The 72,089-nt window shown below is 38.2% G+C and overlaps 1 long non-coding RNA gene across 1 annotated transcript; it reads right to left on the bottom strand.

Annotated features, from left to right (window-relative positions):
* Positions 1 to 22,670: 22,670 nt before the first annotated feature.
* On the bottom strand, positions 22,671 to 57,333 carry LOC121402943. Its single transcript, XR_005966887.1, has 4 exons — positions 56,910 to 57,333; positions 56,645 to 56,828; positions 54,129 to 54,267; positions 22,671 to 23,208 (listed from the first exon to the last, which is right to left on the bottom strand). It is a non-coding gene; the product is annotated as an uncharacterized LOC121402943 (long non-coding RNA).
* Between the last annotated feature and the right edge of the window lie 14,756 nt (positions 57,334 to 72,089).

The raw sequence follows: 72,089 nt of genomic DNA, 5'->3' as shown, positions 1-72,089 counted from the left end.
TCCTGACCCTTTTGACCCTGCCTGAACTTAAATTTTTCTACTCTTCTGCCTGCCTACTGAACCTTTGCCTGAATTTGACTCCGCTTTCGCCTGCCCCCTTTTGGATTCAGTTGAACTTGAACTTTTACTCCTTTGTCCGGACTTCTCCAGCTGGGAGCCGACAGGCCCCCTGACAGCAGGTCCATCACATAGCGGAGGAGTGGATTCTCGGCCTGCGTTGCGTATCACCTGTGACCCCCTTGACCTCTCTTTCAGGCCACAGACTCCCTAGAGCCCCTTATTCCATTGGGTCCTCTGCGCAGTCTATAGTAGGATACCTACAGAATATTGTACATTGTGTTTAGGAGTTACCCCACCATGAGCCGAGCAGAAATAAAGCCCTACAGAGAATGAAAAGGGCTGCAGGCAGAAGCAAAGAGGTTAGAGATCTCCTCCAGAATATACCAAAGTGCCCCTCCATCACTGTACATTGAGATTGTAGTGAGTAAATTGCGTAATAACACAACAATGTTTGCAGATGTATTTTTGAGCAGTTATGCAATGGTTGCAATTCAGAATACCTTTGGGTGAATGCGCATCAGTCTATTGTAATACCTGCTCAGAAGCACAAGACTCCTGTAGTCTCCAGTAAGGGAATACATGCAGGACTTCCCACCAGCAGCACACGAGAGGCTGCATAAGACATACAAAGACAGAGACCAGCACTGATAGAATTATGTGACCCCAGTACATTGACATTGATGATATTGATGAAGATTGAGCACAACTCCACTGTTCCTACTACCACCCTCATCCCAAAAGGACTATGTCCCCTTTTTCCAAGTCCAACAATAAGACTGAAGGTTGCAGAGCTCAGCTTTTATTGTGCAACATCTAAATTGAAATCTAAAAATAAAAACAATATAGGCCACATTCCACCCTTGAAAATGTATTTGGAGGTCTTATAGACACAAGTTATTTGCCCAAGGTTAGACAAGAGAAAATGTCATGGCAAATACCAAGTTACTGTAGAACTAGGCAGCAAATGTTATGTTCAACAAGGTATGAGGCCTTGTTACAAAACATGCTCTAAGCTCTTTAGCTCTTATCTCAAAGCAGTGTAATGATTTATTCTAGGATGCTGTATGAAAATAGCAGAATATGAAATGCCCAAAACTAACGTAGCCTTATCAAAAATGAAACCGCACGCACCTGTATGGATTTAGTTTTCATTCACTAAACCCCGGCCAGAAGCATTACGTTTCCCTGGAATTACATCTTGAAACTGACTTTGATTTAAATGGAAATTTGGATGGTAATGAATACAGGTTTGATGTCATGAGGCTTTCTATTTTACTATTCCATTTTACTGGAATAGAGGCAATATGTCATTATGTTGATGGTATTATCATTTGATTTAGTTACAAATTAAGTCAAAATAAAAAAAATTTGAGTGAGAAACATTTTTATAATGATACATGAATGGTTTCCATGTCTTCTACTTACCTGCACACCAGTCTGTTCAGTTCAATTCAGTTCCATGAGATTTGTGCTGAAAGATTTACAAATGCATTGTTTGTAGGAATAATAATATTGGCTACTCTTACATTTCTGAAGTCAGTGGACTTATTTACTAAACAAATGCATAGGAAGTAATGCAGAACTATTGCCTTTGTGGGTCGGGGTCTCTTTGATGTTTGGTAGGGTGTCAATCATAATGTGAGAAGATTCCCCGTGACATATATTATAATTTTAGCACATTTAACTGTCAGAGATGTAGGGAGTAAGCGTGTTTGTGAAGATTCTCATTCTTCCAGGTCACGGTATATCTGTAGCAATAAGTCAAAGCAACTGGAGTTGCTGTGTTTTTCTTGAAAAAGTTTTACCAGTCATCCCAATGGTTTTCTCAATTTTGAATTGAGAAAGCAGTCAGATGACTGGCGAAACATCTTCAAGAAGAACATAACAAGTCCATTTGATTTGACTTATTACTATAGATATAGGGAGTTAACCATTTTGACCTTGATATAGTTTACCTATTTCCTGGGGGAGGGGCATGTACCCATAGGCCCAGTGGTAGTAGTTCATGTTACTTAGTTTATATAAGAAGAGGGAGCATGTGATTCTGTCCCTTTGAACTCTACCTGGTTCTAGGCATGGATGTTGCTGGAGATCCTCAGTTAGAAAGCCCTAAGTAACCCAAGCCCTTGGTGAAGTCAGAGATAAGGAAGATAGTGGTTATCTGTTACAAACACTCTAGGGGCAAATTCCCTAAATGGCGATTTTTCGACAGTGACCGATCCGCCAAACTCTGTGCCACTTCGCCAGGCTCAAATTCGTTACCACTACGCTAATACACTAAAATGCACAGCTGCATCTCAGCAGCCGAATACTAGCGAATTTTCTCTAGCGTTACTTCGGCTGGATTAGCATTTCCTAGCGAATTTTCTCTAGCGTTCATTTCTGCCTAGCGAAACTTTGCTAGCACTCTTGCGCTTGTTAATTTGCATAGGGCAGGTACCTGAAAGCAAATGCTTGAAGAGGCTACTTTTTCAAATACATGTCCAATGAGCCATATTAAAGACAGAAGAGATCCTCTAATGCCCTAGACATGAGCCCACCCTTAAACAAATGTGGCCTGCCCCTCAAATTAGTTTAAAGGGCATGTAAAGTTTAAAATAGAATAAGGCTAGAAATGCAGTATTTTGTATACTAAATATAAACATGAACTTACTGCACCATAAACCTAATCAAACAAATAATTTATGCTTTCAAAGTTGGCTACAGGGAGTCACCATCTTGTAACTTTGCTAAACATCTTTGCAAGACTAAGACTGTGCACATGCTCAGTGTGGTCTGGGCTGCTTAGGGATCATCATAAACAAAGCTGCTTGAGTTCTGCATGGCTGGGAAGTAAGGCGGAGGCTCCCCCTGCTGTTCATAAGTATGATTGTTTCCCTGCAGAGCAGTTAGGGACCATCTGACAATTCCTATCCACAGCAGTAAACGAAGGGAGAATTTCACTGCATACAGTCAGGTTTCTTATAAAAACGGTACACATTTTTTTAATTAAAGTATATTAAATCTCTGCATTTGTACCAGGGGTGGATTTGAGATGTAGTATTTATTAAGCCATCAGACTGAAAAAGAAATTATAATATATGCATTAGTAAATAATTACAATGCTATTTCTTGTATCAACCAGATATATATATAAAAAGAATAAAAAAGCCACTGTGCTAGTTAAAAAAAAAAGCTATAAAAAATAGCAAAACAGGATGAGGCCCTTGCATTAAGTACATACATAAGGGGCACCAGATCAGTCATTTGTATAAATGTATTTGTGCCATTGTCCATTGATCTTTATCACTTTCATTTGGCAATCCACCTCATTATCATCTGAATCAATACTGATGCAGAGCAAAAGCTGTTATTTTGCAAAGAAAAAAAATGTTTTTGACTTTTATTAAATGTCTTTGAATAGTGCACAGAAAAGTTAATTAGAACACACACAGCCTACACAAAATTGGAAGGAACGTTGATTCAGACTGCAAGAGGACAGAGAACATAATGTGCTTTTCAAATCGGAATGATGTGAGCAGTGCGAGAAACAATATGGGCAGAGACATTGTGTGGCACTGTCAGAATGATACTTAATGTGCTGAGTTCTGTACATTGTGGACAAAGGAATGTTATTTTTGGAAATGTTATTCTTTTGTTTTGTGACATTACGGCCATTATTAAGCCCTTCTCGAGGGCTTCATTTTAAAAACATAGGTGCTGTTTAACAAAAGCGCAGTAACCCAAATCAATCAATTAGTCTTCAGTCTAGAAGATGAAAACAAAGCTCTCATTGGTTGCTACGAACAACTGCACTGGTGCAATTTAGAAACCAATAATAGTAAAATAGCCCCACTGTTACCAGTCTGAATTATTGTTGACCATGTGATGCTCTTTGGAGGTCACTATGACCAGTGTTATAGACTTTTTGAGAATACATGGTTAGCGTGAGTATTAAAAATTGGGTTGGAAGGAGAGGCCTGCAGAAAAAGAAGAGTCCAATCTTTTGATGTTACTTAAAGGGATCGTGTAATCAAATTTGAAATCTGACATGGGGCTAGACATTTTGTCAATTTCCCAGCTGCCCCTGGTCATGTGACTTGTGCCTGCACTTTAGGAGAGAAATGCTTTCTGGCAGGGTGCTGTTTTTCCTTCTCAATGTAACTGAATGTGTCTCAGTGAGACATGGTTTTTTACTATTGAGTGTTGTTCTTAGATCTACCAGGCAGCTGTTATCTTGTGTTAGGGAGCTGCTATCTGGTTACCTTCCCATTGTTCTTTTGTTTGGCTGCTGGGGGGAAAAGGGAGGGGGTGATATCACTCTAACTTGCAGTACAGCAGTAAAGAGTGATTGAAGTTTATCAGAGCACAAGTCACATGACTTGCGACAGCTGGGAAATTGACAATATGTCTAGCCCCATGTCAGATTTCAAAATTGGATATAAAAAAATCTGTTTGCTCTTTTGAGAAATGGATTTCAGTGCAGAATTCTGCTGGAGCAGCATTATTAACTGATTCATTTTGAAAAAAATTTCTATGACAGTATCCCTTTAAGGTGATGGCTAGTGATGGGCGAATAAATTCACCAGTCGCAAATTTGCGGCGAATTTCCTCATTTCCCGTCTGCAAATAAATTCTCAAAACTGTTGCAAAAATTCACCAGTGACTAAAAAACTTGGACGTGCATTGGAAAAGTCACTCGTGTCAAAACTGTAGCGCATCAACATTATTCGGACACCCATTGACTTTAACACAGGTGTCGAAATTGAAGCAGCCGTCAAAATTTGCGTAGCAAATTTGCCTATCATTAGTGATGGCAGCTAATCTAGACAAGAAATCAAGCATCCAGAAATATACAAAAGTGCTAAGGGCTGAAGCTTTGAAGGAGAAGAGTATTTTGTGATTAGAGACTTAACTTGAATCAAATGAATTTCAGAAAGGATGATATAGGAACATAATAGTTTGTGTTTTGTAGGTAATGTTTTAGTCCAGTTTATGTACTGCTCAGTATGTTTCCTGGATCTGTTTATACCATAGTACAGTATATCTGTTATCTTATTACTTGCATATGGATCCCTTGCCCGCCTTTGTGGATGCTTGTGTAAACCCACCCTGGTGTATGTTGAAGAACTGAATGGTAAGGGGCAGATTTATCAAGGGTCGAATTTCGAAGTAGAAAAAAACTTCGAAAATCGACCATCGAATAGAATCCTCCAACATTCGAAGTCGTTGGATTTTATACATCGTACGATCGTATTCCGATCGTAGTACGATCGTACGATCACACTCCGATCGTATTTCGAATCGAACGATTTTATTGTACAATCATACTTCATATTGAAGTCAAAGTTTTTTTAAAGAGACAGTACTTCGATTATCGAATGGTCGAACGATTTTTACTTTGAATCAAAGTCGAAGTAAATTTGAAGTCGCAGTATCCTATTCAATGGTCAAGTATCCAAAAAATTACTTCGATTTTTCTTACTTAGAAAATTCCCTAAAATTCACTTCGACCCTTGATAAATCTGAGGTTTGTTGACCCATTTCACTCGCATTCGATTAGAATACGAATAAAAATTTTTGCCATTTGATCGAATTTTAGACTTTGGAATATTTTCATTCTAGTTGAAGTACAGTGGAATTTATTGGATTAAAAAAAAATTCACATCAAATCTGTTTCAATATGTTTATTGACATAAATAAAAAAAAAGAAACTTGCGTAACAGACAATGCAAAAGAATTTACATCACCTCTGAGTAAGTACAATCAAATACTGGGATCATAATACAACGAGACGATGGTGTAAATAAAAACAAAAAGATTATCAGAAGTCAAATGACTGTCCATCAGTGATCGTTGAAACAGAGCAAACTTGCATTACATATATTTATGAACGTGGTACAGAGAAATCAAAGACATTTGTTAACAAAAGAATTAAGAAAAGTAAAAAAAAAAAAAAAAAAAAAAGGGGGGGGAAGAAAGGAAAACAAAAGGGTAGACCAGTAGGTAATCACACATATCAAACAATCAAGTGTATCAAATGTGGGTTACAGCATAGATATGGGGAGTATAAGCAGAATCAAACAGCAGCATAGCAGTTCCAAGCAATTGCCATATAAAGGAGCCATGTCAATTCAGTCAGAATATGGTATAAAATACTATGGTGGGTCCCATGTTAAAAGGGTTGTCTGCCAAGATCTTATAAGGAAAGAGTAGAAACCGGAAGGGTTCCGTGGAATCTGTAATCTATCCAAGGTTGCCAGACGTCAACAAAGGCCTGATATTTATCTAGGTGGATACTAGTTAACTTTTCATTAATGAGAATCCAATCCAATTTCACTCTGACATTATTGTACTGTAGGGACGAAGATTTCCACGCCTTAGCAATAACCTGTCTGGCGGCCAAGAAAATATGATTAAGTAAGCGGACCTGTAAAAAAAAATTCACATCAATTCAATCAATTTGACCTTTGATAAATCTGCCCCCAGGTGTAGGTTTCTCAAGATCTCCAAAGGTTTGTGTAGACTTGTGGGACAATCTCTATAATGAGATATTTTGTGAGACAGTGATAAGTGCTAGCTCTGGTGCTTTGACTTTCACAGTTTTGACTGAGTAAGAGTAAATGTCAGACTGTAAGGTTAATGTTGAGAGCTATAGGGCCATATATTGACACATGAAATTCTTACCTTGGTCCAGCAATCCATATCATCCAATATAATGTTTTCTTTCATTGCTCTATCTATACTTGGCTGAAGAAAATGCAGAGGATCACAAACAGACAGTAAGGGGCAGATTTATCAAGGGTCGAAAAAAACCCTCGAATTCGACCCTCGAAGTAAAATCAAAGGATTTTAACGCAAAAGGTTCAACCGAATAAAAATCGTTTGATCGAATGATAAAATCCTTCGAATGGAACGATTCGAATGATTTTAAGCGATCGATTGGATGATTTTTATTCAATCATAAAAAGTGCCCAAAAAAATCTACAATGTCCCCATAGGCTAACATTCAACTCAGTAGCTTTTATTTGGCGAAGTATTGAGTCGAAGGATTTTTTAAAGAGACAGTACTTCGATTATGGAATGGTCGAACGATTTTTACGAATTCGTTTTGATCGGATTTGACCAATTCGATGGTCGAAGTACCCAAAAAATACTTTGAAATTCGAATATTTTTGTATTCAAACTATTCACTCAAGCTTATTAAATCTGCCCCTTAGGAAAAGGAGGAGTCGGTAATGCGAAAAGTGATGTAAGTGTTATTGGTGGTTAATATAAAGGTGAGAGAAGAAATTACAAATGTTGCCCAATTTTAGATATTTACTGAGTTAGTTTTATGACCTACATTTATAGCATAGCTACATTATAGACATTCTTAAATCAAAAACTCAGCAAATAAAAAATATATAACACTGTAATAAACTATAATAATTAATAATATTTCATGTTATCTTTTTTTTTTGTTTCCTAAAAGCCAGCAGATGTTATGTCATTTTCTAGAAATATGATCGTATTTGCTCTCCTGATTGGGATGTATTTCTGAAGCGTGCAGAATTATCTCCTTGAGCTACAGTTTAAATCCATATTATTATGTGAAGTGATTAGAGGACTTAACAAGGTGTTAATGGAAAAATGTTCTAAATGGAAAAATTAAATTGTCGACAAACTCGGGCTGTTGCTAAATTCCGGATGATGAATGTGAGAACCACAACCCCCTTCATAATTAATATGCTTACATACTTTTAAATGCGAGCTGATTATTGCGAGAATTAATGATGTAGATTGCTTAGCCAGTAAAACATCCAAAAAGGAAAAAAAAAAAGATGGTTCCCACATTAAAAACACAAGAAAAAGGGCTTAGGTAACATTTTAACACTTTGCAAGTAAAAGCTTTGAAGGTAGAAATGCAGAAACAAATCACTTGACCAAAAGTGGAATCCCTATACGATAAGCTTATATTTTTTAAAATTAACTTTGATACTACAAATGGTACAAATGTTTTTTTTTGTGGGTATATAGGCTGTATTCAATCATTGGAATCGAAGGAAGACCAAATTAGATTTGAAGTATATTTAAAAGAAAACTTCGATTTTTTAAAGTCCACCAATTGACTCCATATAGATTCTAGGAGGTCCCCCATAGGCTAAAACAGCAATTCGGCAGGTTTTAGATGGGGAATGGTCGAAGTTTTAAAGAGACAGTACATGATAAATTTCGATTTTTTTTAATGAGAATTGAATTTGGTACATAAAAATAGCTTGAAATTTGAATTTTTTACTTCAAATTTTCACTTCAACCCTTGAAAAATCTGCCTCTAACTGTCATAAAAAAGTTTTCTGCGTCTGCATGTGAAAACACTTCTATTTTGTTAATTCCAGAAGGGGCAGACTTTATTGATACCTCTGGCGCACACACACACTGTTACTTTCCAGTAGAAGGTGTTTCATTTCAAGGGGTTGTTCACCTGTAAATCAGCTTTTAGTATGACGTGGAGAGTGACATTCTAAGACAATTTGCAATTGGTTTTCATTTTCTATTATCTGTGGTTTTTGAGTTATTTAGCTTTTTATTCTGTAGCTCTTTTTCAGCAAACAAGTTGCTATGGTCCAAATTACCCTAGCAACTATGCATTGATTCTAATAAGAGACTGGAATATGAATAGGAGTTGCCTGAATATAAACCCAAATACTTCTCCTTGGTGGCGCTCACACTTCTCTTTCTCACTAGCATTTATAACTTACACCCCTGATGCATACTATCACAGAATAACATTTGCTAACTTTGTTCACAGGGTCCCTGTTACCCCCTCTTCACTAAGGAATGGTTAGCATATAATAGAAAATCCAGAAGCACACCATTGAGTTGCTTAGTGTAGTCTGTGTTTTATTAAGCCCATATATATTAGCAAAAAGGGCAACGTTTCAGGGCCCCTCTGGGCCCTTTATCAAGCCTAAAGTGTTCACAATACAAAATCTCAATTAAAGTGAGGGTGGGGAGGGTGGGAGTGTGCAGGAGGGATGGGGATGTGTGATTTGGGTGATTGGAGAGGAGGGGACAGAGGGATGAGGATTTACATGGAAAAAAACAGTAGTGATGGGCGGATAAATTTGCCTGGCACGAATTTGCGGCAAATTTCCACGTTTTCACAATTTTTTCGTTAAAATGTCCAGTTTTCAAGATTTTGTAGTGAAAACCTTCAAATTTCACGATTTTTGAGTGAAATCCTTCACATTTCACGATTTTTGAGTGAAATCCTTCAAAGTTCATGATTTTTGAGTGAAATCCTTCAAAGTTCAAAATTTTTAAGTGAAAGTCCAATTTTCATGTTTTTTTTGTGAAAACCTTCAAATTTCACGATTTTTTTGTGAAATCCTTCAAATTTCACGCTTTTTGAGTGGAATCCTTCTAATTTCATCGTTTTTGCGTGAAAACGTCAGGTTTTCACGATTTTTTCATGAAACCGTTCGAAATTCACGAACTTTCATATTTCATGATTTTTTGAAAATTTTCCGCAGTTTCGCGAATTTTGCGGGAAATTCACAAATTTTTCAGAATTGGTGGATTAATGTTTGGAGAAGTGATCTCTCATGTGCTGTGTGGTTTCCCCAATGTAAATGAGGCCGCATGGGCATATCAATAAGTAAATTACATATGAGGACTCACATGTGAAGTTTTATTTCATATTTCTTACCTGTATGTGGGTGGTGGAAAATTTCCTTTAATCAGAGAGTTACATTGGGGACAATGTAGGCAATGTAGGTTGGTAAGGAATGGTTAGCATCTAATCTCTTATTCTTGTTTATTGAGTCCTACCACCACCTTTTGCTATAGTAGTGTTCAGAAAGAGAACGAGAACATGTTATTATAGTGATGGGTGAAAAACGGGAAAGACTGCGAAAAATTAGTGAAACGCGAATTTTGATGCCGGCGTCAATTCGCGGGTGTCAAAATCGTTGCTGGCGACAATTCCGACTCCGGCAACAATTTGACGCAAATTGAAAGTCAATGGGCGTACGTTTAATTGGCGCTGGCGTCGGAATTGTCGCCAGTGTCAGAATTGTTGCCAATTTTGCAGCAATTTATTATTATTTATTTGCCAAACGCGAAAATTCGCTGCAAATTTGCGCCTGACGAATAAATTTGCCCATCATTAAGCAGGAACTGATAAACTACCCTTAGACCAATGGGAAATGGCTCCCTCCAACAAAGTATAGTTTGCTGCCTGGGGACTTCCTAAACAGTAGAGAAAAGTTGTCCCTATGGTCCACCATAATGAATAACGGTATATCATTTTCAAATACATTTCTGCAAAATTCTTCTACATATTAAAATTATTATTCCTTCGTTTTTTCAATAGCAAAGATTGTTTAGAATTTCCCCACATTTTCTCTCACTTCCTTTCCCAATATATACTGAGGACTTCAAGATAGATCCCCGCACCAGTAGCTCTGACAAAGCCTATCACAGTAGCTAATGAAGTCATACATCAAATCTACAATGCCTACATTTTTCATTAACAATACATTTCATTTCAGCCTAGTGCCGCTAAGCACACAGATCAAATGACTTTGGTGCTTTAAAAGGTCTCCAAATAGGGCTTTAACATTCGTGCTTAAACGACTTAAATGGATCATTTGCCTTTTGAAGTACTAAGGAAATTGTTGAAAGTCATTACTTAGTATTAAGCCCGCATAGCTTTTGTTTCAGTGTGGTCTAGATGTGTATTATTATTATTATTATTCCAAGATCTTAACCTCTTTAAGACAAATACTTCAGTTTAACCAAGTTCAAGTCTCGGATACGGTAATAAAATAAACTAACTGTTGGGGTGGGATGTCGTAGGTAAGTAAAACTGCTGCACTGATAAAGGAAAAGTGCACTTTTACTGAAAGTATAATTGAGGTTCTCTGTTACTGAATGATTTTATAGAATCAATGGAGGTCATACAGATTTTCAATGACCTTACCGAAATGAAGTCTAATTCTAGACCAGCAGGTATCTGTATTCATAAGCTGGCCATAAAAGAACAAATTATATCTTACAAAACAAAGCTTCATACAGTTATTGGTGTGTATATCGGTGGCCTGCTATGCTAACCAATATCCATGTATTAGGGATTTTGGTCAGTTCCAGAATCAAACAGGTTAGAAAATGTTATATGCTGATGCAACCTATTGCTAGTTTGTGGTATTCCAGCAGTCGGGAAGTGAAGAGGAGCACTTCTGCTGTTCTACCCGGAACAATAGGAAGCATGGCCCCTTATACTCTCTCCATCTATTTTGAAATGGACCGATCAGGCAGAGAGGGTACTTGTCCAAATCATAAATAAAATTGACAAAATCATGAATAACATCATACCACTTAGTGGAATTTAATTTTAACAGCCCCCATACCTTGCCACATGTTTGGGCAATTCCAAACTTATATTAACTTGACACATCCAACCCCTTGTTAACTCCACATGCTTTTAGATCTGCAACATTGACTTTAACCTTAACATAGTTTAGAAACAACCAAAATACTTATCAGTGCTATTATTATTCCCCATACTGCAACATACTCCAAATATTTGCTCCTTTCAATGTATTAGTATGAATTGTGTTAGACTGACCAAGTTATTTCACCAGTCCAATCATCACCAATTCTTTGCAGCTACATTATGATTCAGTCATTTTTAGTGAGGGGCGAATTTCGCTTCAATTTTGATGCTGGCGTTAAAGTCAATGGGCGTCTGAATAATGTTGATGCACGACGGTTTTGGTGCGATCGACTTTTCCGGCTTGTGTCCAAAATCGCTGCAGTTTCGCAAATTTATTCGCCGGCGGTGAAACTCGGAAATTCTCTGCAAATTTGTGCTGGGGAATTTATTCGCCCATCACTAGTAATTTTCCATCTTTTTCGATTGTAAGCCATTGATAACAGTGCACTCTAATCGTATTGTTACATACAGTAACATATAAATGAATGATAAATTAAACTTATTGAGGGCAACACATTACTGATATGTTCTATAGCTCCTCTATAGTTCACCAGTTTAAGATCTACTCATAGACCATAATCTTCCGTGAATTCGTGGCAAATTTGCACGTTTTGCTGCTGGCGAATAAATTCACGAATTTGCCATGAAAATTTGGCGGCATCAATGTTTTTTTGATGATGACCATGGAATTGACTTTTTTGCCAGCGCCCAAATCGATTTTTCAAAAAATTTTCCGCCCGTTTCGAGAATTTTGTGGGAAAAAAATTCACCCATCGTTACATAGCATAGAAATAAGGTCAATAACAGGGGCGGAACTACCAGGGGAGCAGGGGGTGCGAGCGGGCCAGGGCCCGCAACCCCTCAGGGCCCCCCGGCAGTCCGCGCGCCGCATATTCCCGGCCAGTTCCGGGTGTACGGAAGGGGGGTGGGGGCCCGGCTGCGCGTCCTGCGCCAGGGCCCGCCCCCCTCTAGTTCCATTTCTGGTCAATAACAGCTTTATATTTAAAAATATATTGAGTACCGGCATTTTACAAGGGTGCTGGTAACATATATCAATCTTCAAACAGAAATACAGGTAATGTTAAACTTTTAATAGACCAATATGGCTTATCCCAAATAAGTTACATTCAATTCTGTTTGTTTTTCTTGCGTGAAGCCAACTAGAAAAGTTGGCAATTTAATTACATTCTTCTTGAAAGGGAAGCAAGTGGCTACAAAGAAAGTGTTGCCTAAAATTGATCCAAAACACATTTTCTTCGGGAAACCACTTACTTTCTTTCCATAGGGTGCATTCAAGTCCTCCAGCTACTTCCAAGCCAATTTTTCATACAAGAATTCCCATAGGGAGGAAGCACACCAGACACTGGGCTTTGCCTTTTAGAACATTTATTCCAGCAGAGTTGGCACAAGCTTTTGGGGTCAACCCCTTCATCAGGTGCATTGCAGTGCATCGAAATTTATCACGTACTGTCTCTTTAAAAATTTGACTTCGACCATTCACCATTTAAAACCTGCCGAATTGCTGTTTTAGTCTATGGGGGACCTCCTAGAACCTATTTGGAGTCAATTGGTGGATTTTTTTTTTATGAAAAACTTCTAATAGAATTCAATCTAATACGTTGTTACTTTGATTCGTATAATTTGATTTTGAACGATAAAGGCCTATTCATCCGACAAAAAAAAAAGTAGATTTTTTTAATAAATTTTGGTCTTTTTATTCAAATTTCTAAGTTATGGGAGTTCAAAAAAAACTCCCATTACTTTCGAAATTCGACCCTTGATAAATCTGCCCCTTTGTGTAATATAGCAAGAGTGATATTCTAAAACAATTTGCAGTTGGTTTTCATTTGTTATTATTGATGGTGTTTGAGTTATTTAGCTTTTTATTCATCAACTCTCCAAATTGCAATTTCAGCAATCTGGTTGCTTGGGTCCAACTACCCTAGCATTGAATTAAACAAAAGACTGGAATATGAATAAGAGAGGCCTGTATAGAAAGATGAGTAATAAAAAGTATAGTAATAACAATAGATTTGTATTATTACAGAGCGTTTGTTTTTTAGATGGGGTCAGCGACCCCCATTTGAAACCTGGCAAGAGTCAGAAGAAGGCAAATAATTAAAAACAAAAAAAAAATACAACATAAAGTTAAACCATCCCTTTAAAGGGCTATATAAATAAAAATGTAATGTAATGGCACAAAGTTTGCTCTGGGTAACCAAGAACATCTAATGCAGTGATCCCCAACCAGTAGCTTGTGAATAACATGTTGCTCCCCAACCCCTTGGATGTTGCTCTCAGTGGCCTCAAAGCAGGTGCTTATTTTTGAATTTTAGGCTTGGAGGCAAGTGTTGGTTGCATAAAAACCAGATGTACTCCCAAACAGAGCCTCCAGTAGGTTTGAGGGTCCACATAGGGACTATCAATAGCCAATCACAACCATTATTTGGCACCACCCAGGAACTTGTTTCATGTTTGTGTTGCTCCCCAACTTTTTTACATCTGAATGTTGCTCATGAGTGAAATAGGTTGGGGACCCCTGATCTAATGTGATGTGTGCTTTGGACCACCAAGTGCTACCTGTTAATTGGCTGCTGCTGGATCAAAAACAGTCCCATGGCAACATCATTATGTCATCATTAAAAATGTGTAAATTAATTCATAGCTAGAATTCCTATATTTATGCGTCTAATTTCCCTGTGGGATACAAGCCTTAAAGGGCCTTTAGACGAAGTGGGCAGGGGTCTTCTAAGAAGCATTGCACTTTTTATTAATTTACCCTTAAGAATACTGTTTTAGTAAAGTAGAACCATTTTGTGAAAAGATTTTGAAAAATTCCATGTTTCCAGATACCTGGCTGGTTGGGTCATTGAACAGTCAGAGAGACGTTTCAATTCCAAATCGGAGAACCAATATGATGATGAGGACCAACTAAGATCATGAAAATCAGACAATGACTAAATTCTACTTTGCCCATTCAAACCATTGAGAGAGAGAGAGAGAGAGAGAGAGAAAGAAAACACCAGCGCCAAGGGTTTTCTTGCATCAAATAAGCAGTATATTATGTTGCATTTAGCATGTTTACAACACAATATACTGCTTATTTGATGCACAAAGACCCCTGGTGTTATCTTTATCTACAAATACACTGTTTCTCCATGCACAGGGTCAGCTGGAAGGTTGGAAGGTTGTGCTGTCCATATGTTCATATATATATATATATATATATATATATATATATATATATATATATATATATATATATATATCATGGGTGTCCGCAGAAAATTTTCCAGGGTGGGGCAAGGAGGCATCTGTGGGCGGGCCTGTGAGATAGGTGGGTGTGTCACTGCCATCAGGGGGTGGAGCTATGCCACAGCGATCAGCCGATCGCCGGGTCAATCAAGGGAGATAAATACCCCCAGAACTCACAAACAGATGGCACAGGGGCAAGTACATGCATAAATACCCCCAGAACTCACAAATAGATGGCACAGGGGCACGTACATGTATAAATACCCCCAGAACTCACAAACAGATGGCACAGGGGCACGTACATGTATAAATACCCCCAGAACTCACAAACAGATGGTACAGTGGCAAGTACATGTATAAATACCCCCAGAACTCACAAACAGATGGCACAGGGGCAAGTACATGTATAAATACCCCCAGAACTCACAAACAGATGGCACAGGGGCAAGTACATACATAAATACCAGCAGAACACACAAACAGATGGCACAGGGGCAAGTAATTGTATAAATACCCCCAGAACTCACAAGTACAAGGCTGCAGACTGCAATAGATAGGGCTTTCCTTCCTTCGTTTTCTCCCGCGCTACAATCTGTGCTACTGGCCAATCAGATGCTCCCTGGCTGCTCTCTCTCTCTGTCACAGCTGAAGTAATATGATCCGGCAGCACCGTGACAAGGGAGGGGGGAGCGAGCACCTAGGGAAGGAGCTAAAAGAAAACTCTGCTGCACAGAAGAAAAATCTTCGAGGGATCGCGACAGAAACCACAGTAAGCTGGGGCCAATGCACGAACAGGTGGAAACTTATGTGCACAGTCCCAGGGGGGGGCACTGCCCCCTCTTGCCCCCCTCTGCGGACGCCCATGATATATATATATATTCTACAGATCAGCAAATTCCCTATGGGGCAGACTGTAATTTATATCCTTATAATGCACAAAAGCCATGAATAACTTGTAAATTATATCCTTATAAACGGTGAGTTCTGATGTCATTTCTGTCACATGACTCACTGAAATTTTTGTATCATAATAAATAAAGTACCCCCAGTTGCAAAATATGAGGATATTAGAAGTTACCTCGGAGTTCCATGGCCTTCGGCTTCGTGTTTTTATATGGTCATGAAACTCCTCAGTAACTTATAATATCCTTATATTTTACAAGAGATGGTACGTTATTCACTATATAAACGGTGTGTAACGTCAGAATTTGGCGTTTATATCTTAAAGAGACAGCAGTTGTTACTGCTGTGCTCTCCCTAAATCTTCTCCTCCAGGCTCTCCACCTCGCATCTGACTTCTCCGCTTCCTTACTTCAAACGGTGCACACGATCGCTCACGCTTCTTCTATCCTGCTGTCTTTCCTTCCCTTGTAGCTCCTGTCAGGTCTTGCACCCTCTGCTGATGCTCCCTCAGACTCGCTATCCCTCTTCTGCTCTCCCCCTCCATCTCCGGTCACAGTCCTTCAGAGTCTCTCTTCCATCCCCCCACTTCATCTCTGGTCTTGCTCTTGTCTCACTCCCTCTTCCATCCCACACCTCCGGTCACGCTCCCTCTGTCCCTCCCATCCACTGTCACTCTTTGGTTTTGTTTCACCTGCTGCTCCCAACCTCCATCTATCAATCTAGTCACTTACAATGAGTCTCGCTCACTCTGTCTGCCGGCCCAGGTCCCTCTCCAGTCTTGTGGCCTCTGCCTCTCCTACTCGCACATTCACCATCAATCACCTGACTGTATTGTTCATATTGTGACTTTTAATATCTATATAAATTATGGTAGGGGGTGCATTATCCACTATATATGTAGCAATGGTAAAATTTACAAGAATATTATTGAAAAGCTCTCTAATACAGCAGTATATAGACACTTTGCCGCAGTTTATTTGAGGACCTACATACTTTGACATGTTGCTTAACTTTCTCCAATGCAGCATCATAAAGTGTTTAATGGAAATTTTCCATGAATTTATGAAATGCATCACTCAAACCACAAAAGCGGCCCAAGAAAAGACATACAAGAAAAGCCATAAAAGACCAACTCCCTATCTTATTTGCCCAATTACTTTTCTGTTGTGTGTGTGAGTTGGTTCTTAGAATACGCTTATCCCAGCATGTTTAAATGCAGTTACAATTTATAGACTCTGCTGCTTTCGCTGGAAGCAAACTAGAGAGACATTATTTCTAAGCTGCCCATCTGAGAGATTCAGGTCATGGGTTCTTTGTGGAGTCCTTTGATATACTGGAACATTACAATATCTCCCCTCTGCCTTCTTTCCTTCAGGCTATACAAACAGTTCTCTGAACCTATTAACTTATCTCGAGTCTATTTTCTTAAGACCACGTACCATTTTCCCTTCTTTTAATAGTTTCCTAGTTTGTTGATTTCCTTCTGGTCGCCCGAACTGAATACAGTCTTGAATCATAATCTCTATCCCTCTTTTTTTCATTGTATGCCTACTATTTTCTACAAACCAATCAGCTTATTTACTTATTATATTATTTATACATAGGGCACCTGATATCATATGACCCAGTTCCCCCTTCTTTTATTGTTAGAATGGTGCCTGCTTTTACATATTTAGCATTGGACCACTTTGACACTCACGTATAAGGTTAATAGATTAGGGAACAGATTTATCAAGGGTTGAATTTCGAGTTTCACCTCCAATAAACTCGAAATTCAGAAAAAAAAATGACCATTTGAAATTTATTTAAAAAAAAACAAATTTTTTAACAGGGAAATAGGATCAAGCTACAATCTTAAATCTAATTCCATTGAATTCAATCTGAGTTTTTCACAAAACCAAATCTTTTTTTTTTTTTAAAAAAAAACCATTTCTGATTTCTGAATTTGAGCAGCCCAGGCGAAACTACGCCCGGAGAAGTGTGGCGAAGTGCGGCGAAGCCGTCGCTAGAGCATTTTCGGCCAATAGTGAATTTGCCCCATAGTATGAGTAACATAGTAAGTATACAACTAAATTTAGGGGATACTAAGAACCAAAGAGACCAACTTGTACCTTCAATGCAGATAAGAAGTTGGGGAGACTTGTTTGATGTCATCAAAATTCTTGGTTTTTAAAAGAAATGAGAGGCTGGCTTTGTGCATGAGCTAAGAGCAGCTGGCCACAATTCTAGACACCTATGACCCAATCTAACTCTGTCATAGACAGTACAATGGGATTAGGGTTGCTGTGGCTGAGGCTTAAAACTCACATGTAGGAAAATCAACAGAGAAGAATGAACCAATGGGGAGTGAATTGTTAATACAGATGGGTAATTGGGTCAATGCATAGAAGCAGTTCTATTTTTTAATATTTTCTGGCCTGGGGCACAAACTATTCTCAATGGCATTAGGACACAGCCCACCCATGTCCTCATCAGCTTTGTTAACAGTAACTGGTTCTCCATTTATCCTTAACATACTCTTGCAAAATAATCTTGTAACAACTGTTAATTAAACCTTTTAAAAGAATTGTTCAGTATAAAAACAAAAGCTGGGTAAATAGATAGCCTGTGCAAAATAAAAAATGTTTTCATTATAGTTAGTTTGGCAAAAATGTAATGTATAAAGGCTGGCGTGACTGGATGTCTAACATAATAGCCAGAACACTACTTCCTGCTTTTCAGCTCTCTTGGCTTCCACTGATTGGTTACCAGGCATTAACCAATCAGTGACTTGAGGGGGGGGCACATGGGCCATAACTGTTGCTTTTGAATCTGAGCTGAATGATAAGGATCAATTGTAAACTTAGTGAACAGTAATGTACCATGTGCCCCCCTTCAAGTCACTGACTAAGTCAGAGTTATAGAGCTGAAAAGCAGGAAGTAGTGTTCTGGCTATTATGTTAGACATCCGCTCTCTCCAGCCTTTATACATTACATTTTAGGCTAACTAACTATATTAGAAACATTTTTTATTTTGCACAGCCTATCTATTTACCCAGTTTTTATTTTTACACTGAACTGTTCCTTTAAGCCACCCATGATTTAATAGTACAACTGTATTAGGTACATATGTAATAAACAACATTTCCGACGCTTCCACCTTTTCTTAAAAGGGATGAACCTAAAACTTTGGCATTAATCTTCCCCGTTTGTGCCTACACTTGTGCTTTTGGACTTGTGTTATAGTAATAAAGGAGACATAAAAATGCCAGACCTCCCCTTGCAGGAATTATGATGCCGTAGTTGCTCGCAACTTCTCTTATTTTCCATGGAAGTGGGAGAGTTTGGAAAAGAATATCAAAGCTTATTTTATATCTATACACAGCAGAACCAATACAGTAACTTAACACTCCGCAGCAGTAATTCACTTAGGTAAACCTGATTTTTTTGGAGAGCATTGTGAATGGATTTTCATTGCTGTATGGATAGGTATATGCTAATACTATCTACTTTGCTGCTGATGGGATTTCACAAATCTCCATTTCCCTTTTGCAATATTTCAGAGAATAAGCCGTAAATCTGCAGTGCATGGGTATATATTTATCTGTTTCGGTACAAGAGAAGAAATATTACTGCATCTAATTTCCACTGGTTTCCTACAAACACCTCGCCTGAATACATCAGTGCTTTTACGTTGGCTTCTAAAGGGTGAGATTAATTTTTAATACAACCAATCAACTCTTAGGAAAATACAAAATACATTTTCAGGCGTCGGGTCAACATGTCATTCAGGAGGAAATTCCAGGTCATGGACTCTATTTATGCATTTAGATTTCCTGACGCCACAGAAAATAAATAGTGTTTTGAAAACCTGTTAAAAACAAAATGGTTTAGGTCACTAAAAGGATAAGAATATTGTAAAGTTCTTTAAAGGAGCTGTTCTCATTTGAGTTCATTTTTAGGGTGATTCTGAGACAATTTAACTTTTCATTTTTTTTACTTATTTATTAAGTGCTTTATTCAGCAGCTCTCCAGTTGGCACTTTCAGAAATCTAGTTGCTAAATCTCATTTGAATAAGAGACTGGAATATGAATAAGAGAGAGTCTGAATAGAAAGAAGAGTAATAAAATGTAGTAATAACAATACATTTCTAGCCTTACAGAGCATTTGTTTTTGGATGGGGTCAGTGACCCTCATTTGAAAGCTGGAAAGAGTCAGAAGAAGACGGTAAATAATTCCAAAACTGTAAAAAATAAATAACATACTAAAGGTTAACGCCACACCTTAAAGTTTTGAATTTGTAATACTTAGTGAATCAAGATAACTGCAAGCAAGAACGGAATTTGTATACAGCTATTTATTATCCAGAATCTAACATTTTTCCAGATAAGGGTTTTTTCAGACATTTGGGTCAACATACCTTAAAGTGATACTGACACTAAAAATTTTATTTCAAAATATTAATGAAAAGTTACCTACAGGTCATGTTGATGCTGCTTTTGTAAGTGTTACTCTAAATTCCTAAAACTGACTGTTTTGTCAACCTGACTGTCCCTTCTCAACCTGTCAGTTAGAGTTTCTAATGCGAACAGACTGCTGGTAATGTAAAAGCATCAGGCAGATACTTTTATGGCAAAATTATAAATAGCATTCAAAGATAATGTTATGATAGACATTAAAAAAGTTTATTTTCGGGTGTCAGTATGTCTTTAAGGCTAGTGTAAAACAGTCCTATATTAATTTAACCCAATAGGATTGATCTGAACCAATGTAATGCTATCTTCAAGATGGACACTAATTGGAACCTAGGACCACGCTGGTAATTACCTTTACCTTGGCAAGTCACAACTCTTTACAACCATTGGTAGCCTTTGGTCACTTCTTTCCCATGGAAAACCTGACCTTCTGGCATCTGACATTTCACCCACCCCAGTGCCTGCCTGCCACGCCAAGTACATTCCCTCAATTACCAGTGCAAAAAAAAATTTGCCAGAAGTGCATTTTGCGCAAGGACCCAGCACTACTTCTGATCTCCTGGTGGGCCAGTCCAACCATGCCTGCAAATCCAGGTACAGCATGACTTACATAGGATTTTCTCTTTCTCAGATGGGTCCTAACTGTTGGATCAACAAAGGGTTAACCACGCTCAGCATCAGACTGGGGGGGGTCTGGGCCCACCAGGGCTGCCACATCAGGGGCCTGTGCACCCACCCCTCAGGCAATCCACCTCGACTGGCCCCTTGACCCAGCCGCAACCCCACTCCACTCTGAGGTTGAGGATTGCACAGTTTTAGACAGCTGTGGGGAGTGGGCCGACCCAGTCCGACCCTGACTATGCTGACTTTGCACACACAGAACAGATCTCTTAATAACTTGGGCACCAAGTTAATATTTGCTGGATCTCACGCCGTCTCTTTGATGTGATATCATAGATGACATAGTAACATAGTAAGTTTCATGGGAGAATTCCAAATCTTCACAGCTCTCACTGTAAAAAAAACCCTTCCAAATATTTAGGTGGAACCTCCTCTCTTCTAATCAGAATTTGTGGCCTTGCATCAGTTGGATCACTTCACAGATCACTTTACAGATAATTCAGTTATTTCCCTGGATGGTATTGGACACATACAGAGTATTAGTTACAACCTGCTACACCAATATGGATTTTTGCAGCTTAGTTACCGTCAAGTACAATGTTCTTTTATATTATGACAGAGAAATAGAAAATCATTAAAGTGGTATTTCACCTTTAAGTTAACTTTTAGTATGTTATAGAATGACTAAAGCAACTTTTCAATCAGTCTTCATTATTTATTTTAAATAGTTTTATCATTTTTGCCTTTTCCTTTTGACTCTTCCCAGCAATTAAATGGGGGCCACTGGTCTAAAAAAACAAATGCTCAATAAGGCTACATATGTATTGTCTTTGATACTTTTTATTACTCATCCTTCTATTCAGTCCCTCTCCTATTCATATTCCAGTCTCTTATTCAAACTGGAGAGCAGCTGAATAAAAAGCTAAATAACTCAAAAACCACAAATAATAAAAAATTAAAAGCAAATGCAAATTGTCTCAGGATATCAGTTTCTACATTATACTAAACATTAGCTCAAAGGAGAACAACCCTATAAAGAGAATTAGAATAATTTGCTTAAAATTAAAAAGGAGGCTTGTCTTACCATAATTCTAAGCTTTCAATGTATCGTGTTTCTGGACAAGGGTTAAAATTTAATTGTTTTTGTTTTTTTTTACTGGAAGAGAGCAAAAACATTTTAAGAATGCACAGAACGGGCAATTTTCTTATAAAATAAGATACCCAACATTATTTGTTTTCCACTTCTTTATAAAAGTGAATTCAATTATTAAATCCAAAACGCAAGGAAATAATTACATCCTTCTTTAGTTGTCAGTTATACTTAAAACAATTTTCTTTGCAATAACGTCAGCAAATAGCGAAAATAATTACCAAAAAAAGGCCAATCACTTCTGTATACCGAGATGTGTAGCGCACTTAAAAAGATTTCGCAGTGCATACTAAATCAAAGCGGAAAGCTACATAGAAATAATTATTTGCGTAATTAGTTAAACAGTCTCCCTTAGAGGCATTTGCTTTATTCTCCTATTCCGAGGAAGAAGTAAGACATTACTTACTAATTAGATATTGGTGGATGGCGCATTTATATTAAATTCACACATTTTAGGGCTCATTTACAAGAGCAAGTGTAGTGTGCCATTTTGGGGTGCATGACAGTATGTTTTTGTCCACACGCAAATCAGGCATTCACTCATTCAAGTTTTTTCTTAAATTGTGAGTTCATTCGTGGTATTAAAAACCTCACAAAGCTCTAAAATTCGACCTTTGATAAATAACCCTTTTAATGTACCTTCATATTTTGAAGAGTAACTTTTTAGTGTCAGTATCACTTTAACCTACAATAGCCAGTTAGCATTTCATTACTTTCAACTCAAATATCCCACATATTTCATTGTTTTATGGCGTTCATTCTCCATATGTTTCCAGTTCCCATGGTATGGGGGAAATATGTTGCTGTAATTACACTACCAAAAAATGTTAGCCCATTATGCTCGCAATGATGTAGTTACAATGATAATTCATTATGCAATGTTGCCATGAAAATACATAGACACAGCAAATAAAAAATTTGTTGTTAATAGATACGACTCAAAGGGGGGATTATTTAATAAAAGGCACTAAGTTTGTCCAGGAGCAGTAACCCATACCAACCAATCAGCATGTAGCTCACCTGTTTAAAAGCAAACATCTTATTGTTGATTAGTATGGGTTACTCCTGGGCAATATTGGTACCTTTTATTACATATGGGGGAAAGTCTGGTTTCATTTTAGATTTTTTTAGATTGTGTCCATATCGCTGACATTACATTGAATTAAATTGCTATGTTTATAGTTATTTATCCATTTACATAACTAACCATGATTGGGATTCGTTGAGTAAGCTTGTTGTTTAGACGATTTTAGACCTTTTAGGCCGGCAGGATCCGTCCAGTCGCATCCTCATTGGTTCTGAAGCACTGGGGACACAAAGAAGAAAATGATTGAGCCAAATGTTATTAATTGGCAGGATAGTATTTTTCTCCAAAAAAACGTGGCAAAGGGTACCTACACATGTTGCCAGATTTCTACCTCCTACACAAACCATATAAATAGTTCCATTTGCTTTTTATATTTACATCCAGGGTAGGAAGAACATTGTCTAGCAGTTGAATGACCCTTTTTTTAAAAAAAAAAAAAAAATGATATTAGCATTACCCAGAGAAGGTGTTCCATTGGAACTAATCTCCAATTTTAATAACTTGATAAATCCACTTTAGAAATATAATGAGCCTGGAATCCAAATAGCAGCTGAAATGAATGCCGAATTGGCGATTATAGATGTCCCCTTGAAGGGTAAATGCCATAACTGTAGCGAAATTGTAATCAACGCTAAAGCCAATCTGATAAGTAAGATTATTTTCGTGCCTTTTTTAATAGAATGTTAAAAAAGCAGCAAACTTCACCTTCTATTTGTGCTCAGTTTTTTTTATAATCTGACTGATGCTGAAAAAAAGTAATAAATGAGAAAGTAATGAAGCTCACAAACAGGGAAATTACTCCTCAAACAGCCAACAACAGAGACATTAATAGAGAAGGGGGAGAAAGACGACCAAAAATTGATGTTGTGTAACTTCCCTTTGTGTACAGCAATACACTGTGATTTCATTCAATCATGCATGAAAGATAGGGAGGGCTGAATAGAATGCTTGGTTCTATGATATCTTTTAAATATGCTGAGGTGCTCTTTTTTCTTGCCAGACCAGGACAAAAGCCCAGCATTTGGCAGACGGTTTTAATTTATCCTGCTTCAAACGGATTTCCAGCTTTTCAGGCGGAACAAACAAAATTCTTTGAATTGGGAGTTCAAATGACAGTCGTGTTTGTAGTCAATAAATGTTTGATATTTTGGGGGAAGCATCACGCCAATCAGCTTATAGTAAGTGGACATTTCATTGTAGATCTTCTTATTTGTATAAAACTCTCATGAAGTTTGGTTTCATATGAATATGGATTTGTAGGCATCCATAGGGTTAAAACCCCTACTCATTTGGGAAATCCCCTATTAGTATATTTTACTTTGTTTTCTAAATAAGGATCTTGGTACCTGTAACCTGGATCCTTTTTAGTACAAAATAAAACCCTGATGGAACTTTATTATGCAAACCCTAACAAACTTCACTCCTCATGCATTTTGGGCTCGTGGCCCAGGTGGGTGGTGACCTGTTATAGGATAATATACTGACTGGAAGCCTAGGTCTCTTCCTCATTGGCTTCTGAAGAACATGGAATTTAGTCCTACTAAATGAAAGTCCTAAGAAAGATGAGCCCTTTGTGAAGTACAGAAACAGGGACCATGTGGATGAAGCATGTAGGTAGTGGTGGATTAGCTTCTGTTATAGTACATTCTATAAGCAGACTATTTGATCTACAAAGAACAGTTCTGAGCTTCAAAATAGAAGTATACATTAGAAGTAACTCTTCCTGTTAAAGTAGGGATCATATTGGAAAAGGAATCAGGTTAGAGGATTTCCCCAGAGGTAATCCAGGTCCACTTAAGGGTATCACAGAGGTATAGGGGGTGCTGCCATTGTCTTCTAAGAATTGCTGTGACCACTTAACTGTAACTGAGTCATTGGTACTACTCAAGTCCTTTATTTTGTGTGCAAAAAATAAATGTGTTATTGGCTCGAGAACTCCTGGCATCAAATAATATCCAAAGAAATATTGTTGGTGCAGCTGAGATGTATAGTTTGGCAACAAATCTCCCACCCTCCACACATGTATGCAATAGCACAGCTATGATTGAGGGTCTAATATAACTGGTTTTCTACAGTTAGTCCTGGGTGAAAAAATTATTTTGAACTAGACATTAAGCCCGTTAAATTAACGGGCGCTAGAACATATGTAGTCAAACATTCGCCAGAGACGGTCCGTGGGGCACATGCGCGGTAGCGCAATCCCACGGACACAAGGACTGGACGCAGAGACACTTTATTTTATAGGATTCTTTCTAATATCCTATTACCAATGGGATCACTATGGATGAATATAAAAGGGGGCATTACACTCTTATACTCTATATATTATTATTTGCTAGATTATTCCAGAGGGCATAAATAAAGGATGTTTCATTTTAAGACGAAGAATGGCAATTTCTGCTTATAGAATAGTTTCAAGAAACGGTAGGGCATTTCTTTAAGTAATTGAGAACATATAAGGCTCCTAGTATTAATGCTTTCAGTACAGTGTTTATAAAGGGAGTGAGTAGTATTGTAGTGAGGAATTCACTGTTTTGCCTTATGAATCTGGCTGGAAATTGGATAACAATTTTTTGCAGAATGGCTAGGGCCAGACGATGTATCACTGCAGGTTCTCCACAGGTGTAGAATCTGCTGTCCAGCTCCCCTTGCATTTTTGCCCTTGCCAAAATCCACTGCGTCTGCCTGCACCCAAGCAGAAACAATGCGTCTGGAGTGCCCCATTGGAAGGTACTGGAGACTCGATACACCCAAAGGAAACACTGGCTCATTCACTATGATTAAAAAAAGTAGTCAAAAAAACTCCTGTTGCATCTAAATTCTCAGTTGGCCCAACCTACTGAGTACTATCCAGTATCATGTCATGGGCTGAATCCCACCAGGTCCTTCTATCAGCTGTCTTCATTCCCGGGAGTTAAAACTGGGAAGCAAAACTGCAACACACTAGACCCATGTGAGTGGCATCTAAAACCAGCAGTCTTTCAGTAAATAGTGAATAAATGGGGCCTCCCCTGCATGGATATCATGGCATTGCAGTTTAATGCTCAGCTTCCAAGATTCATAAAAGTCCACACAAGAGGCACTTGCCTAGAGGGCAACAGTTGGGGAGCACCAGGCACCTATCTCATATATCTGCCTACCCTTACTCCAAGGCCTTGTTCCCTCCATCACCCACACTTCACTGGTACCTGTGCCATGACCGCACATGAGCGAGTGCCAAATCACATGCTAGGCCGATGGGTGGGTTGCCTAGGGTGCCCGGCTAGCTAGGGCACCTGTCTGGGCCCCGTGGGGGTTGTGCATCCTCTATAGTTACGCTACTGCCTATAGAAAAATAATATAAAGCATATATATTGAAGTAACAGACCCATTACTAGGTATCACTGGATCAAACTATATTGCTGAATCATAGGAACTGCCCTGGTGGGATTTTACAAATGTGATTGCAGTTTGATAAAGAATAATTATAACATCAGAAATGATGGACAATGCCAGCAAGCAAATAGCCTGTACAGATACAGTGATGATTATCTCTATGAAGCCTGCTTCCTGCTGTTGACCATAAAAGAAAAAAGAAAAATACAGTATGGGTTTTTTTTTTTTACGATTAATTATAAGTTGTTTTTGTAAGGTTTATAGGAGTAATTAATCACTGGGATATTTTTACACCAACTACAAACCCAAAAACATGTGTGTATCTTTACTTCTGTCTCGGCATTTGGAAGTTGGAATGCATTAGAAAGAAAACAGCTTCTGAATTGGATCTGATTCAGCGCCACACAATTATCACAGGCTGCTGGGTACGTGGAAAAACAGCATCCAGGTGCCCATATTGCTCCCTAGTTTAGAAGCTCCCATTATAAATGTTGTTTTCAGCTCCACTGGTCTTTGAGATAACGGCAACACCTTATAGACTTGTGCTCAAGTGACATAATAAAACAGGAGGCTGTGAGATGCTCATTCCTATGGCTTTCCGTTAAAAGGGTGATTTGTCCCTGCCTGCTTATTCTAGAAAAACAAGGGCTTCTATTCTCAACATCTCTTCTTTTTTACTGAAGGATAAGTCTGCTTCTTGTTGTTCAGACCGCATGGTAGCGGAGCAGCTGTGCAGCTGGCAGGGAATGAATTGTTTCAGAAAAAAAAAAAACAAGAAAACGAGCAAAAAGATTTTAACTCATCTGTATATTGTCTAGTGCGTATTATTATTTAAATAAACCTTCTTTTTTTTTTATTCCTCAATTTAATTAGCAGTCATGTTTAATCGGGCTTCGGAGACGCTTAGAACAGTGATGTAAAATGCATGCATATTAGCAAACTCATTAATGTTGAGTTAATTACCAGATACAGTAGGAAACAAACGGGAGCCGGTGCTATCTGTCGAAATTAATAAAATGCCGTGTACAGGCAGAGGAACATTTTAAGAGTTTGAGGTTTGCATGTTGTCTTGGAGATATGACAATGGCAGGTCGTAGATCCTTTATTCTGTATATCACTGCATTTGAGTCGAGATGCGTTTACTGAAACAATAAGAAAACTAAGCAGAAGAAGAATATACTGCATACTGATGCCTACTCTAAGATATTACCATCACAAGTGAGCAACGGGCAATTGCTTGTTTTTACCCACAATGCAGTGGCATACCTTCCAACTGTCCTGTTTTTAGAGGGACAGTGCCTCGTTTGTACTGGAAAGTCCCCTTTTTCTCTGCACTGAACAGCCACAAAAAGAAACAAAGTTTCTAACTTAATTGGCTTTTGGCAGAGAGCCCAGAACAGCCACAACAGAAGATAAGATACATTTGAAACAATTCAAACGTATCTAGATAAGCAATCTAGACAAGCAAATAAGTCATTGTAACAATATAAGATAACAGGTCCCTTGGGAGAAGTTAGACAGCTTAAAGGGCAATTTACCTTCATTAGCAAAACTGTAATAACTGGAAAAAAAAACACAGAACTATATTCAAACATTTATAACCTGCCAGATTTTGTAAAATGAACATGGTAATTAGTGGGTGTGGTCGCAAAAATGGGCGTGGTCGCTCTACGCGCGGCAAATTTTTTGTCCCTCATTTTATTTCCAAAATGTTGGGAGGTATGCAGTGGATTTCTCCATGATTCCAGAATAATAGCAATCGCCAAGGGGGAAAGTGCCGAACAAGATTAGCATAACTGTACTTGGACATGAAACACAACTGAGCTGAAATTTTTCTAGTTCCAGTTGGTGTCATTTCCACCATTCAGGCGTGAGAGTGCACCCCATTTTTTTTACACAACTACATTGTGCCAATTGACGCATGCAGCAGTGGGAACCAGCGCCGGGCCATGCGACCAGTCACCATAGGCAACTTTGCAGCCTCCACCCACCGCACATGCGTGCATGCTGATGACACTGCTGGCAAACAGGCAAACTGAGGGGGACAAGGCCTAGATCAGGGGTAGGTGACAGAAGAAGCATGTGCCTAGCACCCTTCCACCTCTGCCTTCCCCTAATTCTGCCCCTCGTGGGAACCCTGGAGCTACTGCCTGGTTTGGAGGTGGCAGTAGCATCAAGGTTCTCTTGTGTCAGTGGGCACAATATTCCATTCCATTTGGAATAGGAGGCAAGGAGAAAGGAGTGGTGCTGAGTGAAGCAATACAAAAATGCAAGTAATGTATTTTGGGACAAGAATCTTTTATGAATGAGGTGGAATTAGCGGCCCCACATCTGCACTTGTAGTCGTAAATTACCTCTTTTATCCATGGTGTCTCATGGAGAGAATTCGAGTGAACCATATACCTATATTAGGTTTCTGAGGGATGGCTGTTTCATACTGGCACACCATGATTGTTTATACCATGCTGATTGCCTGGTAAGAAGCCTTCACGTAGTGGGATTTAACAAACAGTTGATGCCCCCCCACTAGGAAAATAAATACCTTTAACTCTTTCTTGGCCCAAAACTGTATTTTTAGAAACTGGAGTAGAACATGGTTATACTGAAACCCTCTTTCTCAGCTGGGCCCTTGTGTTATTGTGTAGAGCAGGGCTGTCCAACTGGCGGATCGCAGGCCGCTTGCAGCCCCCCCCCTTGTGTGGCCCCCACCTACCTGCTGTGTCTGTTTACCATGTGAAAGCTTTAAAAGGTATCACTACAGAGATTAACTGGCCCCTGCATTGTTTAAACCTCAAATTCAGACTAATCCCCTATATTGTTCACACCTGTGATCCCCCTGCATTGTTCACACTTGTGACACCTCTATTGTTTATATGCTAAAGTCCTGTACTGTTCACACCTGAGACCCAGACCACAACTGCCCTCATTGTTCACCTGTTCACACTTTATACAAAATGCTAATGGGGCACCAGCACTGTGTCACTGTATGTAGCACATATTAGAGTGGTCTCTTGCTCTGTGCCATCCCACCAGCGATTTTCATTCTAGCCAGTGGGAAGGCAGGGGAAGGCAGTTCGGGGAGATTAGTCGCCCCAAAGAAGAAGAGATTTGTAGCCGGGCTACTAATCTCCCCGATTCTGACTGTGTGACTCTGCCCTCAAACAGAAAGATGACAACCCTAAACCCAATAGATAGGCAGTGAAGCAAGCCACTAGTGGGTCCAAGTAGTTCCTGGAGGCCAATTGTCTGTCAAGAATTTTATGTTGTTTGCTTTCAAGATAGAGTTGCATTTTTTTGTTGGGCCCTTTCATGGATTCTGGCAAATGCCAGAGGGGCTGCTGTAAGTTGCCATAAACAATCACTATTTATTGGACTGGTAGGGAGCTGGCTGGGCCTCTGTGTACTTGAAATGCAGGGCCTTTTTAGAATCCCAGTCCAAACCTGGGGGTGGGGACCAAAAGGGGTTGAGTCGATGACATAAATGAGGTGGGACTATGACATGTAGGGCTGTGATATTAATGAGGAGACAAGGTAACAGAGGTAATGGGCAAGATGGATGGGAAACAGAGAGGCAGAATTAGGGCACATTGGAGGCGGGGTAGAGGCACTGAGGGAAAGGCAAATAGGCATAGGCACACCTACCTGAATATTTTATTTGGTATGTTGGTATGTGCTAACATGCAGATTACAAATAAAAGTGGTTTCACTTTCACCTGCAAGAAAATATAATTTGCTTTGAAAACAGTCAAGTAAAAAAAAAACTCTCAAACTGATTAAATGGAATTGTGTATAGTAAATGGCCAGACATAACCACTGACAGCAGTTGGTGCCTTTTCCTTTTTTGTTTCCGCAGTGTAAGACAATAATGCAGATACTCCCATATACATGTCCTAAAAAGCTCAAAAAAGAAACCCAGAAGCGGTGAGCCAAAAGCGAGTGTCCTGCCCAGATGGATGCACAACATTTTGCTTTCTGTGGATTCTGTTACTGGAACGGGAACAAGATGAACAGATTGAAAAGAGAAATACATTTCCATTGCAGGAGAGAATGCACACTGATTGAATTATGCTTTCTGGGGTGTGACGGATGAACAATGTTCTCCTCCAACTTCTACAAATGTATAATGGGAGCAAGATCCCTCCCTCGCCTGCCAGGTACCTTGGCAACATGACCCCATCATTCTGACCACCATTGGCATCATTAGAGAGAGCACCATCTGTACTATTCTTCACTTAATTCACTCTGCAATTCATAAAGAAGCAATTTGCTTACATAGTAAAATCCAGGCTTGTAGTAAATGAGCCTCATATCTCTGCCAAGTCAGCTCCATGGGTAGCTTAGCTCTTGGAATTATTTACAGCATATTTTGAAAGAAACTTTTAAAGGCACATGATCAGTTTGAAATTTTGCAAAACAAAAAAGTTGTAGTGCACCTGTAAGTGCACTTTAGCTGTGGATTTGCGGATGTGTGTAACCAGGCTAAAACTGCTTGTACTGTGCCCAGGACCCACATGTACCTGGTGTAGTTCAGTGCAGCAAAGGACAGACTGAGAGGGGGTTTGTTGCAGCAAAATTTAAAGGTTTATTAACAGGAACAAAATGGTAAAATATTCTCAGTCACTTCAGGTACAGCAAAATCAATGGGCGAAATTAAAATCCCTCTCAGGGGTAAATTTACAGCATACAGATTAACACAATCCTTTGTACACCCCTCCTGAGATTTAAGTACGGCTCACAGGGATTCTCAGCCTGGGATCTTCTGTCTTGATTCCCTACCTGGTCCTCAACTCACTGATTTCCCTGAGCTAGTGGTTCACATACCACGGGGCACTAACCCCACTATCTTTCCTCGTTGGAGCGACAACTGCTCACTAACTTCCTTGAGCTGCTCTCTCTCTCCTAGAGCCACTGTAACAAATACTACTACCACTATCTGGCCTCCTATAACTCAGGGCCTGTATCAACCTCACAGAGAGGGGAGGTTCCAGGAAAGACCTTGAACACCTGGGTCTAAATCCCTTTATACTTCTGAATCCTACCCCCTACTAGCTGAAGGAACAAGTTCCTATGGCTCCTGGTTGTAGACCGCAGTGCCAGTGGGTGCAAGATGGAAAAACAAGGTTTGTTTAAGATTTGAATGAGATTTGGATGAGAATTGCTTCCCAACTTGCATGTCTCAATGAGGTGCAAGTTAGGGGGTGGCAGGGGTTATCAATCTGAACATATTAAGAATAAGAGATAACCCCAAGATGTTAAATAGTAGGCACTCACCATTAGAAATGTTGGTTTTAGTTGCCAAGCCCCAAACTTACAGACAAGTATAGTGAATTAAACTAATAATGAAAATATGAGCAGGCACTCAACAACTCCCATCATAGCAAGCAAAGTATCTGTATTTATTTTACATGTGTTGCGTGGTGCAAAAACACTTAATCAGAGGCTGGTGGGAGGGTTAAACCTATGTGACTCCCATATCCCCACCGCCATTAATACAAAACTGTCAAACACAGGCAGCGCTGTATTTATGGAGTAGGGGAATAGGTCTCTGCTCTCCATTTGCAATAATTTTTCAAGGTGCAAGGCAGGGTAAACTTTGACCATTTTTTTTGCACATGAGGATATTAGCTGTCATGTGATTGATCTCCTCTAGTATGGGCAACTTATCTCCTCGGAAAGATACAAGAAAACATGTGCCCTGCACTTATTCACCCCCCCTAGAGCCTAAGCTGACACATGAGGAGATACGATCAAGCTCCTGTAGTGAAATGTCTTAATGTAAATCGCCAGTGAGAAAGCATAAGCGTAGCTTCAGCTTTCAGAAGTTGCCTCATGAGGAATCTTTGGGTGACTTTGGAAAGCTGAAGCGACTTGTATGTTTCTTTGTTTCTCTTGCATGGGCAAGATAAGTTGCCCATGCTAGAGGAGATTAATCACATGACAGCTAAAAGCCTCATGTATCTAAAGGGTACAAAAGTACACATCTTTGTGCTCATCTAACAAGTACTTGCTGCCCATAGATGGTCACAATGCAGCATCAGATGGCACAGCCCAGCCCTATACTTACCACCTGCCATGGGAAAGGTCTGTTATAGCGTCTGTCCACTCCCATTCTCTCAATATCATGCAAGTTAGAGGAGAGGGGAAATTCCTAAGTGTCACCCCTCCTGCCCCTAATAAATAAAGTGCTGATGAATGCAAAGATGATTGGCAAAGGGACTGCATTGCTTAGCAGTCCTCTATATCTAATGCCAATGCTTCAGCAACAGCAGCTTCCATTTTTATATCATTTCATAATTGGCTATGTCCCCACACTTAAGAAACTTATGTTAATTGGATATGAGCCTTCAACTACATTTTGTCCGTGTTCCGCCCAGCCGGCAGCCTGCACCTAAATTGCAAATGAATGAGAATTCTGCATGATCCCTGTGCATCCAGCTATTTGTGTTTTTATCTATGGTTTATCCCTTTTGAGGTTTGAGTATTCCGATTCTGCACATCTTCAAGCTTAATGTTCATTCTGCAAGGCAAGGCATAGCGGTTGGTGATGATATGCTAAAGCTACAGATGAATAGTGGGGTCATTATTGGGTAAAGAAGTAAATACACAAGTAGATGATACGGTCGAATGCAAAGGACCGGGAGGAAAGACACAATTATTTTTTAACAAGTTACAAATAAGTAAACTGCTTAATTGAAGGGTGCTTAATCCTTTTTAAAGAAGATAATTACACTGATGGGATAGTTATTGACTTGCTTCAAGGGATGGTCTCATTAATAGCTGTTAACTGTAATGGTTTTTATTTCCTCTTTCCTTTTGGAGAGTCATTGTTTTGTCAATGCTTAAAGGGCAACTAAGAGTTTTGTAAGTCTGTTTCTTCTCATTCAGAATAATGGTGTCACACAGGGAGATATTCTTATCTTGCATTGCTTTGGTAGTGAAAACATTAGGTTAATAAATGTTTTTTTTTCTCCATTGGCCTTTCGGAGAAACTCCTGAAAATGAAAGTCATTCAGCTGCGTTTTGAAAATCTGGTGCTCATGTGTATCTTTAAGCTTTGGTTTTTTAGAGGTATTCATATAGTAGTGCTCAAAGCTTTATTGTACTAATTATGACACAAATGTTTTAGGGTGATGTCAAGCCAAACTTCAGATCTACAGTTTCATCTAATTAACAAATATAATTTAGTATTAATGAGCCAAATTAATTTTTGTAACATTGTGCAAACTTAGAGAAGCAGGTCCACACAGTCTTGCAGCTGGACATAGGAGCAACTTTATTCACAGTTACCAATAGAGGTTCTCCAAAAGTAATAATTGAACAAGTCCCAGTTGATAGTTGAATTTCCAGGTTACTGGGCTCCACTGATGCCTCCTACACTCGTGTTCTGGCTCTTCAGGCCAAGGCCTGTGTACAGACATCAGGCAAAAGAGTCTTGTGTCATTGTCCTAGACCTAGCTCCCTCTTTCTCTGGATCCCTATCTGGTGAGATATGCTGGGACACTGCCTCCTCACTGTTAGACTAACTGGCCTATCAAAAACTCTCACCACCTACAGGGAGCTCCACAAATCTAACATATTGCTATCTAACCTCCCAATGTTACCTCACTGACAAAGCAAGCCTTAGACTTCCTGGTGTCATTATTTTCTCACAACAGCTCAGTGTTGGACTGGGGGAGGTGGGGTACACCAGAAAACCTGAGCAAAGGGCAGACCACTCCAGTTGCTTCTGCTCAATGCTAAGAGCCAACCACTCCGGTCACACTCTTCCCCCTCCCCTGACAATGCCCTGCTGCTCTGGCAATCCACCTTGCCCCCTTACCACTGCCAAAACCGCACTGCACCCAATGCATTCAGGGCCTTTAGTATTCCACCAAACCAAAATAAAACCATTTATACAAATAAACGATTCTGGGCTCAGGTTTCTGTAGGACTTGTCTGGCTGAAGACAATGTTTACACTCTTACTGTAGTTCTGGTTCATTTGTCAAATTTCCTAGCAGTAAGGAATAAAACAACTCTATTAATTTGTTAACATTATAAATTGAGCAAGTTTGGGGGGAAAAATAGCAGTGGATTGAAAGAAAATGTGATAAAACCAACCCTCCTCTTTGGATACAGTTTCCATTTAATGGGTTTTTAAAGAAGACTCTGGCAGGCCAGGTTTGTATGAGCAACGCTCAGCAGAGTGGAAAAATGAAGAAATGCCTCAGAGGATAAATTAAGGTACAGCTGTCTGTTAACTGGACAGGTGATAAAGGTGCAATTTAATCAAGTATTCAGCATAATAGTAACACTCTATCTGCTCCAATTTAGGAAATGGAAGCTGCTAACTACTGCTGTGGAGGTATGGAGCAGGTGAATGTTATTTCTCTTTTTATCTTGATTGGTACAAGTATCTGGCAAATGCCTTTCAAACTACCCATTGTGGTAATTAAACCCCTATTAAAAGGAAACTATTCACATTTTGTTGATGAGCAGTTGAAAAGTTAAACTCCTACCAGGATAAAATAAGTACCTGTGAATATGTGTAGGCAGCAAGTATGGAAATGTTTCTGGAACAGATACTTGAGAAGTTTCAGAACTCAGAAATGTACTGCTTCTGTTATTTGCCCCAACAATAAGGCTATGGCCAGACGATCCTTACCAAACCAGGTTCCTCACCTGTTCCCCTTGTTTTCCAAACTGCGGGTGGATTTCGATGTGAAATGCAAAATGTTGCTTTTCGGCGCCAAAATCCATTTAATAGTATTAATTTGGCTCTATTTTTAAGTTTGTAGAAAAACCAAGCAAGTGTCTCAGAAACTACACTGCAAAATCAATTACCTTTTATCTGAAATGCTTGTTTGCATTAACTACACCGATGCTTGGAGAGGTCTATAACTGATTTAGCAATAAAAAACATAGAAACCTATAGGCAAGACAAGAGCATTATCAGTTGCACTGAATGAGATTTTATTTATTTTATTTCAACAATTTTGGACATTTATGATGGACAAAATAATTTACAGTATCCCCTGCCAAATAATTCCTTGCAATGGGCATCTAATTTTGTAATAACTTCTCCAGGATTTTCATGTGATTTTAAAAAAAAAAGTTGAGCAACAATAGTAACTGGGCAATAAATTGCAATGTTTTGCTTAGTAAAATAATTGAATAAAAAACACAATAAAATAAAAAAGGTCTAGAAATGTTACTGATACAAACTCCTCAATGAGCACTTGACCTTACTGCTCCCTATTGTTTTTTCTAGGCTAAGCAGCAAGCAAAACATAGTAATTTATTTGTATTGTGACCATTACTATTCAAAAAACATTGCTAGCAAAAGGGTACAACATGGGGTAGTCGACATGGAACTCATACATGGTATATATCTTAACTTCTTCAGCCCATTTGTATTAGGAAAATAAAGGACAAAGATGCAGCTATCAGTGAATCCAAAGGCTAATGTAAAACACAATGGGTTCCTTCCCACCATAAGTTCAATCAGACCTTCAAGGCAGAATGGTACACAATTACCTCCCCAACAGGCTTTGTCAAGAATTATTCTCCTAATTATGACCAATAGGCATTTTCTGAGGCAATTTGGAAGCTAATCCTCTGTGCTTCTGACATCTCAACTTAAATACGTTGCCCAGCGGCTGCTAACGCTGCCTGCGATCAACTCATGGAAATGATCATTGTCTTTTTTTCAGGATGTAATGGAGCTAGCAAGACACCGCTTATTTTTCCTTTCCAAAGACAGATAAAACTGTAATTGGATTGATCTTCTTAACTTGTTCATTACACTAATAACGTTCATTGCACAACATATTCATTGCTGATGCAAGATAATCGTCCTGCTTCTGCAAGATTACATAAAGGAATATGTTTATTAGAAAAAAAAAGAATTGAAAAAAGATGTTAAACCCCCACTAAAAATAAAATTAAATCTGTTTTAAATAAAATGCACTGAACACATGCAAAGAGGACAACAGCAACTGATAACATCATTCAAGCTGTAATGGCTCTTACCAATGTCTATGGTACCAAGTAACACACAATAATGCTTGGAATACACAAATACATCTGTAATGAATATACTTATATTTATTATTTTATAGTCATCTCATAACAATAGCTCAGCAGTTCCCAAACTTTGGGGCTTGGGGCAGTTGCAAGAGGGATTCAAATTGAAGACTATTTAGGGAAAGAATTAGTTGAGTATTCATTTGCTCTTGTAGATACATCAGAAGGTCAAGTAAATTCCAGATACATCTTGAAGGTCAATTAGTGTGAGATTTCGGGTGAACACATTTGTTGTCCTAGATATTCTTGGCACTCTGTATCATAGATTTCTTATTAGCTTTGGGGGGACTTTACCCATGGTTTGGGCATGCAAGAGGAGGAGGCAAATTTTCTGTTGTTGAGTTAAAACAATAGCAATACCTCAATACTCTTGCTAGGGAGTAGTCTGCACTTCTGCACTTGGCTGCTGCTGTGCAGATTGACTTTCTTTGCTCTACATTGGCAAAAATAACAACTTGTGAGCTCCAGATATATTAAAATGCCTTGCACTACATTACTTTATTACTATATTATTATTATATATATATATATCAATTAATAGAACAGACACAAAAATCCAAAAATAGAACATAAATTAAAATCAAAGTAAAATTAACAAACAATTGTTAAGACACCAGAGGAACTTGTCATCCAAGTCAAAGTATTTTCAAAAAATATCACCTTCTAGAAAAATAAAACCTACCGTATTTACTTTTCAGAACAATTACGTAATGCTTCATGACATCTTGCCTACTGATGTAGCTCATCAAGATGCACCTAATACATTCTCTATATTTACATCTAACAAATACATACATTAGAATGAAAATGTTTACAGCCCTTGTACTTGTTGAGTTCTAAAGGAAGTTGAATCAACTCCTACATGTTCACTGTGGGCTATAGAACCTGCAAATCCACCAAATGACATTACTGGACGTCTAGTCTAGAAAGTCAACTGCTTCAAGAGTGTGGGTTGGCAGATAAACACTTTTAACGACCAGAAAACGTTCTCTTGTTCTAATCTGTGCTAGTGGTTTCATTTAAAGATGTGGCTCCCAACAATTTTAGAATTTTTACAGTCTAGCCAAAAGGAGATGGTGCACCACTAGCATAAACCTCTATGCACCAAACAACAACTTTTTACTTATAATTCAAAATGATTGGTCAACTGCAGTAAAACTGGTCATACATGGGGTGATATTGGCTGTAAACGTGGCACTCTTGGCCTAGCTTATTAGCCTGTATATGGTCTAAATTACAATGTGGCAACTGCTAGCCATGAATCTGGCCTATTCTGACATGTCTGCCTGTATGATTCACTGGCCTAAAGATCATATTAGTGTCATGATGACTTTCCATTATGCAGGGTCTCTTTTTACAAATTTGCAAAACCTGCAGATCTTCCCGTGTATGGACAGATCAAATGAGAGACAAATATAGATGCTCTTGTTTAGCTAAGAAGGTAAAAAATATCTATACACACCCAAGAAAGTAATAAAATTGTGCCAATCTGTTCATTCCACCCAAACATCAGTGACTGGGTCATGCAGGTCAATGCGGTGCAGCTGCTGGAACATCTTATACAGTTCTTGGTTAACCGGAATCTCCCCCATGGCCCAACATATCCCAACAGATCTAGACTATAAATGTATTAATTAAGTAGGTCAGGGCAGGCTGAAGCCAATATCTGCTAGTTGTTGTTTAAGGTTCAACACAGCACATTCCATTCTTCAACCTACAATCAGCAATAAAGCTTCCTACTGTATTATATAATTTTCTTCTGCACAAAGGAAACCCACTAATTTTCCCTGGAATATATTTTACAATTCCCCCAATTGCTTCAAAATGAAAAAAAAAAAAAAAAAAGCCTTTTCTTTCCCATTAGATGAAGGAAATGTCAGCATGTTATTATTGTAGCTTTTGCAAAACGTTTGAATCACAGCAATGAATCAGCACCACCACGGTTTATTACAGTATTGTCAAGCCTGTTATTGTAAAGCAAAGGAGATCAGGATTATCATGCGAGAAGATTATACAGTTCCTGTCATGAAAAAACGTACTAAGAAACCTTTAAAAGCTCCAAAAATAATTTGCCTGGGAACAGAAAGAGATTAATGAATAATGTTAGCTAAGACGAAAGTTGCCCTTTTTTTTAAATGTTGGCAATTCAACGTTGGTTTTATGTTGTTATGTCTTCTTTGTTTTCTGGAGATGTCAACATGGCATGTGTTTTCCTATTTGATTTAAGGTAATGGAACTTTTTATGTAAAATGTAGCACCGTGATAATTTTAATTAGAAAGCACATACACAACTAATATTTGTCTCACTCAAATTTATAATTTACTGCAATATTTTCATTTCTTTGAATTACCCCTCTCTGTGCAGGGAGTTTTTTATTAAGAGCACTTGTAGCATATCCCTTTGATACATGCAGCATATATTGCTATGGAGAGGAGAAGGTGGAGAGGGTAACTATTCCCTGGTGAAGATAATGACTGCTACATGAATTAAAAGGATGGTGATGCACTACAGGTGCTCCTAATAGATATATAATACACAAAAGCCATGAATATCTTGTAAATTATATCCTTATAAACGGTGAGTTCTGATGTCATCAGTTATAAACAGTGAGTTCTGATGTCATTTCTGTCACATGACTCACTGAAACTTGTGTATTATAATAAATAAAGTACCCCCAGTTGTAAAATATGAGGATATTAGAAGTTACCTCGGAGTTCCATGACCTGTATAAAAACACTCGGCCTTCGGCCTCGTGTTTTTATATGGTCATGAAACTCCTCGGTAACTTATAATATCCTTATATTTTACAAGAGGGGGTACTTTATTCACTATATATTTACCTGCACACAGAGGGGTAACTCAAAATACTACAGTAGGAGTGTACAGGTCTTGCAGACCTTTATTTTAGACACTTTGAATAATGGTTAAGACAGCTAAGAGTTGGTGTTTTGCATTTGGGAGGGGGAGTTGTTTCCTTTTCCAAATGAAAGTGTTACCTGGACAGGAGCTGTCTGGTTTCCCTAGTCTTTATAAGAGGAAGGCACCATGAACTCTTTCTCTTTGGATCCCACCTGATGGAGGAGGTGGAGGGTACTCAGACCCTGGAGATGGGCCTCAGTAACTAGCATGAGGATAGACTTTTTTAAAGATCAGCAACAATATAATTCGGCAGAACCACATGTTTTAGCAAAATGTGTGAAATGCACAACATGTTTTGGATCAAAGTTCCTTCATCAAGTTTTTATTTTACATAAGCACCTGATAAAGGATTTTTGATCCTAAACATGTTGTGCATTTCACAATATAAAGGATGAGTTTCTGAAGTCTGTGCTTCTCGAGAGTGATATTGTTGCTGATTTGTAAAGGTTTAGAAGGTTTGGCGGTACCTGACTCTGTATGAAGAATCCACGTTACCAAGAAAGAGTAAGGGGAGAATGTCACCTGCTTTCAATTCATAGACTTTCTTGTAGATTGCTCTAGGAGTAAAAATTAGGATTAGGGTAGTTAGTGAGATGCGCCAACATGGAGAGTAGAAGGATTAGTTGATCCTGAGCACCACCAGGCAGAGTAGGGACTCAAGTGTACAGATTTAGAGGTAGAAGTACATTTAATAGAAGTCTCACATGCAGGTGGTCCAAGTCAGGCATGATGGAGAGCAGGCACGAATCAAAACATTTTAATTTTCAAATAAAAGGACACCAGAGACCGGGGGTTACATTTCAGAATATAGGTTCTACTCCTGGGTATACCTGAGTGCTCTACTAATTGATTCTTGGATTCTGACTCTTGCCTTGTTCCTGGCTACTTTGATTGCTGCCTGCCCTTGACACTTTGCCCGGATTTTGACCGAAAGCCTGTTTAACCCCTTGTTACTGCAAACTGGACTATTCTGCTTAGCAGCTTCCTCCTTCGTCCTTACTCCAAACTTCAAGTGTTACTAGGCCCTGGTAGTATCAGCTTTAGATAGTTTGGGAGTATTATTGGCCAGTCTTCGAAGCAGATTCTCCTTGTCATGAGAAATCAGTATAGAGTCCTGTTAGTTTTCAGACATCTGAAATCCAGAAAGCCAGTTTTCAGACAGATAGACCATGGAAAAAATATCTATACACACCAAAAATGTTCAACCCTATGGAACAACATTTAGACCTCCAATAGACATGTACGGTGATGGTTTTACTTTTGGTGTCCTTTAAGTTAATGAGGGATTTGTAAATGAACTACTGTGAACTGAAGCCATGGTGGATTTGGTGAGTTTTCTGTTGGCTTTTTCTCCACACACTAACAAATATATATGGTTTTTGATATAAAATATTGATGCATGTAAAGGCAGCTTAAATCTAAAAAAATCGACAAATAATATAATATTCAGTCCTCTATAAAAAGTATTCTGAGGGCAGAGACTTTATGAAATATGGTTTTCACGTTCCTCAAATGTGCTAAATTTATCAACAAAATCCTTGAATTCAGTTGAATATATTTCAGGCATAAATCCTGTTTTGTTAAAAAAAAAAAAACTAATTTTTCCTTGGAGAAATGTTTTGACAAGTCCCCTGGCAGCAGAATTTACTTTTCATTAGTTTATCGATTTTTCAACAAGAACATGATGCACACAATCTATATGGTTGACACTGCAAAAGCCCTAAAATTTACCATATTTCAGTTTATAAACCTGTCGGTTTCCATTTCTCTGTATGTATTTTTAAGCCATTGCAAGCCAAATAAAAATTCATATTGTTATAAAGTATTTATAAACTCCAATGTATTCTTCAGTGCTGTTCTGCTGCATTAGGGGAAGATCTTATACAAATACAGACTGCTGGAAAATATCTTTTTTTATACACAGCAAGGAGAAAAAGTCTATAGGGAGCTATGTAAACTTGTCTCTCCTCTGCGTTGTTCTGTACAGGTTGGTTGTCCGGGTCAAAACTGCCTGCCTCGTTTTCCAAATTAGGAAAACCGGGCATGATTCCCTGAGATTGATGCTGTGATCGCCGGTGGCCATGTCATAACCCCGCCCCCAACATCACATCCTGCCTCTGCTACATCACACCCCGCCTCTCCTATGTCATGGCTCCACCTCCCACTACATCACGGTCCCCTCTCCTTGCACGGGGAGAAAGTTGGCAACCCTATGTTCTGTGGAAGGAGGGAGGAGGAATCCACACTCATGTGAGCTAACAGGAAGGAAGTGCTGCACAGGAAGTGCTGGAAGAGAGAAACAGCAGAGAGAGAAAGGTGCTGCAAGGTCCCAGATGCCAAAGTAGATGTATGTTAATTGTGGGTTAATATGCCCCTATGGCTTTAATTCCAAACACTTCCTGATTTCCCTAGTTGCGGGCAGATGCCCATGTAGCTAGATGTAATTTGCATATCCAAGTTATTGGCCAGGAGGCTCTGTGACCACATCCTTTCACACTTTGATATAGTGAGTGAGAAGGGGTGGATCTTCCTCTCTGGCTTCTGGTTGCTGACCCACCTGGGTGCTCCAGGGAACCTGGGTGCAACAAGGCACAGTAAAGCCATGTGCACTAGAGGGACCAGTACCTCTAGAGAGATAAGTTGGGGAGCAGGGACCCCTTGAATGAGGCCAGCTAGAGATAGGTTACTCCTGTATTAGGACTCTCTAGGAGAGTAAGATAGGTAGGTTAAGTAGAAAGACCAGCTTGGCTCCAACTAGGAGGGATAGCAAGGAGGTAACTCTCCCCTCAGGCAAGACTGGCCTGTAGTATAGGGACAACGCCTAATAGGGAATTAGGGCTATTGAGTTCCCTGATCCAACATGTGGGATCCAGGTCATGGTGCTGAGATCCTGAGGGTGTTTTTATCCTGGTTTGATGCTATCTCCTCAGGGAGTTCCAGTGGGCTGTCTCAGAGGGACATGTTGTAACCATATCACGATTGTCTGCTGGGTCTCTGTGGCTTTGTAAGTACAACCCTGTGGATCATTTGTCTCTGACAAATAAAAGTTATTCTGTTTCAATGCAAGAACCTCTTGACTCCCATTCTTTTCCTGTTTTATTGCACAGTAGCCTGTGGGAGTTGAAGTTACACTACACCACACCTTTAGTCTTCCATTTAGCGAAGGCCTTAGCCTGAGGTGTAACCCATGCTCTAGTTCACTAGCTGGTGATTAACCCCATTGGTCTGTATAGCCCAAAATAGTGTTACATATATGTAAATCAGTTGGGATCCCCAGTGGCAGAAAAACACACTCTATTTAGAGTGAGGAAGGAAATAGGGTTCTTGTCAGTAGGGATGGGTGAATTGTTTTGCCTTGATTCGCCGCTTGTGACGCCCATAGACTTGTATGGCATTGTGCGTCAAAAAGAAAAAACGCATCAAAATTTTTTTGACGCCCATAGACTTTAATGAGCATCTGCGACAATTCGCCGGCGGCGAATTTTTGGTGAAACGAAACGGGTCAAATTCACCCATCCCTGCTTGTCAGGGCTCTGAAGAACAAATAAACATAATGACAATAAACAGTGAATCACTTTTAACTGGAGATCATATACTGGTTCAAAGCATCAATTAGCTTCATGAATAACAATGTGCACAATGAGCATTACTAAAGATGCTGCAGTAAAAAGTGAAAAGGTCACTGTAGGCCTCTATGTTCCATTTTGGAGTTTAGAGACCTGCGACTGTGCTGCTTACATTCAATAACATTGTATTCATGAGGAGCTGAGGAGAGAGACCCACTTAGACATCCCCCTACCTGTCCCCTATGGCAGGTGTTAGAAACAGGACTGGCCTGTACCCCCTGATTCTGCAGTCTGCACTTTGCACCAGATCTTTGTTCTCTGGCGCAGGTTGCAGTCTAAGGGAAGAAGTATTGCTGAATAAAGGGGTGCGTTCTTGCACCTCTTAGTTCTTAGCACTTCTTCCTTTGTTCTGAGTAAATGACCCCTACAGTTTCTTTTATTGCCTTATAGTAACACTTAGGGGATGATTTAGTATGACAAGTATGGGATCTGATATCCAGAATGCTCAGGACCTGGGGTTTTCTGGATAACAAATCTTTCCATAATTTGGATCTACATACCGCAAGTCTGCAAGAGAAACATTTAAATATTAAATAAACCCAATAGGCTGGTTTTGCTTCCAATAAGGATTAATTATATCTTAGTTGGTATCAATTACAAGCTACTGTTTTATTATTGCAGGGAAAAAGGAAAGTATTTTACAAAGTTTGGATTATTTGGATAAAATGGAGTCTATGGGAGATGGCCTTCCCATAGTTCGGAGCATTCTGGATAATGGATCTCATACCTGTATATGTAGACCAGGTATATCAGTCCAAAAAAAGCTTCTATTTCAAAAAGCCCTTAAATCTGGTGTGCTTTTAATTTCTTGAATAATTGTGGGAAAAAAACTAGCAATCTGTGTATAGAAACCGACAATAATAAATCAGCCCCTTGGTAAGGCTGGGGGGCATATCCCTGAATAAAAACTCACTCCGTGGCTATAAAGTCAACAGTTTTTTTCTGTAATCCACTCTTTTTCAAATGCCTCCTTGATAAACACCTTAATCTCTTCTGAATGAACATATGTATGAAACTCTTGTCGAAAAAACGAGTCTGGAACTGGCTCAGCTGCTCTGTGGTAGACTCTATAATCCGTTGTCGCTGTTCCTCCTCCCTTAACAGCAGGTGTGATTGTATGAATTACAACTTTAGAAATGTCCTTTATTGCTTTCTATTCACACTTGGAAGAGCTGAAAGAAGCTATGATTTTGTTTTGTGTATATGTGTATATATATATCTGCTGCAACTCTCTCTTATAATTCTTCAAAAAATGGCTTGTTGACCACTGAAGGCACGTAAGAAGTTGGGTAACTGCAGGTGTCCTATGTACCTGTATCCTTTATTTATAATTGTATTTCAAAGCTATGTAGGGAGTTACATAGCATGAATGTGTGATTTGGCAATAGACTCTGCTACAGCCCTTAGAGTTACTAGTTCTGTCTGATGTATCTAACAGCATATAGTATGGAAGCTCTGTCCCGCTGCTGCCACCTGTTTTGTCATAGGTGATGAAAGGTATATTTAGTAAGTTAGGTTTTTTAACCTGCCTAAGGTCCGGGGCCAGATGGTATTCCTCCCAGGGTATTTAGCGAGTTTAGCTCTATGATTGCCAAACCTCTTTACTTCATTTTTCATGATTCATTGAGGTCTGGTATAGTGGCAAGAGACTGGCGAATTGCTAATGTGGTGCCGCTATTCAAAAAGGGATCCCGTTCTCAGCCTCAAAACTATAGGCCAGTTGTTCGTGGTAGGAAAGCTTTTCGAAGGGTTAATAAAGGATAAGATACTGGACTTCATAGCAAATCATAATACTATGAGTTTGTGCCAGCATGGTTTTATGCGTAATAGATCTTGCCAGACTAACTTAATTTCTTTTTATGAGAAGGTAAGCAGGGACCTCAATTCTAAGATGGCAGTGGATGTGATTTACTTAGACTTTGCTAAAGCATTTGATACAGTGCCACACAGAAGGTTACTGTTAAATTAAGGAATGTTGGCCTGGAAAATAGTATTTGTACCGGATAGAGAACTGGCTAAATCTATTTTTTGCTAATCAGAATGGGTGACCTCACGTCAGCTGGGAAGACCTACTGGTAAATAAAGCATTAGAGATTTATATATTTACACATAGTTATTATATCACCCCTTAAGCACCTCTTCTCCAGCATGAATAACCCCAACTTGGCCAGTTTTTCCTCATACATAAGCTTTTGCTAAGATCCATACCGTTTACCAGCTTAGTTGCCCTTCTCTGTACCCTCCCTAATCCAATAATGTCCTGTTTGTGGACCAAAACTGTACGGCATATAGATGAGGCCTTACCAGTGCTCTATACAGGGGAAGAATGACCCCCTTCCTGCCATGAATCAATGCCAATTTGAATACAGATCCAGACCTTATTTGCCTTTAATTTATCAGGCAAGAAATAATTTTTAGGTAATTTTTTTCAGTGATCAGCACAAAATGTTGGTGCCATTTTAAGACATAAATTCTTAACAGTTAGTGCCACCAACTGGCTAGATATGCCTAGATTGTCCCTCATATGTAGCATATCCATGTGTAGCCAAGCTGGTATGTTGCCATTGATAGTGATGGGCGAATTTGTCCCGTTTCTCTTTGGTGAAAAATTTGTGAATTTTGACGCCTGTGTTAAAGCCAATGGGTGTCCAAAAATTTTCACCTGCCGAATTTATTCGCCCATCACTATCAATTGATCTTACTGTTCCTCTCGGTTGCGCAGATCCATTGAGACTGATAGTTCCATAAGAGTCTAAAGGAATTAATGGGAGGAAGTTTGTCTCTTGTCCTCCCTTCAGCAGGGAAAGGTTTCATGATAAGTTTCAAAACCAGTTGTTCCAGTTTGTTCCCCCAGACCTCTGTAAGCTTAGAACAGACTTACACCCTTATCATTTGTTCTTCAAGAGGTTGTAAGAGGCTTTGGGGTAGCAATTAACAGCCATGGCCCTGCTTTGTCTCTCCCTTTCTCTGTATGAATGTGTTGCTATTGTAATTTAACATTCTCAAGCTCCTTTCAAGCTCCTCATGCGTTTTCATGGAGATACAGGGTATTTATGTTATTTCACAGTTTTTCCCCATTTTCACAGTGAAAAATAAGATTTAAGGTTTGATTTTTATTTTGTTGCAGGGATTTTTATGTAAGAACATGAAAGCTGAAAATGTCAGATTTGAATTGTGTTAAACTGCCTGCTGTGCTTAAAATTCTGCCTTTACTCGGCAGGAAATGCAGTTTGATTATTTGGTTTGCTGCTTCGCTGTGTGCCATTTACATTAGGTTATATCAAACCCCTCAGTGCACTGCTGTATGTGTGGCTTATATAACAGTGTCCCGATAATTATAGGAATAATTACTGAAGAACTAATAGGGCAAACAAAAAAAAGGAAAATATATTACTCAATGATTCCACAATATAATACGGAAGAGTTTAATGAGCCAGCAGAATGTTCTGAAAGATGGGGGGTTCACTGACAATTAACAGGGATCTTCTGTTGTACATTGTTTTGCTCAGATGCTATTTTATATATGAAGATATTTGTGGCTCTATAGGTGATCGGACATGGCATGACTGAATGCAATGTAATTTTTTAGAGGCCGTTCTCTCATTCAGGATGTGATCAACAGTTACTTTTACTTTGGGCCCCTGCGTGCATTGGCCCTACATATCTTTGGCCCACTGCCTGCACTGTTATTACATGTAAAGCATATTAATTTAAACACAATGCAACAAAACTTTTTAGGGTCATTCTCTAATAAGGAAGGTCAATGCCACAAAACATTGGTCCCCTGTTGACCACCAATTTAGCAATCCATTGTTTCATTGGCCATCAGATTATCCAGGAGATGGTCAGAAATTATGAGTCTCTGCAGTACATCCAGGTTCAGATTTTCACTAAGGCTTTGGGGCTAACCTGTTTGCCTTAAAAACAAAGTCCTCTCCAATAAACACAAATTAAACAAAAAAAATCCTCAAACTGCTCAAAACTCAATCAACATGCCATATCTTCCATAGCCCTCAAAGCATCTCAGGTTCTCTTTGTTCTATCATATCATAGACTCCACTCCATGATTAATGGAGTGAAGTCGATGATACGATAGCATGAAGACTTCACTCTATGAACTTAGGTTCATTACTAATCTGCCTCCTTTACCAAAAGATGAAATTTGCTAAATAAAAGTTTTTAAAAAAATAACATAACACCATGTTTACCAGCTAAACAAATGTGTCTTCTGCTGATTGTCTGCCACAACTGAGTTGCCAGTTGCACCACTGAATCCTAGTTGAAACGTTTCATGTGCAACTATTCATGAAGTCAAGATACTATGAATAATGGGGTCCGTCATTCATCAGCCATCGGGGATGACAATCTAGTCCTGCACTAAACGGAAAGTATTTTATGTAGAGCAATCAGTGCTGATGTGGTTACTGACAGAAGACCAATTGGAGAATTTGTGTTCTTGCCAGAGCGTCTGTTAGTAAATGATGGCATACAAACTGGCACCAGAAGCTTTGATTCAGCACACATTGTGCAAAACTGTCAATATGCTTTTTCAATTGGCAGCGGTGAGCTGTCATTAGGCATTAATAACGATTGGCCAATAATGAAGGTGATGCATCTGATCCACTGCATTTAACATTCAATTCTTCATTCTGTAATTTTCAACTATTGCATTTCCAATATCAGATTGTGAATAATTGGTCTAGTGAATGTAACTAAGCAGATTTCCTTCCCTTTAAAGAAAGCCCATTGTTGCCTTTATTTGCAAAGATGTAACTGTAACTCTTGTTTATTGCCTTACAAAAATTGTATTATGATTCAGTATTTTTCAATATAATCTTGCATTGATTTTCCTTCCCTGGTTTTAACCTTTTAAGTTAAAGAACCAATAACACTGTACAATTTTTTACTACAATAGTTTTTAGTAAACAAAATCATTTTTATAAGGGAATGAAAGGGTTTCCTGTTTCTGTAGAGATCATATAATGAGATCAAGGGGCAGATTTATCAAGGGTCGAAGTGAATTCGAGGGAATTTTCGAAGTAAAGAAATTCTAAGTAATTTTTTGGATACTTCGACCATCTAATAGGATACTACGACTTCGAATTTACTTCTAATTCGATTCGAAGTAAAAATTGTTTGAATATTCGACCATTCGACAATCAAAGTACTGTCTCTTTAAAAAAAACTTTGACTTCAATACTTCGCCAAATTAAACCTGCCGAAGTGCTATGTTAGCCTATGGGGACCTTCTACAACCATTTTCTAAGTCTTTACACATCAAAGTAAAATCGTTCGATCGTACGCTAAAATTGTTCGATCAAACGATTTCACTTCCATCATTCGATGGCCGAATTCGAAGTATTTTAATTCCATGGTCGAATTTCGAAGTATTTTACACTTCTAAATTTGACCCTTGTTAAATCTGCCCCCAAATAAAACAAAAAAACTTTATCCTTAGTCATCTTGGGTAAAGGTGCATTATGGGCAATGAGACTGAATACTGTCTGTTTGATAAACCCAAAGTGATTTAGATCACATTATTAGCCCCTTTTATCATAATATCCTACTTTATGGTTTTTATGGTATTTAATATTTTGGACCAACAAGTATTTAGCGAACATCCGCAGAAAATATTTTATGCAAGTATTTGTATTTAAATTTAAAAAAAAGATTTTATAATTTGCTCCAGTGTGCAGTTTGTGTAATAAAACATCAAACTAAAAAAAGTTTTTTCTGAACATTTTATTAAAAATTTTGTCATTTTTTAAAATTTCTATTTAAAAAAAAAAAAGCAGTGGTTCAATGCAAAATAGTTTTTTTTTCTTGTTTAAAAAGTCTAATATAATTTAAAATTTCTATATTTAATGAAACCATAGCTTTCAGGGATGATCTGCTCTTAGTTATAACTAAACCCCACATTTCCTTACCCAACTTAATGAATCTCTTAGACCAATTTGGGGGCGTTTCCAATTTCAAAATATATATGATAGTAAATGAGGTATTAAAATAACTAAAATTGAAGAAAAAAGGATTAAGGAAAATTTCACCTTTCTACGTGCCAAAAGTATGATTAAATAGCTTAGCACAGAAATTCCGAATAATTTACAAACCATATACTGTATAAACACATCTTTATTCTGCTCATGGAAGAAGTAGATAAAATGCTAAAAGTTACAACTGACTTGGTTTAGAAGGATCCAAATTATTAAAATGTTAATATCCCCCAAGATACTATATTTGATACAAATGCTACACATTAAAATACCCAACATTTTATTTTGAAAAATCAGGGGTCAAATTTAAAGTTTATGGGAGTTTATAAAAACTCCCATAAACTCGAAATTCTAAAAAAAAAACAGACCAATCGAAATGTATTTAAAAAATAGATTTTTTTAAATTTGGGTGAATAGGATCGACCTGCAAACTAAAATCAAATCGAATTCAATTCTAATTTTTATCCAAGAAAAAAGTCCACCAAATGACTCCAAATTGATTGTAGGAGGTCCCTCATAGGCTACAACACGCATTTTTCAGGTTTTATATGGCGAATAGCTGAATTTGAATTCTTAAAGGGACAGTACATGATACATTTCGAATTACGATTTTTTTTTTTAACTTAAATCGAATTTGGACTCTTCCCTAGTCTAATTCAAATTTTCAATTGGACCCTTGATAAATCTGCCCTTTACTTGAGTCCATTTAAACTGCATCCTTCAATGGAACCTAGGGAAAGAAAACAAAAACTTGAGAAAAAACTTGACAAAAAGCTGAGCAATATTTTTCTAGAGTTCCTCTCTTTAACATTATCTGGGCCTGTCTTTTTCTTTGGAGAGAAAATATGTCCAAATGGCAGTTGTCAACTAATCTTCACCAATAACACCTATATTTGAAAATCTAGATTTCAACCCTAGCATAGATGAAAAGGTGTTTGCCCAAAACAATAGAAAGTGGTAGACAGATCTTACAATTGAGATAGCAAAGGAAATTTGGCAACATATCCATAAGTTTATGCATAAGAGCTTGGTGGCATCTAAAACCCAGGAAGCCAATTATAAATTGCTTTTAAAATGGTACTTATACAACACAAAAGTTAAAGGGAAAGTAAAGTCTAAAATAGAATAAGGCTAGCAATGCTGTATTTTGTATACTAAACATAAACATGAACTTATTAATCAAACTTACCTAATCAAATAAATGATTTATTCTTTCAAAGTTGGCCACAGGGGGTCACCATCTTATAACTTTGCATCTTTGCAAGACCAAGACTACGCACATGCTCAGTGTGGTCTGGGCTGCTTAGGGATAGTCATAAATGATCAATACAGGGAAACAAACAAAGCTGATTGAGTTCTGCATGGCTGGGAAGTAAGGCGTGAGCTTCCCCTGCTGTTCATAAGTATGATTGTTTCCCTGCAGAGCAGTTAGGGACCGTCTGACAATTCCTATCCACAGCAGTAAATGAAGGAAGAATTTCATTGCATACAGTCAGGTTTCTTATTAAAACAGTACACATTTTTTAATTAAAATATATTGGAGATAGGTTTCTTTTTCATTAAAGAAAGTAAAAATGTGATTTTATCTTTTTGCCTTTATGTGCCCCTTTAAGCAAAATGTATAACAAAGCATCTGATAAGTGTTGGGGTTGCCTAGCACAGACAGGTTGTATTATGCATATATGGTTTGAGTGTCCCTTGATAGATTTAAAAAGAATCTATTTAGACAGATAGAATTTAAAAAGATTTATTCAAAGAAATCAAAAGAGTGACTCCCTTACCCAATAATATAAATATCCCTTCTCTGGTTGTTCTACACTACAATACACTTACCAAGCAAGTAGTAACAAATCAGTAGACATTATTAGTGATGAATGAATAAATTTGCCAGATCCGAATGTACGGTGAATTCCTGCATTTGGCCGCAAGTGAATTAATTTGAAACTGAGGCGACAATTCGATGGCGAAAAATCCGTTGCGGCAAAAACAAATTGGCACATGTTAAAATTGGCGCGCTCACAAAAATTGACGCATGTCAAAATTAGTTGGACGCCCATTGACTTTAATGCATTTGGACCAAATAGTAGCGTGTATAAAAATTGTCGCTCGCGTCAAAATTGATGTGCGTCAAAATTATTTTGACGCCCATTGACTTTCACAAAATTTTTGCCGTTTCAAAAATTTCTCGGGGAAATTTGCAAATTTTTCAGCACAGCGAAATGGCACAGATTCGCCCATCACTAGACATTATACATGGTACAGGCTGCAACAGAAATTGGAATAGCAAATACCCACCCACTGTATAGGAATGGCATTTGACTATGGAAGATATTAAGAAATATGAAAAAATTTGAATTTTGAGACAAGGTTCCTTTCGAGTAATTTAGAACCATATGGGACCCTTGGATTATGCATAAGACAACCCCCAAAGCAGAGGCGTCTCTAGCGGGGGACGGGCCCTGGCGCGGGACGTGCAGCCAGGCCCCGCCCCCCCTCCGTACTTCCGGAAACTACCGTATTTACGGCCGCATTTCCCATTTACGAGTGGCGTGCGAGCTACCGGGGGGCCCCGAGGGGGTGCGGGCCCTGGCCCAATCGCACCCCCTGCTCCCCCGGTAGTTACGCCACTGCCCCAAAGGTACTACTACATCACAAGATGCAGCTCAATCTGAAGTTTAACAGTTTTTGATGATGGTCCGTAAATCCTATATACCAGGACATTACATAGCTCGTTTATACCTACACACAGAAAATGTACAAGTTATAATGCCACTATAAACCTCTACCCCCTTTCGCCCAAAGTTTTACCCCCACATTCACATTATTGAATAACAATAAGTTAGCATAGCTCTGTATTGCTATTATATTAATGTTGCAATGTTTTTTTTAATGTAAAACTGTAATTAACATATGAGATACCTCCACTACCCTTACTTTCAGTAAATCCTTTCCAAAACTGTTGGAAAATAAATAAAGAGTTTACAAAAAAATATTTCTGGAGGTTTTTTTTTCCTCAGCTGAGCTTTTTTTTATCTAGGTTAATCACATTTTTAAAGGGACAGGATGACCCCCTTGAGTGCAGATAATTCTATCTAACGTTTGAGGTATATAATAAGATTACTAGAGCACAGTTAATCCCCCTGCATAATCGACTTGTTTGTACATCGGTAATCTAATTAACTGCCTTCCAAACACGGAGTCGTTTCAGTTTCCCTGAAATCATGTTGAAAAGTGGGTATAAAGACTCTTAAAATAAGCCTTTAATAGCATTCAAAATCGGCAGAGAATAATTTTTTAGAAAACATCTGCAAACGACCATATCATCTCTCATTAACTTATTTTTGGAAACTGCCTAATGCTGCTGGTACAGGAATCTTTCAGCCCAAAATTTGCATATACAAATTAGGGCTCGGATTCAATTCGGTATTCGGCCAAATATAAGGATTCGGGGGTTCGGCCGAATCCAAAATAGTGGATTCAGTGCATCCCTATAACACACTAAATACACTGGTGGAGAAACACTAATTTAACATATGACTTTGGGTACTAGATACAGCCAAACCTAGGGGCAGGTTTATCAAGGGTCAAATTGAAAAATTTAATTTTTAAATTGAATTTTGAGCTAATTTTAGGGCATATTTATCAAGGGTCGAATTTCAAATTGAAACAACTTTGAAATTTGAATTCAAAAAGACCAACCAAAATTAAGTCAAAGTTTTTTTTTGGTCGAATAGGTCTGTTTTCGATCGAATTGGTCCATATTCGGCCGAATTTGAATCATACAAATCGAAGGAATAGCACATTCAATTGAATTCGATTCGAAGTTTTTCCGAAAAAAAAACATTTTTCAAAGTCCACCAATTGACTCCAAATAGGTTTTAGGAGGTCCCCCTTAGGCTAAAACAGCAATTTTTAATGAGAATCGAATTTGGACTATTCCCTAGTCGCAAGTACACAAAAATTAACTCGAAATTTAAATTTTTTTCAATTGAAAATTCACCTCTACCTTTGATAAATCTGCCCCTTAGTGTACTTCGACTAGGGAATAGTCCAAATTCAATTTGAACTTGAAAGAAAAATCGAAAATTGGAATATCAAAATTTATCATGTACTGTCTCTTTAAAAATTCAACTTTGACTATTCACCATCTAAAATCTGCAGAATTGCTGTTTTAGCCTATGGAGGACCGATGTGGAGTCAAATGGTGGACTTTTAAAAATGTACGTATTTTTTTTAAATACTTTGAATCGAATTTGTTTGAATACTAATAAGAATTGATTTGAACAGTCGAATACAGCCTATTCAATTTTAAATTTGATTTTATAATAATAAAATAATAAGTTTATAATAAATTTCGGTTGGTCTTTTTTTATTTAAATTACGAATTGATGGGAGTTTTAAAATACTCCCATCACCTCGAAATTCAACCCTTGATAAATCTGCCCCCTAGTGTTTGTAAATAAAACTTTTGGGTGACTTATATGGATAATGCTTTAAATTGTTTATAGCCTCAACAGAATTTAGCATGTAAGAGTGAACATCCTTCTTTATATTTGATGCACTGAATTTATAGCATTAATATTGTTATTGCTACCACATCTGCTTTAATGTGTGAAATGATCAAAAACAAATTTATTTATATTTTATACTTTTTTGTACAGCTATAGTATGGCGTTAAATAGAGAAGGAATAAATAATACTTGGATACTTAAAATAGGCATGGAGCATACTTCAGAATATAGAAGAATCATAGATAAAGAACAGCGAATAATGCATATTCAAATTTATTTTCTAAAATGTACAGTATAACGAGGTAAGATTAATTGCCTAGTCAAAGACTAATCCATACATTATCTCCCTAGAGGAGATATCAGGGAATATCATATTAATTGCTGGCTAGGTTATTTGACCCATATAAGTAATGGTTGAAATCTGCTGAATCTTTGTATATTCAAATACCGTATGCAAAAAAAATATGAGCTGCAATGCTGGGAAACATCCATAAAAAGCCTATAGTTCTTATTTTTAGGGTCAAGATGCACTCTCAGGAGCAAATATTTGCACCTCCAGAATAGTGTCTAAATGATGAGTGACTGTTGCCCCTACCATGTAAGAGGTGGCATCTGAGCGGGCAATAAGTGTCCATATGCACAATCCTTACCTTGTGGATGCAAGTTACAAGGTGGACCTTGTATTTATTAGGTGTTAAAAGGAGGGCTCCATCACACAAGAGCGTCCTGCTCCAGGTGCCTTGCTCCAGATGTACTATCAAACGGTGCAACTCAAGGGTGGAAGAGCACCTGTTCATAGAAAATGGACAAATATGTGAATTAAGCACTACTGGACACCACCATCATGGACATAGCGCTTGCTCCTGGAATTAATAAATTACCTTTAATTATCTTGGCAAATTTGGCTCAAGGTCAAGAAATGGATCCTATTGATGGCAAACGGAAATTACTTCTACATCCACATATTGACCCTGGTTAAATGGATTGAAGCTCTAGAAGTTCTGGTCATTTAAAAGATATTAGATATTTTCTCAGATATTGATAACTTGCTAAAGGTCAGCATGATAATGAGGAGACACAGGAACTCAGCCTAGTTATCCCTGATTTATTGCCTTGTGTTACAGCTTAGAGCTTTACTGACAGTGTTGCTGTCTCTTTTTCGCATGCAAGATATCTCCTATGACCTATGATATTGATCTTGTTACTAAGGTGATGAAAAGTGAAAAGTGCAGAAATGCATGCAAATATGTTTTTTCACCCACCAAATAACATTTTCCACCAGAATTCCAAACACAACTAGCAAGTCAAATGTTAATTCTAGGGTTTTTTTGGATCCGTGTGCCCTTTATGTTTCCTCCTTCCACCTTATTCTTCATAGTGCAATAAACTGACACTTTGGTGCAACTGGTGACTATAAGGGTCAGGCCACACTGGGCGTTTTGGGGAGATTTGGTTGCCTGGCGACTAATCGCCTCTTCTTTCTGGCGACCAATCTCCCTAAACACCTTCCCTGACTCTACGCCTGCTAAAATGAAAAGAAAAAATGCCAGCACTAATCACTTCCTCGTGAGGCAACTTTGGATGACTTTGGAAAATGAATCGCTGCATATATTAGCACCGGCGTTTTTTCATTTTATCTGGTGTAGAGTCAGGGAAGGCGTTTGGGGAGATTGCTTGTAGATTCCACAGGTTGAAAGAAAGCCATGACACCCTGTCTCTGACTTATAGGAACCATTTCCCCACCCTCTAAAGTCTTATACACTCCCCCTTCTATTCTATTGTGACACAATGAATTCTGGGACTTAGAGGCCTATTTATCAATATTCTATGGATATTCTATGGATATTCTGTGGATAGGAATTGTCAGACGGTCCCTAACTGCTCTGCAGGGTTTAAGAAACTAAATAAAACCAAACCAAATAAAATCATTTTCTCTGCAACCACAAATGCCATGAAAGCTATTTAAAGATCTGAGTCTATGTGCTAAAAAACATGAAAACCTCAAAAGGTCCAATAGAATCAGTGCAGCTCCCATTGACTTCTATAGGACCTCAACTGCGTTTGCTTGGCAAATTTTTGTATTTTTTGTGTGGTTCTTACACTTAATAAATCACAAGTTTTTAGCATTTAAGAGAAATTAAAAAAAGAAAAAATTTGATCTGTGAAAAATTAGAAATTTGAATTTTAGTAAATAGGCCGCTTAAAATGCCTCTGCTGTCCTGGAAATCTGTGCACCCTCCACTACGAAAGGCATAGGAACTTCAAGTGCCAGAATTCATCTCTCAACAATCGAAGGTGCTAAAGAAGGGGTTGAATGACTCTAAAAGGTGGGAAATGGTTCATATACGTCTGAGTTGGACAATCATGGGTTCCTCTTAGTCTTAGTATGTCTGCACACTGTTGCCATTTTCTCCACCGGTAGAAAGGAAAACCACTATAAGTGATGTAAACCTAAATGTTTTTCATGGGAGTTATTTACTAAACTGGAATTTATCTGGTTGGGCATTCTGGAGCAAAAACTCAAAACATCAAATTTTTCTAGATTTATTATACCCTGATTCTGCAAAAAAACAGAATCCAAAAAATCCACCATTTTAGCCCAGTCAAGGTCCTGTATAAGTCAATGGGAGATGTCCATATCCAAATATTTAGCCCGATAATCCAATACCTTCAGGGTTTTCAAGCAAAAACCTTCAAAAAAAATCGAGCTATTTGGGGGAAAATGTCGAAAAATAACTGTACGTTTTTTACTTGATTTTATCTGTTTTTTTCCCTATCCCATTTATTCAAGATATTTTAATGATAAATAATGCAAAATCTTACCTGGGAGTTTGGTTGAGCTTTTTTATTATAATTATGAGATAAATTCAGATTTTAGTAAATAACCCCCTATGTGTAGTTTTCATTTGCTTGTGGGATTTATGACTAATTATCTAAAATGAGATCTGTTATCCAGTGTACCTTGGAGGTTAAATAAGTGGAGACTAATTTACTGTTCTGCGTTAGCAGATAATCCTCCATGAAAAACCTTTTACATTAAGCGTGTTTAATTCAGATGCTTTTATCCCATCCAGTTTATATCACGCCACCCATCCTTTATATATCCCTTTTTACATCCTGAGATCTGTGTCCAGTATGATGCATTTATACCGCATTCCTCACTCACCATGTTTGTAATCCACTAGATGAATGGGGCCCTAGTGTCCTGGAAGCTTTCAGAGATCATCTGTTGTCAACCAATAATTTTGTGCCCTTTAATCTACTCTTGTTATTTCCTTTATAACACAAGATTGTTTTATCCTCTTGCACTTTATGGAGCTAACACGGCGCTGGCCTTTAGTGGAAACCCTCTGAAAATGAGAAAAAAAGGATTACACAATTGAATTTCAAAGGCAATGCCAAAAAGGCAGAATTACACAAAAAAGTCCCACCTTAAAAGCCACTTCAAACACCAGACTAGCTTTCATAACTGAAAAAAAAAAAGATGTGTATCATGAACAGATATCTCAGCATTATCTCATGTATAAGGAACAGAATAGCCAGTTCTTACTATGGCTTCAAGGGCAAGATGTGAAAAATGCAGATGAAAGGAACTTGGGTTGATGAGGGCTTGGCTCATTCCGACGCGGGTGCTGGTTCGGAGAAGCTTTGTCGGCGATTGTGATGTATGACTCGAGAATGGAGTCCACACGTCAGAAACTTTTAGTTAGTTTGTTAAATACGGCATCGATTCGGCGGATCCTTGATAATATATTCCATTTGTGATCTCTCATACTTTGCTTTCATCCTATTGACAGAATAGCTAATTCATTTGGTGCGCTCAGTCATTTATTTGCGGACACTGGAATTTTTGCATTGAGAATACTTGAAGTCTGGGCTAGAGGATTTCTGTAGCTATGGAAACATCCTGCTCAAATACTGAAAGGGAAAGATGCTTTAACTCTTCCTGTACCTCTTAGTTAATATTGAAGCCTGGTAGCCTTATGTATGTACAAGATGTATTAATTTTGTTTATTTGAATCCAGCCCCAGTGGAGTTTACAATATAAGATTCCTATAATATTCACATACAGCAATACATTCAACTAAATCCATAATTGTTTAGCAATTCAATTTTCAAGATGACCTACCGGTCCTTGGTACCTAGGACCTTGCTGGTTCTTACCCAACTTGGACTTGGCCAGTTGCAACAAGTGATGAGCAAAAATTATTCTCACCGTACAAATGACGCCCATAGACTTCAATGGATGGAATAGCACGTCAAAAAAATGTCCCCAACAGACTTCAATGCATTTAGCCAAATTTCTGCTGTTTCGCTAATTTTTGGCGAAGAGAAATGGGTCAGATTTGCGCATCCCTAGTTGCAACTCCAAGTAGGAAATGTTTTATTTTAGACCTTCTCACTTAGGAGGCCCCTCACTGTAGGAGGGAGGAAGGGTTATCTACACTGGGGCTCATTTATAAACACTAAACAAATTTGCTCATGCGCAGTAACCCATAGCAACTAATCAGTGATTAGCGTTTTCAACCAGCTGCAGGTTGAACACAAAAAGCAATCATGTCATTCGTTGTCATGGGTTACTGCCCAGGTGCAAATTTGCCCAATTTATAATTGACCCCCCACTGACTTCACACACACAACAGATCTCTAAATAACTTGGGCACCAGTGGTTCTTGGAACAACTAGTTTCTTGGATCTTGTACAGTGTCCTTAATGTTCCTTCACAGATGGTATGATATGCATTCATTTCTCAGATAATTCAGATAGTTGCTTCCCCCAATAGTATTGGGAAAACACAGAGTATTAGTTACAACCCAAGGTAGTTCTCACTTATGGGTGAACTTGAATCCAGTGCTAGAAGGATGATAACAGTTCTTTACTCCAGGAATCTAGCTATTCCTGAGTTTAACTGTTTGAGTCCCTATGCTGGTGGGTGACATCACAGTTTTCTGGTCTTCTTTTTGGAGCCTTAGCCTGCTGTGCTAACTACCCCAAGCCTAAAGGCTGCCGACAGACTGAGTCAGCAGCTTATTGGCCATCTGACAGGGCTTCCCCCAACCAATATCTGGCCAAAAGTTGGCCAGATGACGATCAGGCATGGTTAAAAATCCCCACGATCCAATCACACGTATTGCGTCCATTCTGATCTGACCGTTGGGCCCTAGGGATCAGCCTGATATCGCCCACCTTAATGTGAGCATAAGGTGGAGAGATCCGCTCGTTGGCGACATTGGCGACTTTGCCAAACAAGTGCATCTCCCTGTGTATGGCCACCTTAACTCTTTCTCTTAGAGCCATTACGTACACTTACTGAGGCCTTCCTTCATCTTGTGGTACGTAGAGGACACTCACACCAACTCCTTGCAGATAGCACGTTAGTCAGAAATAACTTATGACCCAAGCATAGATAGTACTAATCACTGAGCCACCCGACCAGACATGACTTGTGATGTATCACCTTTAATTTGTGAACCACTGGTTTATACATATTAGCATGTATAAACATGGACTAACAGAAAACCAGTTTGATTTTTATGTCAATGACAGCCTATATGATGTGAGCCACCTGACCTTCATTGAATATGTCTTTATTGATTTTGTAAAGAAAAAAAAAACTTTCATGTGTGGATAAGAATGATATATGGAAATCAGTTTGCATGGGATCACAAGTTTCTACATTTATATTGGGATGCACATTTTTTCAAGGGCTTACAACTAGTCAGGTGCGGTGCTTACTACTAATAAACCAGTGCAGTCTGCGGCCACCACTAATTATTGATTCAGAAAAAAGAGAATGAAAATATGAGGTTAACCTTGGGACTCATTAACCACTTGTGCTGAATTCAAATGATTGCTATAATGCAACATACAAGTATGCCTTTTTAAAGAAATTATCTATTTCTAAAGCCACTGATAATAGCATCAGCCCAAAGCTGAAGTCAGTGTTAATGAGCCCCTTTTCCTGCATCTTCTGCCTGCCCGTCTGATTAGCAAGTAAGATACACAAACATTTACACTGCTAATATACACCTTTACATTTTCACTAGCATACAAACTTTTATTGGAGGGGGGCTTTTGCAAACTCTTAGCAAACAGACACACACATACAAAGAAACACACAGACGCAATACATGTGTTCAAAGTGCACACATATAAACAAACAAATGCACTGTATTTTTTTCACAATGATTAGAAGACATTGTCATTGATTGTGTTTTTTTACCTATTTTATTATAATTATATTTTATTATAATTTATTTTATTAATATATTATAGTCTTGCATTATTGTTGACTGTCTGTTTTTCCTAGTAACATGTTCTGGCATGCACAGTGACACTAGTGATACTGGGATTTTGACCATATATTTCAAGGTGTGATCAATATTTTTGCATATGTGGGGGCATTCTGAATAGTTTGACAGCCAATAAGAATAGGAATACCTAATTTATGTGACTATAGAGACCCCAAAATATAAATAGGACACTAAAAACATTTTACAGCATCTTAACTGTCGACAAGTTTTTTGAACAAAAATAAAACAGCCTACAATGATTTAATGATGAATTAATACAATGATAGAACAACATAAATATGAAAAACAGGTGTTTGTGCCTTGTGCCCAGTATCCATAGCATTACCAAAGTTCATCAGACTTGGGAATGTGTGGTCACTTCATGCATTAATACCTCAGCTACGTCCTTATGAGTTGTCTGCTAGGATGGTGTTACTCCTAATGAGCTGTGCTAGAATTGTATTACTCCTAATGAGCTGCCTGCTAGGATGGTGTTACTCCTAATGAGATGTCTGCTAGGATGGTGTTACTCCTAATGAGCTATCTGCTAGAATGGTATTACTCCTAATGAGCTGCCTGCTAGGATGGGATGGTGTTACTCCAGTCCTAATGAGTTGTTTGCTAGGATGGTGTTACTCCTAATGAGCTATGTGCTAGGGCAGTATTACTCCTAATGATTTTCCTGCTAGGATTGTGTTACTCCTAATGAGCTGTCTGGTAGGATGTTGTTACACCAAATGAGCTGCCGGCTAGGATGGTTTTACTCCCAGTGAGCTGGTGTTACTTCCTATGGTCTACCCATATGGATGATATTACTCCCTATGTGCTGCCTCTTTGAACAGTGTCTGAGATCTCCAGTAAGTTAGCCCTTAGTAAGAAAACTATCATTGGCAGCAGTGGCCTCAGTGTAAAGGACCCTTTAAGAGAGAGGTGCTCTGATGATTTATAAAATTGACCAACTGCTAGAGATGGTATACAGTCATTATTCATACATAAAGAGATATGATACAATTGCTGAGTATAGTTTTAGCTTTTGTTTAGGATGGACCATTGGGTTCCACAGTAATAAGACAGTCCCCCTATGCTCGATATCTAGGGGATTGTCATGTTAAATACACAGGTGTATTGAGTTGTTATAATGTAATGTTCTTCATTTCAAGTAACATATCTTTAGATTTTTTTTTTTTTTGAAAAACAACATGCTGTTGTTTCAAATACAGATCGTAATTAGAGTCTGCATGATATTGACTGCTTTGTTGATCTTACTTGTTTATGTGAAAATCAAATCAAATATTTAAGCACAGATGAGTTCGATTCTATGTGACTAGTCTCTTTCTTTCTTTCTTTCTTTCTTTCTTTCTTTCTTTCTTTCTTTCTTTCTTTCTTTCTTTCTTTCTTTCTTTCTTTCTTTCTTTCTTTCTTTCTCTTTCTTTCTTTCTCTTTCTTTCTTTCTTTCTTTCTTCCTTCCTTTCTTTCTTTCTTTCTTTTTCTTTTTTTCTTTCCTCTCAAATATGTATTTCATTTAAATTTCATTGCTCATTGCGGTCTAATCATTTAAAGACGAGACACCTAAAGGTCCCATTGACATTTAATTCTGTATATAGAAAGCACTAGATATAAAAAGAGACCAATGGTGAGAGTTAAATTGGCACACCGAAATGTATCACCAGCTAATACCAGTGCGATTTTCTACAGGACAAATGCAGCAATCAATACTTAGCGTTAGCAGCAGAGTGAAAATGGATGAGATAGAATGGAGAAAATTGGCTTTCCTGCCTCAAAGCCATTCCGGACTACACATAACTGGGCTTGGTGATGCAGACGAAACTAAATTAGCCGGCAACCAAGTAAACTATCTTGATAAATAGCATCCAGTGCCGTTTTCTAAATGGATACTTAAAACCCAGAGATCTGGTTGCTAAGTGCTTGTGCAAATGAACAGCTTTGGAAATAAAATTGGGAAGAGTGAAGGAGTGATTGAAGGATCTGATGGATCTGAATATGAGGTTGCCACAGCGATGTCTTATTTAGATGGTGCTCTTCTTTCCCTTTGCCTTGTCTGTTTAAATCATTTCATGGAACAGGAGCGCGGGAAGCACAATGAAGCAAGATTGGTACAAAAACAGTGTTGACAGAGCAATAAAACACATGCTGGAAAATGGCCATAAGGCCAAAAAAAAAAAACCCCGACGGCAATTGTGATTGTGATTACTGTACCAAAACGAGAGACAGAAGGATTAATTGAGATGCCTATGTCTTCCCCTCACTACCTGATCATTTATTGATACCCATAAATATGCAAGGTGCATTTATATAAATAATTGTAACAGCTGTATCCTGATCTGCTGTGAGAGATGGGCTTGTATTGTAAATGCTACAGGCTGTACTCTCTCAATGAATAATAATGATTGAAGTGTAATGTCTGAGACATACAGTTTAGCATGCAGATAAATGTGCAGATAGATAGAATGAGCATAGCCTTGAAAAAATGTTGCTTCATTTGGCCAATACAAGGCAATTGCCCCATTTATAAGGCAATGTATGGATATTATGTACAGTAGTCAATGCCACCTCAGAACTGTGACTGTAACAACAGAGATAACAGACACAGCAGAAGCTATTGAGGGGCCCAGGACTGGATGAAATTCAGAGAGATTCTGACATTTTTGGGGTTTATTTACTAAAATAAAAAAAGCTCTACCAAACTCCCATGTCGGATTTTGCCTGATTTACTAATAAAATAACTCAAAAGAATCGTATTGGGGGAGGAAAAAAATGCTAAAATTGAGCGAAAACCCGAATCATACTATTTTTTGGACTTTTTTCCCGAAATGCAAATTTTTTCAGGTTTTTGCCCGAAAAGACGTTCTAGAGCAAAGGAAAGGCGGCACTCCAGATAAAAGGTAATGGTTTATTGCAATAGGCCACGCATAGGCCTATGTTTAAGGGAAGTGCTCCTGAAATGCGTCAGGCGATTTGAGTCTGTGACCTATTGCAATAAACCATCACTTTTTATCTGGAGTGCCGCCTTTCCTTTACTCTAGAATGACTTATTTCCAGTGGCGTAACTACAGGGGGAGCAGGGGGTGCGATTGGGCCAGGGCCTGCACCCCCTCGGGGCCCCCCCCCGGCAGCTCGCACGCCACTCGTAAATGGTAAATGGTGTTTCCAGCCGAATGGAGGGGGCGGGGCTCAGCTGCACATCCCATGCCAGGGCCCGCCCCCCTCTAGTTACGTCCCTGCTTATTTCAGTGGGAACGCTGCTGGCACCCAGAATTGATATTGCAGCTGTATTGTGGTGAAAATACGAGGGGTGAGTCTGGAGCGGCTTTAATCTTCTATTGACTCGTTTTGCCCAAAAACCCTGAATTAATCAGATTATCAGGCTAAGCCCAGCGCAAACCACAATATCTTCAAAGTGGAATAGGGTAATCTCCCATTGACTTATACATGACCTTGACAGGTCTGAGTTGGCAGGGTATGATAAATCTCGAAAAAATCAAGTTTTTTTTCCATGAAAAAAATCGAGTTTTTGCCCCAAAAAGCCTGACCAGATAAGTTCAAGATTTAGTAAATAACCCCTTCATTTATAAATATTCTTGAAAAACAGGTTATCTTCCTCCAGGCCCATAAAAGAATGTGCCTGAGGAATAACCAGCACATCATCTTTTGATCAATGCTGCAGCCCTCACTGCTTAGTGTGCCGCAATTTCATCTAAACAAATTGGTAATTAGGCAATCAACATGAGGAATTTTGATTGTCTGGTGTTAAAGGGGTATGGTAGGAACCAGCGCAATTGATGCAGCATTGTCTTTGAATGTAATGAATATTACTGTTGTATCCTAAGGAAATAATAGTCATAATGTGTGGGGGCCAACAAAGCCATCCTGAATTGTCCTGCTAAATAAAATTCTTCCACTAAGCAGGTTGACATTCAGGGCTTAAAAAAATATCTTTGAAAATATGGAACCCTTGGATTGACGTAAACCCTTAAATTGACTTTGAGCCATGAAAGGAAAACAAGGCCATGAACATTCTCCCATAATTTATGAAGCAGTGGTATGCATATCCTACAGCACGTACCCCAGCGTGATTCAATGTTAAGACTTTTTCTGGCATGTTTTTTTGTCATCAGATGTTTCCATCAATCTATATGTAACAGATACATGGTTACAACGTGAGCCTCTCTCTATAGCTATATAGTTTATAGTAAAGGTGACTGGAAGGTGAACTATAGACGTCAACATACAAGGACTTGACAAATGACTAGGTGCCAGCGATTCTTAATCATAAAGTGGCTTTACTATACTATGAGTGGTACAGCAAATGGTTAAGCAAGTAAAAAGGATCATTCATCATCAGCCATAAAAGACAGAAATTGTAATGGGTTGGCTCTAACTCTCAACTTCAGTGAGTGTGCTAAGACAAAAACTGCTACTCACTGCCTTTATCTTGTTCACGGGTGGAATTCCTGACTTTTTTAGGGTGTAAATTTCATAGTGGGGCCTTATGGTCCAGCCTCCCAGGAGATCCACCCCTGGTACTAAGTGGAGACCAAAGATAAAGAGCCATATGATCCCTCCTATTTAATAATTACGTACAGAAAATAGTCACATTACCCTATGGCCAATAAAGGACACTTCCCTCCAAAAGAAAATTCCGAACTAAACCAGGACATCTATTATCTATCTGTCTGTACCTATCCATCCATCTCTCCATCAGTTGTTCCAAACACAGCTAGAAAGATCGTTTGTGTAACAGAAGGCTAAATGTGTTACTATATATGAATTAAATATAATTAAACATTCCTGAAACATAGAAAGGGTTTATGAAGCAGTGTTGCTACATTATATAGTGGATGCTGTAAGGAACGTGGTTGAACTCACATACTGTATTTAAATGTGATGATGCAGGTACTTTTCGTATAGGGAGTAGTTACCAACCAAGAAAGAGAAGAGCAGACAGGCCTTATTTCAGCACTTAATGATAGGCTAGTGCCCAATTAATGGCATGAAACTTATAAGGCTATCTTTATCTGAGGTGTAATTGCTGAGCATAATTTTTTCTTCCATTTCCTGTTTGATGGTATAAAGATTGACAACACCTGGACCATGGACACAGTTCCAAATGTTATAGCGCTTAATGATGCAACATTTGGATAAATAGATCAGATAATAATTAGATAATAATTATAGAATGCAACTATATTGATCAGTGAGAGCACAAACTAAAAGTAACTGCAATAAGCAGAAGAACAGTATGTATGGGGATGACAGTTTGGGGCTAGTTGTCAGTTATCTCACTAAAAGAATAACTCATGTTTCCACTGGTAAAGCAACACATGCTGCATATTTGTTGTTAAGCATTGCTAATGCAGATGTTTTCAGCAGTAAAATATCAGCCTCGTTCCTGAGGAGCATTATGGGATGTGGCAGCAAATGCATTACTCAGTGGTAAAAATTAAATGCAAAGGGACAGATGCATTTAATGATGTCAGCACCTTACACCACAGACAGAGCTTTAGGAAACATTCTACTTTATCAAAGTGTAGAGAAGAGTCACTTTTGCTTTTGCTGATGTGCATATACAAATAGCACGGCCTCCCTTTTACTATTTTAGTTTTTTGATGACATAATCTGTAACTGAGGCACTCAGTCGCTTAAATACAGCAACCTGTCAATGGACACTGTATTTAAAGTTATATGACTACATTTATGGCCAGCTTAAGCTGTTATAACAGGTATCTATGTATCTGTACAGATTAGGGTATAGTTACAAGAAGGAATTAAAGGAGAAGGAAAGGTTAAAACTAAGTAAGCTTTATCTGAAAGGTCAATGCAAATATATCAGTAAACCCTCAAAGTAATGCTGCTCTGTCCAAAGAAACACCACATTTCTTTCCTTCTATTGTGTACACATGGGCTTCTGTATCAGACTTCCTTCTTTCAGCTTAAACCTCCAGGGCACGTGCTTGAGCATGCTCAGTTTGCTCCTCTCTCTGTTCCCCCTCCCTTCTCCCCCCCCTGCTGTAATCTTAGCCCAGAGCTATGAGTGAGCAGGGAGATACTCAGGCAGGAAGTGATGTCATACCAAGCTAATATGGCAGCTGCCATCCTTAACAATCTGAGAGCATCTAGAGCTATTTATTGTATAGTAAAGCATTCTACAGAATAAATATAGCTTGCACTATTGTGGCTAATCTATTGGCAATAAACTGCCTCAATAGTTTCCTTCTCCTTTAAACTTGAATGAATTTGAAGAAAAATGAAGTCCTGTCCTATGCGGAAAACACAGTCTATTTCAAAATTCGGAATGACAGATTAAAGTCTTGCAATGTCTATGGAAGCTAACTTGCCTGCCTACAGCAGGGTCCCCAACCTTTTTTAGCCGTTACCCCCTTTAAAATTTAAAGAGTTACATTTTAAGAGTTTGGGAGCAACACAAGCATGAAAAAATCACTGGGGGTGCCAAATAAGGGATGTGATTGGCTATTTGGCTGCTCCTATGTGGACTGGCAGCCTACAGGAGGCTTTATTTGGTATAGGATCCATTATTAAACAGAAAGCTCCAAATTACAGAAAGGCCTTCTCCCACAGACTTCCTTTTATGCATATAATCTTAATTTTAAAAATGATTTCCTTTTTCTCTGTAATAATAAAACAGTACCTTGTACTTGATAACAACTAAAATATAATTAATCCTTATTGGAAGAAAAACCAGCCCATTGGGTTTATTTAATTTTTACATGATTTTCTAGTAGACTTAGGGGCCGATTCATCAAGCTCGAGTGAAGGATTCGAATTAAAAAACTTCGAATTTCGAGTGGTTTTTTGTGCTCCTCGACTATCGTATTGGCGTAAATTCGCCTGAGTAGAATGATTCGAATAGATCGAGCGCAAAAACGCTGCGAATATTCGCCCATTCGATAATCGAAGTACTGTCTCTTTTAAAAATACTTCGACTGCCTACTTCGGCACCTAAAACCTACCGAATTGCTTTAAAAGCCTATGGGAAAGTCCCATAGACTTGTTTACCAAGTTTTTGATCGAATAAAAAGGCATTCGATCGAACAAAAATCCTTCGAGCGAATATTCGTTCGGGCGCCTTTTCGCCTGGCGAATATTCGCCAATTCGACTATTCGCCAGCGCGTAAATTCGCCCGAATTGCCTATTCGATTCTATTCCCCAGTCGAATTTCGAGGGATTTAACCCCTCGAAATTCGACCATTGATGAATTTGCCCCTTAAGGTATGAAGATCCAAATTATGGAAAGATCTGTTCTCTTGAAAGCCGCAGGCCCCAAGCCTTCTGGATAACAAGTCCCATACCTGTACATCTGTTTTTTTTTGCAACCAAAACTTGCTTCCAAGCCTGGAATTCAAAAATAAGCACTTGCTTTGAGGCCAATGTGAAAAACATCCAAGGGGTTGGTGAACAATGTGTTGCTCATGAGCCACTGGTTGGGGATCACTGGCCTACAGTATAGTATGAGATTACTCTGATCTGCCAACAACAGTTACTAAATTACCAACAATTATGGATATATACCTGAACAACATCCTTGAAAAGGAGGAAACAACCTCAGCTCATTTTCTGTTTTGTCTTAATAACCAGGCCCATAACAGAAGGCATTTCAGAAAGCAATGGTAAAAGTATAAAACGAACAACCCCATTTGAAGTCAGCTTGAAGCAGGTATAAACCTTGGCAAAAAAAAACTCGTTATGATAGAATCTTTATGGAATAATGAAAATACAAGATAATCCGTAGATCCCTTTTCACTATGGCACTGTAAATGAACAAGCACATTCTACTCTGTATATCTTAAGCCAAAGTGAATGTAGAACACCTTTGACTTCTTTATCCTATTTAATCCATTGTCAGCATTGTTTATAACGAGGAAAAAAAGCATTATCTTTGGCAGATGCAATCAATATATCACTAAAGGAAAACAAGTTATATTAAGCCATAGTTACAGATTCAGTACTGGTGCAGCTTAGCAGAGATAACTACAGTATATGAGATAGCCCAAAATTATTTTGGGAAAACTTTGGCTATAACTAGATATTGTAGGTATTAAATATAAGGAATGGAATTACAGTATGTGTTGTGTTCTTTTGTTTAGATAGTGACTGACAGTCATTTTATACTGTACAAATAAAGCTCAGCTTTTGACAAATTGGATTTTGTATGAATTTCAGCTTCTGTAAACAAAAACTAGATGTTTGGAAAAAAAACCTCATTGTGCTCAACTCCCAGATCGCTGCATTAATTCTCAAAGTCATCTAACCATAAGGGTTTGGGTGTAACAAATGTAAAATTGCCATTTTAAGTCTAAGGGGGTAATTTAAATTAAAGATCAAGTTCTGTTTTTAATTTCACTAGTTTCGGTAAAATAAGATTTTTTTGAGATTTATTATGCCCACGAAGCTGCTAAAAGCCCAAATCCAAAAATACTCCAGCTAAAATCTAAAAAAAATGGCAGAGGTCCTTCAACCATTTGATGTTTTTTGCCTTCATGGTTTTCGGGGTTTTTTTATGCTGGTTTGAATAAATTCCAGGTTTTTAGGCTATAAACTCGATGGCATTTAATCGAAAAAAAATCTCCATTTTCATGTAAATAAGCAAACATTTGAGTTTATTCAAGGTAGAAAAAAAACTCACAAACTCGACGTTTGATGAATAGCCCTTAAAATTAAGGGGGTTATTTATGTGAAAATAGAGTTCACCTCAGTTCATCAGTGTAACACGCCAGCCTTTCATTCACTGGTATAAGATTTTTAGGGTCACATATCAAGGGGCAGATTTATCAAGGGTCAAGGTAAAAATTTGAAGAAAAAAAATTGAATTTCGAGCTATTTTTGTGTACTTCAACTATCGAATAGGCCAATATTCATTTTGAATTTGAAAAAAATGTGACCATTCAAATATCAAAATTTATTATGTACGGTCTCTTTAAAACTTCGACTTCAATCATTCACCATCTAATTGCTGATTTAGCCTATGGAGGACCTCCTAGAACCTATTTGGAGTCGTTTGGTGTACTTTTTTTTTAAAATTAGGAGAAATAACAGCCTGCCAGAAAGTAATTCCATCCTAAAGTGAAGGCACAAATCACATGACTGGGGGCAGCTGGGAAACTGACAATAGGTCTTGCCCCATGTCAGATTTTAAAACTGAATATAACAAAATCTGTTTGCTCTTTTGAAAAATGGATTTCAGTGCAGAATTCTGCTGGAGCAGCCCTATTAACTGATGTGTTGCAGTATCCCTTTAAATGAAAAATGTAAATATTTTTAAAATAAAATTTTTTGTTTAAAAGTTTATTTTCTAAAATGTATTCAAATTTAAATACATCAGTCTCTTTGCCTTGCCAGTAATAAAAAAAAAAGTATTTATGCTCATACAGAAAGAAAGTATGTAGAAAAATAGTATTTGTAAATTTGCAGAACTTTATTATTTGTAAATTTGCTATCATTTTAGCCAACATGAGACAATATATTATATTATGAGTTCACTAATCCAATGCAACGCCTTCACATTACTTTATTTATCCAGGTTTGTATAAAACATTGGGGTTTGATCTGATCCCCTCCCTTCTAGGCATAAAATATGTTTTTAGTATGTTGTTCTGGTCTAAACTTGCATATTTCATCTATGTGTTTCAATTGCAGGACATTTTGGTTACTCCTGTTTTTTTTACTATAATTTTACATATTGTTAGGCTTATGTCCCACCAGGAGCTTGGTCATTGTTTTGTAGCTGCAACTTTTCTCCAGTTAATTAGCTAGGCATTAAGACCAATTGCTTCCCATCATGGAGAACTTGAACTGGTACAAATATGGTGCACCTACTCAAACCATGCACATTGATCTTGTTTGTTGTGATTTCAGTGGCCATAATGAAAAGAAACTGGAGGTAATTAGTATTTGTTGACACTACTCTTCCAGAAAAACATGGCAGCTTCCATAATAAAAACTAGGGATGCACCGAATCCACTATTTTGGATTCGGCCGAACCCCCGAATCCTTCGCGAATGATTCAGCCGAATAACGAACTGAATCTGAATCCTAATTTGCATATGTAAATTAGGGGTGGGATGGGGAAACATTTTATACTTTCTTGTTTTGTGACAAAAAGTCTTGCGATTTCCCTCTCTGCCCCTAATTTGCATATGCAAATTAGGATTCGGATTCGGTTCAGATGGGCAGAAGGATGTGGCTGAATCCAAATCCTGCTGAAAAAGGCAAAATCCTGGCCAAATCCTGGACTCGGTACAACCTTAATAGAAACAGACTGAAGGTAATTCCCACTTGTTGAGACTTCTCTTCCAAACAAATATGGCAGCTTCCATAATGAAAACAGACTGAAGGGCATTCCCACTTGTTGATACTAATCCTCCAAAGAAACATGTCAGCTTCCACAGTGAAAAAAGACTTGTTGATACTACTCTTCTAGAGAAATGTGACAGTTTCCACAGTGAAAAGAGACTTGTTCATGCTACTGTTCAAGAGAAACAAGGGAACTTAAAAACACCAACAAGGAACCTGTTGTCTGGCTTGTACCAGGCACCTATTACTCCCAACCACCATGTCAACCCCTATTCTCTATACCAGTTAAACAGGAAGCATCAGGAAAGAAACCTCACTTCTATGTTAATACTTGATTACACTTGACTTCAGTTGTCCACCGTGAAAACAGAATGAAGGTGATTCCCATTTGTTGACACTTCTCTTCCAAACAAATATGGCAGTTTCCATAATGAAAACAGACTGAAGGGCATTCCCACTTGTTGATACTTATCCTTCAAAGAAATATGTCAGCTTCCATAATGAAAAGAGACTTGTTGATACTACTCTTCTAGAGAAACGTGGCAGCTTCTGTAGCGAAAAGAGCCTTGTTGATACTACTGTACAAGAGAAACATTGGAACTTCAAAACACCAACCAGCAACTGTTGTCTGGCTTGTACCAGGCACCTATTACTCCCCACTACCATGTCAGTCCCTATCCTCTATACCAGTTAAACAGGAAACATTATGGAAGAAACCTCACTTCTATGTTAATCCCTGGTTACACTTAACTTCAGTTCTCCATAGAGGAAAAAGACTGAAGGTAATTGCTGCAGTAAACATGGTGGGAGACACCTGAACCATGTGATAACTTTTTAGGAACCAACAAGCATTTTTCACCAGTGTCAAAGGCAAATCATTTCTTTACTTTGGTAGTATTTATGTTTTAAATGTCAGACTGCCAATACCGCTGTAGAGCTACTATATTCAGCTTAATGTTGCAAACATACCTCGTTACTTTAAAACAAAATATTGCAGTCCTAGACATGCTGTCAGACAGCCCTTTTGGCCATTTTCAACTGACTGCTACAGATGTAGAATATCAAGAAGCTTTCGGAGACAGTGGTGGTTGTAAAACTGCTGAGAAGAGAATTGTATTGAAGGCTCATGCTGCAACGTCAACTTGTCAATGTTTTTCAATGTTTTTCAGGTCATTTTGCAAAGTTGCAGCATGATTTGTACTACTGTAAAAAAAAAAAAAAAACAATTATGAGTAGTACATTATACGCCTAGAGACTGATTAATCAATTATTCCCCTGCTAAAAATAAATGAGTAATTAAACTGAAAAAGTAGTTCTGGTGACTTTTTTCAAAATAAAAGCATGATATTTGATCGAAAGAGAGATACTTTTCCCTGCCAGCAGCAACACAAGAAATTCCGTTAACTTTTCACTACATACAGTTATAAATTTGAGTGCAGGTAGGTCTGTCACATTCATATACTTTCTGGTTAATTAATCTCTGCCCAGTTAAGAAAATATAAATTTAAGCACTGGGGTCCTGGGACATTATCTACAGTTTCCCAATTTTACATTTCAAAGGGCCAATTTATCAAGGATCAAAGTGAAAAGTTGAATTTCGAATTTAAAAATTTGAATTTTCTAGTTTATTTTAGGGGCGAATTTATCAAGGGTCGAAGTGAAAATTTGAATTTCGAATTTAAAAATGAGAATTTTCTAGTTTATTTTAATGTAATTCAACTTGGTAATAGTCCAAAACTAAGAATTCGAATTTGACTATTCACCATCTAAAACCTGCCAAATTGGTGTTTTAGCCTATGGGGGACCTCCTACAATCACTTTGGAGTCGTTTGGTAGACTTTTGAAAATATTTTTTTTTTTATTCGAGTTGCAGGTCGATCCTATTCATCTGAATTTAAAAAATGTGAAATGTTTTTTAATAAATTTGATGGGTTTTTTTTGAATTTCGAGTTTATGGGAATTTTTATAGACTCCCATAAACTCTAAAT

The sequence above is a fragment of the Xenopus laevis genome, chromosome 4L, assembly GCF_017654675.1.
Source record: "Xenopus laevis strain J_2021 chromosome 4L, Xenopus_laevis_v10.1, whole genome shotgun sequence".
NCBI classification, from domain to species: domain Eukaryota; kingdom Metazoa; phylum Chordata; class Amphibia; order Anura; family Pipidae; genus Xenopus; species Xenopus laevis.
This window is presented reverse-complemented; position numbering and strand designations above follow the sequence as displayed.